The sequence below is a fragment of the Marmota marmota genome, unplaced genomic scaffold, assembly GCF_001458135.2.
Source record: "Marmota marmota marmota unplaced genomic scaffold, marMar, whole genome shotgun sequence".
In the NCBI taxonomy this organism is placed as follows: Eukaryota; Metazoa; Chordata; class Mammalia; order Rodentia; family Sciuridae; genus Marmota; species Marmota marmota.
In genome coordinates, this window is record NW_026000075.1 from 10134526 (window position 1) to 10206614 (window position 72089).

Sequence of the window (72089 nt, forward strand, 5' to 3'; positions counted from 1 at the left end):
ATTAATCATTAGGATCTCCACCACAGAGACTTCACCAAATGCCTTCACCAAATACCATGGGTCAGTTTAATAAATTTCTATGTGGAGAAAGACCCAACTCGGAGTGCATATAACTATAACAGCAGCCTAGTTATAGTTTTACCTCTGTTTAGTTAGGTATGGTTGGTTAACTTACACTTCCTTAAGGCAGAGAAAATAACCTGGAGCCTTCACCTCAGGAAAAGTTTCTGTTTATGTCCTTTTCTCTTAGGTTCCAATGTGTCCAAAGGTCGCTGGTGCTTCCCTGTTTTCAGGTAGCTCTTTTGAAACCACACATGACCTTCAAAGGGCACACAAAATAGCAAACAGATTGCCATGGCGAGTGCCAGGCTCTGCTACCTGAACAAGATACAGAAGTTAACAGACCCAAGGAACTTTATCTACAATTCAACAGAGGAGAAAGGAAACCTGAGGAAGTTCATTTCCTCTCGTGCAAAGATGTGATGGAAGCCCCTCCCTGTTCCATCCAAATTTTCTTTAAACAAACAAACAAACAAAAAACTATCTTTCCCCATTTTTTTTTCCTTGTTACTATTAAAGGAAGATGATGTGTGATTTGACTGCCTTTGCATGGCAGGGACCAGAAGGACTTGTTGGATGGCAGCCACCATGACCTGAATGTGCCTGTCTTCCCACTCATATGCTGAAATTCTAACTCATGGTGATGGTACTAGAAGGTGGGGGCCTTTGGAGAGTGATTGGGATTAGTATCCTTATAAGAAACCCGAGGGAGTTTGTTTGCCTTCATGATAGGATACTTCAAGAAGTCACCATCTGTGAACCAGAACAGCAGGCCCTCACCAGACACCACACACTGCCCACACCTAGAAGTAGTCAGAGGCAACACTGAGTCATTGTTGTCTCCCCAGATAAAATATGTGCTCTTCTAGACCAAAGGCAGTGAGTGACTCCTGCTTTACATACCCTTCAAACCCCAGACAGCTGCTGGACACAAGTCGTACAGATGGCCCTCTGTGTCTGTGGGTTCCACATCTGCAGCTTCAACCAACCACAGGTCAAAAATATTTGAAGAAAAAAAAAATTGCATCCATACTGAAGATTTACAGACATTTTCTTGTCATTGTTTTCACCTCTTCTATTACTTTGAATTGAAGCTGCTGGTATTACCACAGTTACAACTGCCATGTTATGACCTATTGAGCTCTAGGCACTTCTGCCTTTGAGGCCCCTTTTTTCATAAGAATATTAACGATTATATTTTAGACTACATTGGTAAAAATAAAAATATAATTCAGGGGAGGGTTCATTATTATTATGTTCATTTTTCTTCTAACATTCAAAGAAATTAAAATTAAGACATTTCCATGGACCCCTAAAAGTTTTATGAGCCTTGGGCATGTTGTCTCCTGTGCCTAATGGGTAAGTTGGTCCTTCCAAAAGCAGTTACCTTCTGCTTAGTCCTTGCAAATGTTGGCCATTGAGTTAAGTCAGTTTCATGCGTTGTCAAAATTAACCATCATGTGACACTTATGCATTAATTTTAGTTGGGTACAGTGGAATGCACTACAGTCCCAACTACTTGGGAGGCTGAAGCAGGAGAATCTCCTGCACACAGAAGTTCAAGACCAGCCTAGACAATATAGTGAGACCCTGTCTCAAAATAAATGGATATATTTGGTAGATACTGATATTGATATTATTCTCACTTTACAAATGAGAAACTATAGCTTAAAGAAGTCATGGAGGAGATAACTACAGAGCCCAGAATCAAATCCAGCCTCTTCTGATTCCAAAGCCCATGAACTTCATCACCATACCATATTGTTTCCAAGAACTGATAGCCAATAGGTCACTAGCCCAAGCAATGACCTGAGTACCAGCTTAGACTAACCATGGAGGCTCATTCCTGAGCTATAAACACTACGCTAACTTCTTCACCAGAGTAAAAAAAGAAAAAAACACCAGCGATAACGTCTTATTGACTGACTCCTTGCCAGGAATGCAGATAATCAGACATGACTGTTCATATACCAGAAGTCTTCCTTGAGCAATAAAATCTAGAGTTGCTGGAATTTTTTTTTAAGTCTGTAACTGTTAGTTCCTTATAATAAGTGCTCTTTAGACTTTAACTTAAAGTTAAATTCACTTGGGACACTGAAGACACTTTCTAGACGTCTCCTTTCTCACCGCCACATGTAAGTTCTTGACATCATCTCTTGCTGAGCCAGTCTGGTAAGCAAGTGCCAGAGACTGCAGGAGGACAGAGACACTGATCCGGTGCAGAACAGAGAGCTATCTTACAGGCAATGTCAAGGTAGAGTCCAGAAAGGTGGAAAGAAAGTTCAAGACACCTTTATAAAATAATACAATGTCTGCCGTAACTCAAAGGAAAAAGGCTAACAACACAATGGAATCAAGAGACAAGCAAAACAACTTAGCCTGAGTTCCCCCAAATACAACTGTTGAAATGATTAACCTGAGTCCCACACAGACATAGTGACCTCCATTAGTCAGATAATGGAGGTGCAAACAGATTGTGTGCCTTTATTTCCTGGCCAATTACACAGCCCTATTTTCCTCTGCATGCAACAGAAATGACCTGAAAGCTTTTGAGTCACCAGTCAACAAGGTGTCTAATACAACCACCCTTCAAAAATTATTTTGTTCTCTCATTTCTTCGGGGGAAAATATTCCACAGCCAAACTGTGTGGCTTTGTACCAGAGGCAGAGCTTTCTTTGCTGTCTCCATTGGTAGGAAGAGAAAGAAAATTAATCTACTATCAGTGCTTCCAGTTGAACTTCCTCTAACAGCAGTTTCTCCTCCTACAATGGACTCCACTGTTTAGCTCCTGTAATTCGGTGAGTTTGAGAGCGGAAGCAGAACTTGTCACTTTTCTTTCCAGAAGAAAGAGGAAAGGTTGCAAAACCCACAGAAACTCAAGAGAAGCATTTGTGGATTTTAAAAATTTTGCAAATATTGGCTAAGCATCACAAAGTACTATAATACTGAGTTGTTGAGATAAACTAAAGGAGCTCTGCCTTTCAATGTCTCACACAGCTACTTAAATTTGGTTTTACCCTTCTCATGACAACTCAAAGAAATAATGATGGGGGCCAAGATTTACTCATCGAGAAGCCCCAGACTTCCTTCCCACAATGATATGCACATAACCAGTGTAAGGAAACAAACAAACAAACATACTAGCCTTACATCCTCCCAGATTTGTACCTGACACTCATCTGGGCAAATAGATGTGATCTTGCGACCAGCAGCCTAATCAGGGAAACTGCCTGGATCCTGGCTGGCTGAATTCAGCCATCCACCCACAGAAGAAATAATCAAACGATGTAAAGAGGAAAAATGAATTGAATACAGTTTGATCAAACCTGGGAGAAGCAGCTAGATTTTTTTTTTCTCCTTCAGGCCTACAGAAGCAGTAACAATTAGTAGAAAAAGAATTGAGGAGATATACATAGGTAGATTTAGGTGGGCTCTGCTATCCAGAGAATTTTCCAGTTCTACCTTCCTTGGTGCCCACTCAGGCCAGATGGTAGGGTTTTGTTTGTTTGTTTTTGGTACAGAGCTTTTTAAAAATATTTTATTTAGAGGCAAGGTCTCACTGAGTTGCTTAGGGCCTCACTAAATTGCTAAGGCTGGCTTTAAATCGCAGTCCTCCTATCTCATCCTCTTGAGCTACTGGGATTACAGGCATGCACCACCATACCCAGATACAAGCATTAGTTTTTTAGTTTCTATTCTCAGTAAGAAGTAGTTCTGGAGCTCTCAGTTTCAGTTTCCACGACCTGGCATGGGCTAAACTACCAAATGGGATAAGTCAAGGAAACCTCTCATCCCGTCAAGCACCACTCCCATTCCCTGACTCAGACATTTTCAGAAATGCCCTCCAGTGCCAGGACCTGCCAAAGAGGCATCATTTCCTGCATAAAGTGCTCCCAGCATCCACCCAATGCCCTACATGCACACCAGTGCCACTACATGGGATTCCTGTCAGTTCCTCTCTCTCCCCCTCCATCCCTTCCTACCCAACACCCACTGCTTACTAAGTGCCAGGAAGTTATAGTCATGGCAATCAAGAACAGTAAGATGGGCCTTTGACTGTTAGCAGGCAGACTTATGGAGGAATACAACTTAAGACAAATTTAAATGCGATACTGTCGTAGGTTCCTTGAAAACAAAGGAACAGGAGGGGAAGGGAAGGACAGCAGCATAAAATAGACATTATTATTGCTGCATATATATACATGACTGCATGACCAATGTGATTCTGCAACCTGTACACTCAGAAAAATGAGAAATTATACCCCATCTGATTCAAAAGTATGATATGTCAAGATCACTGTACTGTCATGTGTAACTAATTAAAACAAATAAAAAAATTTAAAAATAAATAAATAAATTAATTAATTAATAATTTTTAAAAAAAGAAAACAAAGGAACAAGGACCAAAGTAGTTGAAAGAAGGCTAGTTGTATATCTATGTGGGCAGAATGACAGGAAAGTATCCCTCAAAGACATTTCAGGTAAATGTCTAGGTCCTTCTTTATCATTCCCTAGCCAAACCTAACAGCATTCCTGCTAGAGTGCTAATGGCAGATGGCCTAGAGAAAGGGTAAGAAGTTTTACTCTTGCCTCATGTGCATCCTCAGGCTTTCTCAGAAAGCCACTTAGCTGCTGGGAGCTTTACTTTCTAGAAGAGAAATTTAGGATCTGAGAAATTAACTGCGCTGCCCAAGAGGATATTGCTCATAAGTTCTCCTTCTAAGCTGCACAACCAAGAACAGTCTCTCCCAGCTCCTTGATTGTTCTGCTCTCCAAGTCTGACATTTCTTCACCATGGTGTCATTAGATTCTGTTATTCAAGTGTCTTGGTTTGTGTGGGGTGATTTGTTCCCTTGCTTTTTCATGTTATTTGTGTGTCTACCCATCTAGTGGTATGGATCTGAGGTAGTAGAGTTTCTAGCCTGTGGATTTGTAGTATCCCTGAAGATTTCCAATACCTCACCATTTAGGGGGAGACAAATAATAACAACCAATGCAAATAATATACTGCATTAAACCAACTAGTTCCTACTATGACATCTACAATGTTAATCTTCACAATAAATAGAAATGATGTGATCAGTTATTGCCTACAATAAAACTAGCAAGTTTGAAAAAGGGTTTACAATTTCAAATGGTGAAGGAGGATAACAGAAATGATACAGGATGTAATGATTACGATGAAAAGGAGAGAAGATAGAAGTAAAAAAGGAAAAGTGAAAGAGAGAACATAAAGATTGACTATTAGTGAAAGAAAAGAGAGAAAGAGAATCAAGGGAAACAGGTAAGTGAAAAAAATATATAAAGTAAAATTATTTTAAAAAATTAAAAATAAAAGAATTCAAAACAAAGCTAAAACATCCTAGTCCTCAAAAAACTGATCCATAAAAAATGGCTTCAGAAATGCTAGAAAAGAGGGGGGAAAATATGAGTATGTATAAATGTCCATGTGTTACTAAGGTAACAATTAAACAGAAAAGAAAAAAGAGAGAAAAAAAATATCCATCAAAAGTGCTAAATGCCAATTGGTCTGGAGATTTTTAAATCAGTGTGTCTCCGGGTCCTGGTAATTTCTGGTCCATGCTAGAAGATTGTATGGGTTCCACTCAACTGTTAGAGGAGCCAATTCTTAGTCCCCGAGGTCATCTAAGGTCCCCCATTTCCTGGTCCTGCTTTCAGTCTCCAAACTCAATCTCCCCCCCCGCCCCACCCTTCCCAGTTCCCAGACTGCATCTCTCCCTTCCATTCCTGCAAGCAGCAGTTTGGAGGGGGAAGGGTAGAGCCAAGTGGGTTTCCACCACCAGCTGTCCCCTGTGTAAACCTCTCTCGACACTTGATTTTCTCCTGGTCACTTAAGCACACTCTATGCTGTGCAGTGTGTGTTTACTGGGCCTATATTTTGGCCCACACTCAGGTTTGCCAGGAACTGGCTTCCTCAGCTGCTGGCCTCAGGTTGCAGCTGCAAAATAGTTCTTTCCTGTGTCCTCCACACTCTGCCTGGAGAGACGGCGGTTTCTTCCTTGCAGAAGGATATTGTGCAGCACGTCTTTCAGTTTGTTGGGCAATGCCCTTGTTCTTTAAATACTCCATACCCAGACACACCTCAGGCTTCCTAAAAATGAAGATTCCTTTAATTCCCTTATCCCTGCACTTTGCTCACAGAGGGACCACTCTGGCTAGTGCTTCTGGCCTGGCCACGGCAGTGGCCATGATGCTGGGGATTTCTTCCTTATTTTATTATACTCAACCTCCTGAGTCCCCGATCTGCTTTAAATGTCCAGTTTTAAATTCCAATAAAGTCCACCCACCTTTTTTTTGTTCACCCACCTTGCTGAGAAGCTTTCGGTTTTCACTCCTTGGAGCAGCCAGGAAAGCAACCTTCTCTATTCCCCCATCTTGAAAAATCCCAGGTGTTTCCAGTTATTATTCTCACTTAAAAATTATATATATATATATATATATATATATATATTCATCTACCCACTTCTGTAATCAAGATTTATTGGTAGGGAAACCAATCTTCCCAATTTGCTGAGAATGTTCCTACCTTATACCTATTATCCCAGCATAGTGTTAACAGTACCCCTTTTATTATCAAATAAACTAAGTTTGGGAGATACATGATTTGGTCCCTTGGTGAGTGACATCTGAGAGATTACTAGAGTCACCTGTTAAAATTTGTCTAGTCAACAAAAAAGGACCACAACAAAGATTAAACAGCCATCTTCTGAGGGGCATGACTGAGGAAGCATGCTGGAGAGCAGCAAGAAGGTGAGGAGACCTGCTGGAGTGGAAAAGCCTAGAACAGAGGCATAGAGAGCAGAGAGAGTTATCTTGCCTGTCCCACATGTATCAGCTCAGAATCAAGAAGGACATCTCTTTCATGGGGAAACGGTAGGCTGGAGAGCCCCAGTGGTCTACATCACCACTGCAGGTGACTACGCCAGACACACACACAGCCCTCACAGGCCTAGAATGTAGTCTGGAGAGTTGCCCACAGTTCACACATTTGTATTGCTACAGATTAAGAGTCCACGTTGGACAGCTCGCATCTCCTGTGACCTGAGCTCCCATGGCCCAGTGCTCTCTTGAAACTGGATTAAAAGAACAATTGTTTATTCTTGCCACCTGTGGCTTGCTTGGGAATTAACCGATCTAGGCTGTGTTTGGTTGACCTTGGCTCCAAAATGTACCTGGAATTAATTTCAGATCCAGATATTGCTCATCCTCCTTGAAGGACCCAGGGCTTTTGTTCTCAGGGAAATTAGAACTGGTAAAACCAAGTGTGCAGTTCTAATTCAGGCTGTCCCGTGCTAGCTCCACTGACATCCCAGTGGCCTGATCACATGATCAAGCCTTTCAGTGAAGCAGGAGAACATACCCTCACACTTGACATGACAAAAGGTAAGAATAGAAGGAGGGATGAAGGCTTGGAGATAGTAAGGATCATGCACATCAACTGTGCATCTTGTCATTCCAGTTGCCTCATTCATTTTCCCCTTGATTTTGAAAAGTCCCTCGACTCAGGACTTAGAGTGTATGTTTAAAAATTGTTCAGTTTATGTAGTATCTGAAACTGTTTCCTTGTCAATTCATCTGTGCCCAAAAGGAGTTTGCATTTTAAAATCTGGAATTTTGACAGAAGCCAACTTAAGACTTGAAAAATATTTTAAGATGTGGATATAGCTAATTGATCTCAGCTCAAAGGCCAGGGCAGGAAGGCAGGATCCAAGGGTGAACAACAGGGCCTGTCTAAACTCGGGACAATAACTAGGACTCACTCTAGACAAAGGTTCCAAATTTAGGTTCTGCTATAGTTAGGATCTGAAATGTCTCCCAAAAATCTATGTGTCAAAGGTCACCAGCCTGTGGCAGGGCTAGGAGACGGTGGAACCTTCTGGAGGTGGGACCTAGGAGAAGAAAGTCAGGTCATTGGTAGACATATTCTTGAAGGAAAAATTGGGACCAGCCTCTCCCTTTCTCCCTGCACTACCTCCCTCCCCCAACTTCCTGACTGGCATGACATGAGCAGTGTTCTCTGCCATGTACCCCTGCCATGATGTGCTGCTTCACTAGAGGTCCAAAGGCAACGGCAGCCAAGTGACCCTGGACAGAAACCTCTGAAACTGTGAGCCCAAATAAACCTTTCTTCCTTTTGTGTTGTTTGTTTCAAGTATTTTGTCACAGCAATGGAAAACTGACTAACACAGGTTACAAAGGATTTCTTGGAGTGTTTGGTGAAAATACAAATTCTTAGGTTCAATGCCAGAAACTCTGATTCAGTGGGTCTAGAATAGGTCATGAAATGCTGAACAAAATATAGGGACTACATATAGCATGGTCAGCATATGGTACCTACTAGCTCCAGATGTGGGACTGGTTCTACATTTAAGGGTAAATAATGGCATAACCTTGAGCAGGGGTTCCCTGAGTCTCCATTTCCATTTGGGAAAACATCAGTGCATTTTTCCCCCTCTAACTTCTGGGTATGTTAGCCATTTCCTCCCTCTCCAGTTTGACTCAGTAGATATTACCTTGTTAGGGCGTTGGGGTGCGGGAAAGAGACGAGAATTTGTTTCAGAATGTTTGCAAAAGGAAAGACACGTTATTTAGAGTCTGCCATTTAAAATAGGGTTATGCAGAAATATCGTTGTTTTGAAAGGATTGCATTTTTCTTTATTCACTCTGGCACAAACCCTCTTCTACACCTCAGGTAACAGAAGGGAAGCCAGATATGGAAGTTTCAAGTCATGAGAATTCTCCTATCATTTAGAAAGATAGTGCCTCTGCTAATGGCAGCCAGGGTGAAAGGCCTAGGGCTCTATAATTGAATGAGGATGTAATAGGAAAAATAAAATAAAAACCCAGCCATCTTCAGCTGAGGGGATTGTAGAAAGAAGGAAAGCAAGAAAGAGAAGAGGGCAAAGGGAGTTGAGGACAGAGAAGGGCACAGTATATTGGGCAGGGTATTGGTCTCCCTTCTCCCCGTTACCACCATGGTGCAAGCCTTATCACATTGCTCTGTTCCAGCCTCAGAGGAGTGGGGGTAGAACAGAGGGTAGGTTCAAGGGATGTGAGGTGGGGTCCAGGCAGCAATACTTTTTAACAGATTTCCTGGTGATTTTTTTTTTTCCTGTGCTGAGGATTGAACTCATAGCCTTGCACATTGAATTTTTTTTTTTTAATGCATTCACCAAATTGATACCTGACATTGTTGTAGAATGGAGAAAGCCTTTGGGACTTTCACTTCTGTTCCTGCTGGCTTCCCTCGTAGTGTTCTGTGAACTTCATCGTCATGTTGACAGAAATGAAACTCAAACGAACTCCACCCCCGTTTTTTTTTTTTGTTTCCTCGTAGTAGCCTGCTGCTGCCTGGCTGACATGGGACGATCAGACCCTCACAGGATCATGGCCATGATGCAGACCGTGGCGAGCTCCAGTCCCGGGCAGTCCTGTGTGCTGATTCTGATCTTCACAGTGCTCCTGCAGTCCCTGTGTGTGGCTGTGACTTACATCTACTTCACCAATGAGCTGAAGCAGGTCAGTAAAAGGCAGTCTCAGCAACTGTCAGGTGGCCCTCCTCTCTGCCTCGCAGCTCACTGCTCCTTGAAAACTTTACTATGAAGAAAATCTCTTTCTGTCTGCAGATTCTAACTGCTAATGTTTATCATTCCCAAGGACTTCATGGAGGTGCAGGTTCAGTAGACTGTGCAAAAACAAGCTCAGTTACAGAACTGGCTCTACCAGTTACTAGCAGATGCAAGGAACAAAACTCCTAAGGGGTTTTGTTGTTGTTGTTTAGTTTTATATGCATTTGCTTTTTTAAAATTGATACCATTCTGCAGTGCTTCCTGCTAAATGCTTGAATTCTTGTGGGTGAGGGTATCAGAGCAGAGGCTGCATCTGCTTCTGACACCTCCGCAGCCTGGCATATGGCTACCATGCAGGTGCTTTCTGAATACTGTCTATATAAGTGAACAACTATCACAAACATGGTGGGAGCCTCTAAGAGACAGGCAGCAAAAAGAGAGTTGGGGCTCAACCCAAACCCAACAACTAAACCCTTAATGAGGTTCCAGCTGAGGTTAATTCCAGTGGACCATAGACAGACTTGGGAAAACATTCAGAGGTGAGCCCTGCACAAACACCTATGTACTGTTTGCTTATGCTCAGACTTCATGCCAGCCTCTCTCTCCCACTCCTTTTTGTTGTTGTTGTTGTTTAATATTTTAAGTTAGTAGGTAGAATTTCTTCACATAGACAAGCCAGACTTTTAAAAGTTAGCAGGTAGAATAATCTGCATCTGAACTAAAATCAGAACCAATGTCAGGTTTCTCATTGCTCCAACAAGTGAGGGGTGGAGGAAACCTTCCTTGAAGTGCACTTTAGCTTCAGAACTATGGTACTTCTGTGTTGACAATAACGAGTGTGAATACAAAGGACTGGCTTTCTGCCTACCCCGGTGCACAGATGTGTCATGGGTAAAGTCTGTAACAGAGAGGCTAATAGACTCAGTATTTGACTATTTATTTGAAAATACAATTGTCACTTTATGCTCAGGATAGTCCAGGTGAAAAACAGGTATGAATACAAAGAAAAAGACTTAGTGTCACTTTAGTTTATGATTTTTCAACTATCTAAAACTTTTGAAACTGTGAATGTAAAATAAACCAAAGCACAAATGCCAACTCAAATAAACCAAGTCAGTTTTTAATTCCTTATGTATATTTTGACAAATTCTATATTATATAATAGAGAATGGAGAGCTGGACGAAATTTTGGATACCTCATCCCCAGTCCCATCCTCATTGTATAGATGAGGAAAGCAGGCCCCCCACCCCCAGAGATATGTATTACCCAAGCTTACACGGGACCAGCTAGCACCAGGACTGTGAATGCCTAACTAATGCTCTTCCTTCCACAGCAGCATACCCATGGTCAAAACTGTGCAGCTCATGATGTACATCCTGCAACACCAAATCTGCTGGTGACTAGGAAATGCAAGGCTGAGTCCCAGAAAAATATAAATGCATAAAAGCTATAGAGTGCTTTCTAATGGTCTGTTAGGAAAATGCAGTTTGTATACCCTATGGAGTGTAAATTTGGTTATCTCAGTTGGTTGGGAATTTTTCCTTTGGAAATGGAAGAAGTTGACTCTTTTTTGTAAGTCATTATGAAAATTACGTTGACCATTTGTGAGAAATAGAAAGTCTGGTGGTCCATTTTCAGAATATAGTATTTAGCCTTAAATGTAAGATTGGGGTGTAAGAAATGCCTACAGAGGGGAAATAGAGCAGAATGGAAAGTTACACAATAGCACCTTAGGCTATGGATTTCTTGAAATAACCCAATTAGCCATTTTGAGCTCCCTAACCTGTATTCAGTTGTAACTAGAACCCTTTCCTTTGCCAGCTCCAATTTTAAAATTAGCCAATTGCAGAGATTGTAACCCCAGGCTCTCCCTATCAGAGCAAGGGGCAGTACTGCACTGGGGATAAAAACAGGCAGTCAGCTCACTCATGTGCACTTGCTTGCCAGACTTTGTTCAGTAGCACACCCTTCTGCAGAACTACATTCTGCCTTATGGAGCTACTTCTGAATATGTGTCTGATTCCTCATGACACCCTAGAATTTCTAACACATTAGATGACCTGTAAAGAAGGCTTTATTGGAGGGCATGTTGAAGAGTTTGTGTATTTCTAGGAAAACAGATATTACTATAATCATACTTTTAGTTTTAAGTCCACATAAGAGACTGGAAAGCTGCTACCTATGTTTATAGCAGCCCAATTCACAATAACCAAACTATGGAAACAGCCTAGGTGTCCATCAATCGGTGAATGGATACAGAATATGTGGTACATAGACACAATGGAGTTTTATTTAGCCATAAATAAGAAGGAAATTATGTCATTTGCAGGATAAATAGAACTTGAGAGCATTATATTAAGCAAAATGAACCAAAGGTCAAGGGTCATGTTTTCTCTCATAGAAGCTAGAGAGAGGAAAAAAGGAAAAGAAAGATGAGGTGTACCTCATGAAAACTGAAGGAAGAGCATTAAAGTAGAAAAAGAGACTAGCACAAGGGAGAAGGGGAGGGAAAAGAGAAATACTGAGGAATGATATTTGCCAAATTATATTGTTATATTTGTGTGCATGCATGAATCCCACCATTATGTATAATTATAATGCACCAATAAAAAATATTGGATAACGATGAGGAGAGAAATGAATTACAGTAGAGGGGGTAGAGAGAGAAGATGGGAGGGGAGGGCAGGGGGGATAGTAGAGGATAGAAAAGGCAGCAGAATACAACAGTCACTAGTATGGCAATATGTAAAAATGTGGATGTGTATCCGATGTGATTCTGCAATCTGTATACGGGGGAAAAATGGGAGTTCATAACCCACTTGAATCAAATGTATGAAATATGATATGTCAAGAGCTATGTAATGTTTTGAACAACTAATAATAAAAAATATTGGAAAAAAGAGACCAGAATGCTGCTACGTGTACCCATCTGAAGCCAGTATTTGAAACCCTTTGTTAACTTTATAGTATAAAGAGAGTGAAGCTATTTCTCCATAAACAAGCGGCTCTATCACATCATAAATTGGTCTGCTTATTTAAGACTGAATGGATTCTCCGCTGAGCTGATTGCAGTTGCCTATGTATATAATCAAGTTTTTAAAACTTCTACTAAAAAAATGGAAATTTCAAATAAAGCTTAACATCTCCCCACTTATGCATATTTTTCTTGACTGCATAGTTACATGTGCAAACACATGCATAAGAATTGAGAGTAGCACTATAAAAGGAGAATTAACAGATATTGAACAATTATTGCATGCCAGAAACTTTGATAACTATTACACTGTGTTATACTCATAACCATCTTATAAAAATCAGTATAATTATACCATTTTATAAGTGAACAAACTAAGGCTTAGGGAAATTAGGTAATTTTTTTTTCAAGATGACAAAGTTAGTAGAAGATAAAGCCTAACTTTTGAAACTGGCTATTAAGCAAGTGCTCAATAAATTTAGCCATAGTAATTTCTGTTGAAAGATTTTTTTGAAGGTATCACCATCTTCATCAGGAATTTTTACAAGGGGAAATAAATCTGAATTTTCTTGAGAATCTGTTCAGAATTTGAAAAAGCATATTCTGCATAAGCAGCAATTTCCTAAGACAGATTACAGGTTCTACCTTTGAAAATTTGCAGAAGATTCAGTAAGCAAGGTCTATAGGATGGCGCATGTGTCAAAGAAGGCCCAGTAACATTGACTTGGACCATCACAAGAAGCCTGTAGAACAGCAAGTATGAGGCATGTATGGAAACTCCAAAGTCTGTGTCATTCTGTGAAAGTTTCATGGCAAGGAGATGGCCCATCAGTCTGACATCATAGACGGGGAGGGAAAAGAGGATCCTTCTCTATTGAACCCCATAAATGATTCTTTATGCTATTTGTGGTTTGCAGAAAATGATGATCAGAGACTAATGTTTGAGGAGCAGGGAGAGCCAAAGCTGTCAACTTAAAATCTCTGTGACAGCACAGGAATCTACCTTCCTGATCTTAAGCCCCACCAGGACTGGTTGGCCCTGGCCTAGGCAGCTGCCATGTTGTGACTGCACCAAAGCAGTCACCATGGAAATCCACTTCTCAGAACCAAGGGCTTCTGGAGCTAAAAAAAAAAAAAAAATAGGTACTCAGTACAAAGCTGTGCCTCCAGGGGCCACAGGAATGAAACCTGAACTCCTGCATCCCCCAGCCCCAACACCCACATGTGGTTATCTAAAGAACAGTCCAGTCTGCAGTGAGCTGCAGGAAGCTCATGCTTTGAGACAGAAAGGATGTGTGTGTGTGTGTGGGGGGGGGCAAGAGACATCTGATTAATCGTTGTTGGACTCACCACAGCACAAACTTGCCACACAGTCACTAGAACAGGCCAAGACCTGCAAAAGAACAACCAAACATCATAATACAAGGAACACACGAGGATGAGGAAGGTGGTGAAGCTTCCTCTCTGGATTTTTTTTTCAAAATTCAATATTTATGTATAAAAATGTCTAGAAAGACAAAAACCAAAATGTTGATAAGTATGCTCTCTATATAGGAGGGTAAGAGGTGCCCTCCATTTTATTTTTCAGGATAGTATACATTTTCTATAGTGAATCTCATAAGAGAATATATGCTACCATGTGTGGTTTTAATACAAATTTAAAGAATGTGATAATGTGATATTTGTGTATAGTCTTTGGTAGGATATTTGGGGATTGAACCCAGAGGTAATCTACCACTAAACTATAGCCCTAGTCCTTTTTTTTTTTTTTTTTTTTAATTGCTGAGGCTGGCCTCAATCTTGCAATCCTCCCACCTCCACTATCCAATTTGCTGGGTTTACAGGTGTGCACTGCCGTGCCCAGTTTGGATATTAAGAGAAAAAAAACAACTATATGCAAGAATTGTATACAGGCAGTCTGATAACCCTGTAAACAAGAGAGAGCATCCAAAGGTTAACTATGGGGTGGGGTTGTGGATGCTTTTAGTGTTTGCCTGTTCGTTCTGTTTTATTTATTTATTTATTTTACTTTGGGGGAGTATTTTGTTTTCCATTTATACTTTCAAAACATGTTCTTTACTTTTCTATGTTTCTCTGGCTGCCAGTATATTTTGCAAGTGTCTAGGCTGCATTTACTTTTGAGCCATAAGTAACACGAGCTTGTCAATCTCCCAGGACCTTACTCAGTTTTTCACAGTTCCCCCTTCCACCTCCTGACAGATTTTCTAGAAAACCCAAGAGGTATCACAGGCACTCACTCACACTTGGCATTAGCCTGAACTGGCCTCTGCTGTTTGGGTTGTATTTCCACCCTTCTCAAATTCCACTCGGGGTCATAGGTTGCTGCTAACCCCTGTCAGGATGCTGGCCTGACCCAGAGGCAGCCAACTCTGCCCCTCCCTGTCTGTCAACACTCTTTCCTGTTGAAATAGCCTGCAGTTTCTGGGAAGTAAGGAGCAAAGTGCTCCCTCCCTTCTTGTCAGGCACACCTTTGTACCCCAACAAGTTACCAATGTTTGTGAGCCTGCTGTTTGGGTTTAATAAAACCAAAGCCTGGCAGAACTTCCTCAGACTGGCTGCACTGAGACAGTGACCAGGAAAACTTGCTTTTCCTATAACCGTCTTCATCCTGTAGCTCATTCCAGCTCTTCCCTCTTCCTCCCTGATCCCTGTCCCCCATTTGCTAGATATGGTCTCCTGCTTCTGTAACCGAAAGCTTGGTCCTCGTCCCTGATGTCCATATAATAATGAGGACACAGTTTTGAGAAAATGGAAAAAGAAATTTTATTGCTTTGCTAGCAAAGGAGAAACACAGGGGATTCCTATACCAGAGTCTGTGAATCTGACCAGAGGGCTTTTAAAGAGGTAATTCAAAAGCTGCATTTCAGGCGTGCTTAGTTGGGGGGCTATAATCTACTTGTGGCCCTGAGAAGTAGCCATTTCTCAGATCTTCTGGCACCATCCTGAAGTCTGAATTAGTTTATTCCTGTGGTATGGGTTTGCTCAAGGACAGATAACAGCCTAGGATGGGGAAAAGGGTAATCTTGCTTCTCCCAACGTTAGGGACATTGAGAGGGAGAGGAAGAAGAGAAAGCGGGGGAAAATGTCAGTTTTAAAATCAGCCACAGTGGCAGAGCAGCAAAAGTCATGTCCAAAGCACAAAGTGGTCCCCTGTTACGCTTCTGAGCCATATGTGACTGAATTCCTTCTCTGAAAGGCTATTCAACTCCTAAGGTATTTGGAGAGGCAACTTGCTGTTCCCAACAGAGGTGTGTGGGTTGGGCAGGTATGAGGTAGGCTGTCTAATTCCATTGCCAGACATATTCCACCACTCAGGTGGGTCCAGGTGGCCATCCTCAACTGCATTTATGAGATTCTTCTACTCTTTTGTTGTTGTTGTTTTTTGTTGTTATTTCATTGGCTACTATTGTGTAATAAGTAAGGTAACCAAAAAACACCTTTATTTTTTTTACAAGTTCCTTTCTTCTTTTTCCAAAATAATCATGATTAACTTAAAAAATGGTTATACAATACATCTTCAAAGCATTTCCCTATAACAGGAAACTTGAGAAAATCCAAAAGATTAAAACAATTCTATTGTGCTGTCATTATATAACAAAACTGAAACTAGCATAAGTCAAGGAAATTCATTCCTACTTCAGGTTCTTCTCCTCCAGGAACCAATATTATTATTTCCTTTAGCAAAATCTGAGCTAATATATTGAGTAATCCTTGTTCCTTCTGGTGTGATTCCAGCACAGTGTTGACAGAGTCATTAAATCCTAGAAGTGTACCCATCATTTCCTTATTACTTTTGATCACAATGTAATTTTTTTAAAAGAGAGAGAGAGGAGAGAGAGAGAGAGAAGAGAGAGAGGGAGAGAAAGAGAGAGAGGGAGAATTTTTTAATAATTATTTGTCAGTTTTCGGTGGACATAACATCTTCATTTTATTTTTATGTGGTACTGAGGATCGAACCCAGCGCCCCACGCATACCAGGCGAGTGCATTAACGCTTGAGTCATATCCCCAGACCACAATGTAAATTTTTGATCCTGCACACCTGTCCACAAGTTCTAGGAGCAGCAGCTGTGATGGTTGGGTTGGTAGTAGCATTAACCATCATGACTAAGCTGGAAGTCGGCCAGCCCAAAGTTCTATTCTTAGAGTTTTTTTTTTTTTAAAGAAAGAAAGAAAGACAGGAGGCTGAAGCAGGAGGATCACAGGTTCAAGGCCAGCCTCAGCAACTTAGTGAAGCCCTAAGCAACTTAGGGAGACCCTGTGTCAAAATAATAAATTAAAAGGAATGGGCATGTGGCTCAGTGGTTAAGCCCTCCTGGGTTCAATCCCTGGTACCAAAAAATAAAATAAAATAAAAACAAGAAAGAAAATTTAAAAAAAAATAAACATTTATTTAAAAGTTAAGTGTTCTGTGCTAGGGTGGAAGGAATTTATTAATTCAAATCTGTACCTTTACACTTGAGCGACCTTTATCAAAAATCCAAGGGGTACATGGCTGAGTCATAAACAGGAAGTTTTGTTTAAATTGAGATTGTTTTATTCATAAATTAAAAGAGTGTCATTAAATTTGATTGCTCCTTCAAGCTTTGCAGTAAACTAACTTCAAATAACAGATAAAAATAATTATTTTCCCATTTATTTCCCCAGATAAAGGTAACTCAACTAAATTTTTTTTTACAGGGAAATAACATCTCTTAAATTTCAATCGTTAGGAAAATAAAATCAAAAGGGAAAGAAGGAAATAAAAAGAAAAACTTCTGTTTTTCTTAATCAGATAACAGCCTGGAATGTTCTGGATGGTTGGTGTGTGTGTGTGTGTGTGTGTGTATGTGTGTGTGTGTAACATCTAGCAAGGATTTGTTGATAAGGGTGAGGACTTTGTTGACAATGATCCGGCTGTATAAATATTTACTCTCAATCAGAAGAAACAGCAAAACTTCAGATGGTATTTCAAATCTCTGCAGACAAGTCCCTCACTAGTGTAAACATCTAATGAGGCAGCATGGAGATTTCTAGAACAGGTCCAGACAATGCCACCCAGACTAGCAGAAATCACATCAATAACAGAATCTCCTCAGCCACCTGGGTTCTGATTAAGAAAAAGGGGATTGCCCATACATCAAAGGGTCTAATTTTTATTTAGGATGCTGGGATTCAAACTGACCTCCCTGCCTATTCTGTATTTAGGTGGCTTTTCAAGTTTAGAATGAGATCCAACCACAGCAGAGCTGGAAGGGACCCGAGACATCACCATGTTCAAAGCTCTGATTAGCAGCACCTAGGGAAGAGAGGAAGCATGGTGGAGAGACAACACAGTTGCTTAAAGATGAGGTCAGGGATGGCACCAGGACCCAGGATGTCTCATATGAGTCACAACCTTTCCCCCTATTATTCAACTGCTTGCTTTTAGCCAAAGAACAAAAAGGACAGCAGGCCTACTTTTATCCAAGGTGCTGTAACTTCTCTGAATCCGCCATCCGTTTCCATTGTTTTAACTTCCAGTTGGAGAAAGGCAAAAAGCTGTGGTGTATAACATTGTGGTATATTCCATTTCAACCCAGATGCAGGACAAGTACTTCCAAGGTGTCGTTGCCTGTTTCTTAAAGGAAGATGACCGATTTTGGGACCCCACTGATGAAGATTCTATGAATAGCCCCTGCTGGCAAGGGAAGTGGCAACTCCGCCAGTTTGTCAGGAAGGTAGGTAACCTCCCTCACAGGTGCGCAAGGTCAGAGGAGGAGGAATCCTTAAGCTATCAACCTAGACTCTGCATTTTGCAAAAGAGGAAACTGAGGCCCAGAGTGTTTAAGTGATTTTTCCCCAGATTCACAGAACTAGGAAAAACTGGCGTAGCACAAAATGATAGGTCCTGGCTGATTTGTGGTATACCCTAGAGCCTCCTCCTCTAGTCTAAACTTTTAATCTCACTTGTGGAAACTGAGGCACAGACAAGAAAATGTGTTCAAGGTCTTGCTGTGTGGTGTAATTTTTTTTTTTTTGGTCTTCATTCAGAAGACAAAGGAAGCCAAATAATGATGTTTTATATGCTTCCCACATTATTGCTCTCTGGAATTAAATACATATTTATTTATGCATGCACACAGTGATGAAGAAAGAAAGGAAGAGGGAAAAAGAGATACTTTAAGAACCAAAGGTGAAGATATCTCAGTTCACAGTTAAGTGACAAATTACAAAAATATACCTATTTATGTAAGTTGCTTAAGAGACCTCTAGCAGAAATATTGTGTTAGCTAATAGTTAATTTTACTAAATGTGATTGATTTTATTTTTGGCAATGTGACTTCGATTGAATCAATTTCTTCCCTGGCTGCTCCCTTCTCTGTAAGATGGCATTTAAAAATATTTGCTGAAAACATCAGATGAGAGCACAAATATCAAAACAAGCCCATGTATGCTATCATTGTTTAAAGACATACTGGGGAATTCCCAGGGTAGGAGGAGGATGTGTTTTAGACATGTTTGTAAAGTCCATTGTCTGGTGTACACTATCTCGGTGGGTTTCCAACTGTAGAATAAGATCCACACCACGTCAGAGCTGGAAGGGACCTCAGACAACATCACATGCAAAGCTTTGATTGGGAGCAGAGGAGAAGAGAGGAAGCAGCGTGTTGAGAGACAAGGTCAAGTTCAGACATCACCACGATGCTATTTCCACAGGAAATGAAATTGCATCTCCACCTGGGTGGCCTAGGAACGCACCTGCTCTGCGCCCACCCTAGAAATGTGGTCTTGGCTGCCCCTCCCCCCGCAGTAGTACTGAGCAGCTGTGATTCCTTCACTTCGAATGGCAATGACTGCTGGGGCAGGGGCGGGCAAAAGCTAGAAAAAGCACCGGCTGTGGAAGGCTCCAGAGGAACCTCAGAAATGGAATTCCAAAGTCCCTGGGATCTGGAGGCTGGAGGGCAGGACGAAACCCAGCAACAGGGAGAGATGCAGAACTGTGGTAGACACCTGGAGACTGAGGAGTCTTCTGGAATGGGGAGCAGCAGTGGGGAGACAAGAGAATTTACATGTGGGTTTCTGCAACTCTCCCTCTCCCCTTCTTAGATTCTGACACCAACTAGAGTAGAGAAGCTGGGGGAGCACATGGCAGGTGGGGGCCAGAGTGGGGAAAGAACTGCCCCTTATATCAGATGCATCACAACGGTTAAACATTTTATTTCCAGTAAGCAGCCGATGCCCATTTTGTGCATGATCTCATTGAATCCTCACAGCAGCTCTCTGAGGAAGAAATCATGGTTTTATGTATATATAAAATCAAAGTTTTATGCACACACACACATAGATGTTGTTTTGTGTTTTGTTTGCTTTTGCTTTGCTTTTTAGTACCAGGGATTGAATCCAGGGGAGTGTAACCACTGAGCAACACCCCCAGCCTTTTTTTTTTTTTTTTGAGACAGGGTCTCCCTAAGTTGCTTTGGACCTCACTAAGTTACTGAGGCTGCCTCAGCCTCCCGAGCTGCTGGAATTACAGGTGTGCACCCCTGCACTGGGCCATATACACATTTTTAAATAGATAAAGAAATTGAAGTTCGGATCAGCAAAGTAACTTGAGCAGGCTCCCAGAACTAGTATTGGCAAGATTGGACTGAGGCTATGCAGCGACACTTGCAGTCCCTCATTCTGCTTCCCACACTGCGAGGCTGACCTTTCTCCCCTTCACTTGCTTCCCTCCCTCCTTCCCTTCCCTTCTGTCCCAGAATAAGAGAAGGAAAGAACAAGAGTGAAAGAGAGAGACAAACAGAAACAGAGCAAGAGAGAGAAAGAATGCTCACTTCCCCTCATTCCCATCCCTACACCAGAGCCCACAGGACTGACTCCTAACCCTATCCAGGGTTAGGGCTGGAGGCAGAGGGAGAAGCACAGAGCCTCTGCTTTGGGGTGGGAGTACAGAGGAGGCAGGTTCCAGCAATTGCAAAATTAATGACAATGATTTGGAAAGGAAGGCAGCAATGGTCCAAGCCCTCAGGAGTGACTGAGCTGAATGAAGGGGGTGCAGAAGCCATGAGTGAACCTAGCTGGGTTTTGCTTGTTTAATACAAAGGTTCAATTTTCACTTTCTTGCTGTTTTTCCCCATTGGTTAGCACAAAGAGGAGGCTTTAGTGAAGCTAGATGTTTGGTGAAGCTATGGCAACTCAGTGAAATATCTTTATGTACAGCATATCTTGACCACATTTTCAGAAATGAGAGAATGACATGGTATTGCCAGGCCATACCCTGGTGGGTGTGAATGTCTGTGGGCATCATCAGAGACAAGTATTCATTATATTTTAAGATTTGGATCTGTCCAATAATTTCAAGCTGCTGGACTCTGTCATGCCATGCTTTTACACACACCACATGTGCCCCCCCCAACAGAAAGTGATATGACATGATTATCACATGGGGCCTCATGGAGGCCTGGGGGACTTTAGGCGTCCTGACTTGGCAGATGGCCTCTTCCTCATGCACTGTTCCAAGTGTGACCTTTCAAAGACTTCATCCAGAAGCAGAACTTTCCTGGGCAGAAGACCCTCCCTTCGTTATTGCATAGGGACCACTATCTCATTATTCATCCCTGCCCTCGACCCTCCCCACACAAACACTGAGTTCAATCAACAACTTAAAGCTAAGTTGGTATCTTATATAGAAATGTCCTTTTAGACATCAGCAAGAAGAGCCATAGGCATATTCTATAGCGGGTGAAAACTTGTAGAGAATTAACAAGCTTTATTCAATACTATTTGCAGATGATTTTGAGAACCTATGAGGAAACCATTCCTACAGTTGAAGGTAGTGATTTTTTTGTTGTTGTTCTTCTAATTTGTCAAATTCATGACAAGGTAAATAGCTTTCTGTTCTCCTCTTTGCTCCCATCTGCCCACCCACCTCTGGCCTGCTGCTCGGTGTCTCAAGCCACTTACTGACTCTATTTTAATCTTTGCACCAATAGCTGGAAAGTTCAGAACCAAATCTGTGGCCTACCTATAGCCAGAACTTTACTTCCTCTCAATTTTGTTTTTACCATATGAATTTCCCTTTCACCTCAATTTCTTCACTTAACTGTTTTTTACCTTATGTTTTAAATAAGCCACCTTAAATCTTTTCTGAAACCTGGCAGGAAGTGAAGTAGATAAGATTCCCCCAAAGTTACCCATCTTCTCTGTATCTGACCATGAGCAAAAGCCCCTCCTGCATCATGCCTCCCCTGAACATCTTTCTAGCCAACCGCAATCTTCATCCTGTGGTCTCCATGCAACCCCTACCTTCCTGTTCATGGTCAGCAGCCTTCTCTTGACCCACATTCCCCAGCACTGTGGTAGTCCAGGCCAACTTCTTTACCCTTCCATCTGTCATCTTCCATTCCGGGCTCCTCCCTCTTCATCATGGATCATCTAACTGTCACCCCTTCACAGAGGACTTTCCTTGCACCTGTCTAAGTAAGGTTCCCTACACTGTTATTTCTATCACACTCACCTTGTCCAGCTCTTCTATTTTTATGTATTTTAAAACTACTTGATGTCTGCTTCCCTACTGGGTTCAAGATCTGTAAAGACAGAATACATTTCTGTTTTCTTACCTCTCTATACCCTGCACCTAACTGTATACCTCAGGCCTAGTGATTCTGACTTCCCACCTTGTCCCTTTATTGTACTACTTTACGTCCGTGTGTGTGTGTGTGTGTTGTTATTGTTGTTGTTGTTGAGGTAAATTCACAAAGCACACAGTTAACCATTTAAAAGTGGACCATTTAGTGTATTCACAGTGTGCCAACACCACCTCTCTATCCAGAATGTTTTTTCATCGTAGTTTTGGAATGAATAAATGAACATGTTAATAAAATGACTGAATTAAATTTGCTACTTCTTTGCATTTGGCTCACCATGTCCCCATTTTTCCATACGGCCGGCCATACATGACTGAACACATATGCTAGCAATCTGGTGGAGAAGAAACTGTTTCTTAACCTCCCCATCATGTGAAAAGTCTCATTTTTCTTTATTAAATATGAATGACAAGGCCTGGTCCTGGGATCTAAGCATTCTTTCTGATCATCTCCCCAAAGGTAAAAGCAGTTGTCAGCATGTTGGACATGCCACCAGTTCTGATAAGGCTCACCGGATCCATGGGCTATAGTAGGTGCACATACTCTTTTCAGTGTTGGAACAGTATTCTTTTTATTCACCCCAGTAAAGCATCCCTCCCTTCCTGCCTTCGATGGCATTGCATTTTCCTTTTTGCACATGTGTCCAATCTTACTTTTCTTGTAAGATTCTAAACCATGTACTTTCACTATGAATCACTAGGTGCTCTGCATGCCCATATGTATCGGTGACACCCAAATACACATATAAGCAAGTTTTTTTCTCTAGGAGATATTTGTTATAACCAGAAGGAAATTTCCTCTCTTTTAAAATTTGTTTTCAAATCTTTTTTCCCATATCCTTGCAATGACCTCAAATGCAAATCGAATTCAGATATTGAATATTTAAAAACATTGTGTTAAGGGTTAGGGGCAGGCAAGGCATCATGAATTATTTAACAGTCAAGGTTAAAGGTAAATGGACACATCAACCTTGAAAGCTGAGCACTCTGAGTCTAATGTGTAATCGACTATGCATTTCCGTGCTACATTTGGACTTCAGTATCATATAAATGGCCACCCATTCTGAATCATTTACAACTAATACCAGATAGATGGAAAGGATTTTTTGTTTTGTTTTGTTTTCCATTCATCCTCCTCTGTGAAATTTCAGCACTCCTATTGGCTCCCTCTTCTCCTAGCCTAAATTAAGGCCTACTGTGCTTGTCTCAGTTATAATTATCTGTTAACTTGACTGCTAGCCTGCAGCCCTCTCACCTTCCATTCATCAAACTTTACCATGACATAAGGGGGCTTCAACTACAACGAATACCTCTTCACTTCCCAGGACACCTTTCAGTCTTCCCATGTCCTGTTAAGTCAAGATCTTCAATTCTTGGATGCCTCATTCAAGCTTGCAACTGAACTCCTCCCAGGACCATGACCCGGGAATGCTTTGTACATCCTGCTCTGGGATTCTGTTCTGTTTCGCCAGAAATGTCTTCTCTCATCCCTGCAGCCTGCCCATCCTCACCCTGTTTAGATATTGATCTTTGCATTATAACAGTTTCTTGCATTTGCTTGCTATAATTCTTTTTGTCCTGGACAATGCCTGGCCCAGGTATGGTGGGCACTTTGGTTTATTTGAGTAAATGAAAGAAAAGACCTTAGCACCATCTCCTCGACAAACCTTCCTTTGACCTCAGCTCTCAAATAACTAGGAGTCTTTCCTCTTCTACACACCTGTCACCCTTTATTTCTACTTCTCATAGGTAACTTTTCACTTTCTAATTCATATCTCTCATGAAATACTATTAAGTCCCTTGCGGACTCAGTCAATAGAATCAATGATTAATTCATGTAACCTTGTACAGTGTAGTGCAGGGATAACCTGCTAATATTTGTTTGACGAAAGAATACAACTTATGCTAACAATCAATGTGAGCATATTTGGGAAGTTGGAGCTGATATTTTTAAAGAGAGTAGGGGTTGAGGGATTTTTTTTTAAGTTGCTCTCAAGTACTTTGGATGGTGGTCAATAAATCCTATTTGTTATGATCTCGTGAATCAGCAACTTATATGTTCTTGGACTAAATCTTGGACCAGCATGTCAATTCCTATTTTTTTTTTTTTTGGTGGGAGTGAGGGGGGTTTGAGGATAACTATTTAGATACCAGTTTGTAGCATCTATGAACAATTGCTATTCCACTCCTTTAGCATCAGTAGTACCTAGCAAAGAGGAAAATACAATTGAGATGGAAAAAACTGGAGTGGAAAAAAAATGCTACCACTCTAATTTTTTCCATATGTAACTCAAAGAGGAAATTTGCCAATATATGATTATTTGCACACTTTAAGTCATTCAGCATGATTATTAGAAGTCCACAGTGTCTTTTTAATTTTTGTTTGTTTTTGTGTGTTTGTTGCCTTTTGTTGTATTCTACTTGGTCCTTGCCTCTGAGATGCTGATAAATTATAATTCACATTAGTGCTCATTCTTTCTGGCTAAAGTACTTTTCAAATCAAACATAGTTGAAGTAGAGTGACCATCCTACTAAAACATGGGCTGTCTTTTTATGAAACTCCTAGAATCAACTTTGGAAGCCCAATGTGCTTCTTGACTGACAGCACCTGTGAGCAGAACTTATTTGAGGACTAGTTTGATCAGTGCTGATGAGTCTTTGTCATTTTTCTTTTAGAAAAGCAAGTTATTTCTTCCCTAGAAAGAGAAAGAAGACCTCAGAGAGTAGCAGCTCACATAACAGGGACCACTCGGAGAAGCATTACATTCTTAGATCAAGGTAAGAAAAAACAACAAACATCCAATTTAGGGTTGGGATGTACCTCAGTGGTAGAGCACGTGCCCAGCATGCATGAAGCCCTGGGTTTGATCCTAGCACTGAAAAATAACACCTGGCCTAAGGGTAGCCAACGGAAGCATTGTTCCAAGGAATTTAATTTGTTTAATTTCTACCTAAAATATTTATATGGCAATCTAGAAGATGCTTGTAATAATCAAGTTTCAGATTGACTATTTTCAGAAGCAAAATTACAGACAAAGAGCTCAATTACTGCTGCGGCAAAACTGGCTTCGGGGAAAATATGAAGGGAAGAATTTTGTCTTTGAAATTTCTAGGCTTCCATTTTTTGCTATTCTTCTTTATCTGTAAAGTGATATCCTCCCTCCCCTCCCCACCTTCAATGGCATTGCATTTTCCGTTTTTGCATGTGTGTCAAATCTTCCTTTTCTTATAAGGTTCTAAACCACGTACTTTCACTATGAATCATTAGGTGCTCTTCATGGCCGTTGTAAGTTGAGTCATAGGACATTGCCAACATAAGAGCATATTTCATTCACAAAAATGTCAGTTCCATACAGTTTACCTAAATCCGTGTGCTACAGTTTACCTAAATATGTTAAGTCCAGTTTTTTCTGTAGGACCGGGTGTCAATGTAATACTGTAGGAAGTGCATGGTTCTGACAGTATAAATACTAAAGTGTGAATACTCAGCTCCTCCTCACCTAGATATGTTTAGAGCAAATTATTTAAGCAAGTCAAGTTTCAATGTCTTCATATGCAAAATAGAGATCATCCTTAACTCATAAAGTGGTGAAGATTAATAGTAACACATGCAAACTGTCCAGCCTACTGTGAGTACTCAATAAGTAGTCACCTTTTTTTAGGAAAGATTTTATCCCAGAAAAAGAAATTTAAGAATCACTTAAGAGATGAAAAAGCTGTTTAGGAGAGTTTTTTTATACTCCTGAGCAGTTGTCTCCTTGGTATTCCTAAAATCATGTTTTAGAAACGATTGACATGTGCTACCCACAAGTAAGAATTATTACATAATGTTACTGTTTGTTATTCATCAACAAATTTGATATTGTTTTAAGCTCTTAAAAAGCTAAATTTTTGCACTAATCAGGAAGATGAAACCAAAGTTTTAAAATATCCATATTTTTTATAGAGCTCTTTTTCACTCAAAATCTTTGAGAGTTAAAGATCCATGGATATGAGGATCTTTAAATATAGGTTCCTTTGTCCACATTTGTGCCTTTTATTTTTTGAATTAAAAATGCCTTCTGCTTGGATGGCATCTTTGACTTTGGAGAGCTGTGAAAGACCAAGGAGGAACTTAAAAAGACCCACCAGCACAGGAAAGGAGGAAAGGGGTTTAGGACAGAAGCTCTGCTCAGGAGTAAAAACTGCCACCTGAGTGGATCATGCCCTGGGTTACTATTCAGAGATGAGCATGTCAGGTGTGGTATAAGAGGTAGATGAGCTATAGTAAGGCAGGGAACTTCCAGAACATCACAATGATGCAGGAACCTCCTGATTCCTATATGACTAGAATTTATAATCCACATAATATTGAAGGGGCAAGAAGTTTGGTATTAAATTGAAATCCATTGTAAACCCAAACAAAAATATCAGCTGTGCAGAGCTCCTGGGGAAGTCCTTGCTTTGCTATAATAATCTCGCTTCTGTTAACTCTATGTCTCTCATCTTCATCCAGACTCCAAGAGTGAAAAGGCTTTGGGCCAGAAAATAAAATCCTGGGAGTCATCAAGGAAGGGACATTCATTCCTGAAAAATTTGCACTTGAGGAATGGAGAACTTGTCATCCATCAAACAGGTCTTTATTACATCTATTCCCAAACATACTTTCGATTTCAGGAAACTGAAGAAACTTCAGGAACACTTTCAAAAGATACCAAAAAGAAAAGCAAACAGTTGGTACAGTATATTTACAAATGTACGGACTATCCTGACCCTATATTGCTGATGAAAAGTGCCAGAAATAGTTGTTGGTCCAAAGATTCTGAATATGGACTCTATTCCATCTATCAAGGGGGGATGTTTGAGCTTAAGGAAAATGACCGAATTTTTGTCTCTGTAACTAATGAACACTTGATTGACTTGGACCAAGAAGCCAGTTTTTTCGGGGTCTTTTTGATTGCTTAAATGATCTGCAGAGGAGCATCGTTTGAGCCCAGGAGTTAAAGACCATCCTGGGAAATTTAGCAAGTCTCCATCTCTGAAAAGAAGGTACACAAGGCAGCAGCTAAACCAATGTCCTCTTGGAACAAATGGAAGCCTGGCTGAGTCCCAAATGTTCACTTTGGTTTCTCTGGTGTGGGGAGACTAGGAAGGATTATACGCAGGGCCACTGAGGAATCATGGCCCAGCTGACACCTTGATTCAGACTTCTAGCTGTGAGGCCAGAAGAGAATGAATTCCTGTTGCTGAAAGCCACCCAGATTGAAACACCTTGTTCCAGCAGTTCTAGGAAGCTGACACAGCCTTTCATGCCTTGTTCAAGAAATGTTGCCACTGACAATTATACAGATATGGATACACACACACACGTACACACACACACTCACACACACACACACACACACACATGTACATACCCTGGATTGAACCCAGGGGTGCTTACCACTGAGCCACATCCCCAGCCCTTTTTTTTATATTTTATTTAGAGACAGGGTCTCACTAAGTTACTGAGGCTGGCTTTGAACTCTCAATCCTCCTGCCTCTGCCTCTCAAGCCACTGGGATTACAGGTGTGCACCACTATACCTGGTCCCCAATCACCATATATTTTTTTCTAAAAGTTTTGAAGTTTGGCCTTCCTAGTTCCACAGTGTCATTCAACTTTAATTTAAATTCTATGTGATGTGATGTTGGAATTAAATGTTACCTTTTACCATACAAATATCCAGTTTTTCATCCCCTTTTTAATAGGCCACCCTTTTCCCTGCAGGTTTAATGTCTCTTCTTTCATATACCAAGATTGTATAGGTCTGTGTGTTCAATATTTTTCCCTATTGTTCTAATTGTCCATCTTGTACCCATGTCACCCCCTTTCCTAAAAATTTGTTGTAAAATATATGTATATATATATATATAAAACATAAAATTTGTTATTTTAATCCTTTCTCAGCGTGCAATTCAGTGGCCTTAATTATTTAAATTACTACTTAATTTCTCTAAATTTAACTATCTTAGGTACTCAAATAAGTGAAATTACACAAATTTTGTCATTTTATGTCTCATTTATTTCTATTAACATGTCTTCAAGATTCATCCATGTTTTAGCATTTGTTGGAATTTCCTAGCTTCTTGAGGCTATTCTGAGTAGCCTTCAGTTAATGTAATGGAGAGTTTTGAAATCTGAGGCTAAAGAATGATGACCATAAAACTTTGGCAGCTAGAATGCAATGTCATTATGAAGAAGAGATTATTGGGGGAAAAAAAAAAGCAGCCACTAGATACTGTGATGAGAAATGAGGGTCAGGATAACCTGATCTGGAAGCAACACTTCATTAGTGGCCACAACCCAGAGTGATAATTCCCAAAGTCTGAGCCCCAACTGCAGCAGGGCTTTTAGACTTAAGCAAGTTTGGGTACTCCAGGCAAGGGTGTTGGTGCAATTCTATTGGAGGCTGCATCTTACATTCCTTATATGGGTACAAGTTTGTCAACAGCCCAGGGGATTTCAGCCCAGACAGCTTGGGGACTTTTACTGCACTAAACCTGGGGGTGGGGGTGGGGGGGCCTTTTGTCCCAGTTATTTTGTTTTCTGCTTCTGCTACTATAGTCACCTTGATACAGCTACCTGTCAGCTGCTGCAAGCATCTCTGATTAAATGCCAATAAGCAGAGCTATTGTGTGCCAATGTGTGAAACCACAGCCTGTCAGCTCTTAAGCTGCTAAAGTTTCTACTTTATTCTACCACAATACCACTAACTTGAAAGAATTGGTGGCAATGTAGATGGTATTGGCATTTAAAAAAAGACACATTGACCAATGGAACAGACTAGAGAACCCAAAATTAAATCCTCTATCTTTGGCTAATTCTCAACAATGGTGCCAAAAATATACATTGGAGGAAGGCCAGCCTTTTAAACAAACAGTGCCAGGGAAACTGTATATTTCCGTGTAAAAGATTGAAACTAGACCTCTATCTCTCACCCTATATAAAAATCAACTCAAAATGGATTAAAAAAAAAAAACCTTAATGTAAGATCTGAAATGCAGAGACTTCTAGAGGAAAAGGTGGGGAAACATTTCAATAAATTGGCACAGGCAACAATTTCCTGGACAGGATTCCTAAACACAGAAACAAAAGCAAGAACTAACAAATAGGGTTATATCCAGCTAACAAGCTTCTGCACCACAAAAGAAATAATCAACAAAGTGAAGAGACAACCTTCAAAAGAGAAGAAAATCTTTGCCATCTATTCATCTCACAGAGGATTAAATCTAGAATATATAAATAATTCAAAAACATTTAACAACAATAACAAAATCCAATTAAAAATGAACAAATGGTCAGGAGAGATAAATCTCAAAAGAAGAAATATAAACGGTCAATAAATATATGAAAAAAATGCTTAAAACCGTTAGCCATCAGGGAAATGCAAATCAAGACTACAATGAGATTCCATCTCACCGTAGTTAGAATGGTTATTACTCAACAACAACCAAAAAATAGCAAATGGCAATGAGAATGTGGAGAAAAAGGAGCCCTTATACACTGTTGGTGGGAATATCAATTAGTTCGCTATGAGACACAGTGTGGAGATTCTTCAAAAACTAAAAATAGAACTATATAATCCAGCTATCCCATTCCTGGGTATATACCCAAAGGAAATTAAATCTGCATATCCTTATTTATTGCAGCCCTATTTCCAATAGCCAAGAGAGGGGAATCTACCTAGGTGAATGGATAAAGAAAATATGATCCGTATACACAATGGAGTGTTACTTAGTCATAAAATAGAACAAATCCTGTCATTTGCAACATGCATGCAATTGGAGTGTATCACATTAAGTGAAATGAGGTAGACACAGGAAAGACAGGTATCATGTGTTTTTTTCTCATATGTAGAAATTAAAAAACAAACAAACAAATTGCAAGAAGCTAAGGGAATTAGCTATTAGGAACTGGGAAGGGGTGGCAAAAGAAGGGTGATGGATGTGATCAATGCTTCCTCTATGTATGTATGGAAATATCACAGTGAGTCCCCTTAGTGTGTACAATTAGAGAGCATTCATTCATAATTATAATTTTAAATATCATATTCACCAAAAGCATGAGGAACATAAAATGATAAGTGGAAAGCTTATCTTCCAACAGTGGAACCCTTACTGTGCCCCCTGGTGGATGCACTCCTCCTGTAAGTACTACAATAGCTAGTGCTTCTTTAACTTTGGTCAATATCAGAATCACCTGGAGAACTTGGTCCAACAGATTTCTAGAACCTACCCTGAGTTTTTGATTCTGTAATCCTGGCCTATGGCCTAAGAACTTGCATTTCTAACAAATTCCCAGTTGATGCTAGTGCTCTGGCCCACAGAACACTTTTTTAATCTATTTTTTAATGTATATTATAAATTGACCATTAAGAATATTAATGAATATGGGGTACAAGATGACGTAATTTTTAAGAATATGGGGTACAAGATGATGTAATTTTTAAGACAATGTGGAAAAATTTAATCAACCTAATTAACATACTTAACACCTCAAGTACTATTTTGGGGGGTAGGATTATTTGAAATTACTGAGTGATTTTGAGATGGACAATACACTAGTATTAATTCTATTTACCACACTGTGCAATAGATCTCAAAAACCAAAAAGAACAAAAAATACCCCCAAACAAAACAAAACCCCCTAAATTCCTCCTGACGAAGGCTTTGTACCCTTTGACCATCATCTCCATCCCCCTTTCACTGCCTCTGATAAGCCACCATTCTACCCTCTACCTCTGTGAGTTCTGTTGCTTTCGATTTCATATGTAAGTATGAATATGTAGTATTTATCTTTTTGTGTCTGGCTTATATCACTTAGCATAATATTCTCTAATTCCACTCATGTTGTCACAAATGACAGAGTCTCCTTCCTTTTTAAGGCTGAATGGAGTCCCATTATGTATGTATACCACATCTTCTCTACCCATTCATCCTCTTATGGACGCTGAGGTTAATTCTGTACCTTGGCTATTATGAATAGTGCTATAGTAAACATGGGGTGCAGACATCTCTTTCACATACTGACTTCAAATCTTTTTGGTAATACCCAGAAGTAGGATTTCCAGATCATATGGTAATTTTATTTTTAGTTTTTTGGGATTCTCCTCACAGTTTTCCACAACAGTGTACTAGGGTACCCTTTCCTGCACATCCTTGCTAGCATTTGTCATCTTTTGCACATGAGACTTTGTGAATGAAAACTGTAAATCACTGTTAGAGGGATAGGAAGCAGGGCATTGGGAATGTATACTGATTACACACAGGGAGATATACACTTATTTAAACAGTATGAAAAATGCATAAACAGTGAAACAGAGTCTCATTGGTAAGTTTAATGACGTTAGAATTAAGAAATTTTCTCACAAAAAGAAAGTTAAAATTTCTCTTAGCCTTTGTTTGATTCATGTTTCAGATGTAATGTTGTATTGTTATTTGTGAAGACCCCCACCTTACCTGAGATAAGGCTCTGCTCCCACCTTACTCCATGTTAGAATGGCTTCAAAATAGACTAGACTTCAGTTCATTTAAAGTTGTGCTCAAAAGATTAATTTCTGTTGTAAATATTATTGTGGTTTCAAATAGAGGATGTATTATATAATTAAGTAAAGGTTCAAAATTATAATAATTTTTCTTGGTTCATATCAATTACATAAACTGAATATGTCTTTTCTCTGTTCATTTCATTTTGTATTTTTCCTGTAAACTTTATAGATGTTGCCTATTAGTATTTTTTCAGAGGTACTACTTCTAAAAAAAAAAAGAAAGAAGAACCTGGGTTAATTTAAGATAATAAACCATCATCTATAGGACAGATAGTATATAATGCTATTACTAATACTAACCAGTACCAATACTAGCCACAATTAAATGAAAGGGGTAACTGTCAAATTATAGATATTGAAGTTGTAACCTGTTACTCCCTCTTTAAGACTAGTGAAACTGGCTTGCTGGGTATTTAGAATCAAAAACTTGATGACCAAAGTTAAGGAAGTAAAATGGCCAAGGAAAAAGCAGCCAACATGTTGGCCCTGACCCTCTAAGGTCAGCCAGGACCCAGAGAATGACAGGACCCCTCTCTGTCCCCTGCAACTCTGGTGAGCCACCAGAGTTAACTGATCAGGGAGATCGGGAGAACGTTAGAGAACAGGAAGCCAACCAATGCACATTCTGCAAAGAGGAGGGTCATTAGAGAGCAAAATATCCCTGATGGTTCCAAGAGAAGCCACATATGGTTAGCAAAGACTATAACCCATCATGGCAGATGACACCACTAGTAGAGGAAAGCTAATGGAGCCAAGAGGCTTCACAGACATCCCCAAGAGTAAACTCAGAGGAATCTCAGCTGGCTCTTAAGAGTAGATAGGAACAATGTCAGTTTTGACCAATTTGGTCTTAAACACCTGGCAGGAGAGCATAGCCTGAGCACAGTCCTACATGGACACTTAAAAGGAAAAACAATGTTTTGTTTTTTTTTAATGTAACTTAAGATGTACATTTGTCCCTGTATATGTACATTAGCTTCAACCATTTTATATGCTTTCATATGTTTCTCAGTAGTCTCTTTGCACTTTATACAAATTAAAAGCATTTTTAACACTTCTTGATTACTGTAAACTCTACTAGGTGCTTTGCCAACTGAACATATTAGAGAACCTCAGCTACATTGATGCCTTATTTGGAACTTTTAATGATTTTTGTTGTTTTTGAGACAGGGTCTCTGTAATCTTGAACTCCTGTGCTTCAGTGATCCTGCATCAGCCTCCTGAGTAGCTGGAACTACAGGCATGTATCACCATGCCTGGCTAATGTGTTATTTTTTTAAAAAATACTAGTTTATGACCATCAAAAATTCAATGAAATTGTGACAAATTAAGAAAAATTACTGGCTATTCATCTAGAACTTTTTGATTATCATTTCATTTTTCTGTGCTTTTTAAATGGAGGTGAGATTTGTATAACATAAAATTCACCATTTTTTTTTTTTTGTACTGAGGATTGAACCCAGGGGCACTTATCACTGAGTCACATCCCCAGCTCTTTTATTTTTTTTATTTTGAGGTGACAGGGTCTTGCTAAATTGCTTAGAATCTCACCAAGTTGCCGAGGCTGGCTTTGAACTTGTGATTCTCCTGCCTCAGCCTCCTGAGTTGTTGGGATTACAGGCATGCGCCACAACTCCACCATTTTATAATGTCCAGTTCAGTGGCAATTGGCATGTTCACAGTCTTGCATGGCCACCACCATTCTCTAGTTCGGAAGCATTTTTATCACCCCCAAAGGAGACCTTCAACCTAGCAAGCAGATATCCTCCATCCCATCTCCTCCCGGCCCTGCAGCAACCATTAGCCTGCTCTCTGCTCTAGGGTTTTATCTCAAACTGCATATTCCATGTAAATAGAATCATATAATAAGTTAAAAAAAAAGATGTACATTTGTGTCAGCCCTCCCAAAAGTAAGCAAAAGTGGAGGCTATAAAGGAAGGGTCCTTGTGTGGAGTGCCTGATAATAATGATATTCTTTGTCCTGAGTTAATTTAAGCCTGATCTCACAGACCTACAAATCTTCCTAACCTCCTACATTGGTAAACTTGATCTGTTTTTCACTGTTATGATTATGAGTTACTGTCTTCATGGGTTTCGGAGACTGGCTGAAATATAATTGCTTTTTGGTAATTGTTTACAAAATAAGTAATGCTTTGCTGTCTTTGTTTATTGTTGTCATCTCATAGCATGATCCTTGTCTTAGGTATGACTTGTCCAGTCACCTGCCACCTCCCATTGTGGACCTCTGAACCGCTCTGATACGGAATAGTCATAACTGTCCACCTCCCACCTGATAGAGAATAAGGACTTTGGGTTACTTCCCAAAAGTTTGCCCCCTTTCAGCAGGATGGAGCTTGGAGATGTCATCATCCATTTTTCCATAGAAATGAAATGTCAAAATTGACCATGGAAAAATATAACAGTAGTCCACTTTATGATATGAATGTAGCTCTTGCTGATTTGCCACAGCAATTGACTTTTCAAATGGACATGTTTCTTTCTCTTCCTCTCTCCCTGCTCCTCCCCGATCTTTCCCCCTCCCTAATCTCAGGGGAAACAGGATTACCTTTCTTCCCCATTTTAGGCAGAGTTATCTGTCCTGGAGTTCACACCCATCATAGGAACCGTAATCCAGAGCATGGTACCAGAAGATCTCAGAAATGACTATCTCACAAATTAACAAGTGAATTACAACTCCAACAGAGAACCCATGGAATGTGTCTAGCCTTTGAAACACCTCTTTAAAAGCCCTCTGTTCTTAATGATGGGCAGAATCACAGCCTTTGGGACAGGAGTCCCCTGTGTTTCTCCTTTGCCAGCAAAATAATAAAACTTCCTTTTCCTTTTCCTTTTCCTTTTCCCCAAAATTGCGTCCTGGATTGGCATTGAGGACAAGGACCAAGCTTCCGGAAACAATCCCGTCACCTGTTTTACTTCTGTTACTTGTATTTCTAGCAAGGTTTTCAAGGTTAATATGTCCAAAATGAACTTCTGGCATGGCCTCTGAAATCTGCCTCTCCATTAGCCACACATCTCTCATGACAATCTCAATCTTCCTGTTGCTTCAGCAAAATCTTGTCATCACCCTTGACTTCTCTTTATTCACCCTGAAAGGAAAGTGACCACAACACTTGGAGCGACCAAGAGATCTTTATTGAAGCAGTGCAAAACAGGAGAAAAAGAGAGAGAGAAGAAAGAGAGTAAGAGCAAGAGAGAGCCCCCCCCCGCCCCGGCAGGAAGGAGTTTTAATAGCCCAAATCTAATGGGGTCTCTGGGTCTGCAAGCTGCTTGTTGGCGTAGTGATTGGATCATATAGTAGCATCATCTTCTGCCTCAGGCAGACGGGGCAGGGGTCAGATGTGGGTTTCTGTTGCACCAGATCGGTGGGGGTTAAGTGTTCAACCTTGAGTGGGTTGAGTGTTCAGACTTGATGCAAACAGGTGATAAAGGACCAGGCAGAGTGGGGTTTGAGTGCGTGGGTTATCCTGCAGCTAACATTCATTCAGCCTGCCCTGCAGACAACTTAGTTCAGCCTGTCCTGCACCTAACACACCCAAATATGATCCATTTGTAAATCCTCTGGGCCCTAACATCACCATTTCTATTGCCTTCATCCTGACCAGAGCTACTGACATCTCTAGCCTGGATTACAGCAATACCCTTCAACCAATCTCTCTCCTTTTGCCTTGCTCAATCAAATCTCAGCCAGATGGCTCCTGTTAAAACCCAAGTCATGTCATTTCTCTGCTCAACCAAGTTCGATGGATTCCCTTCTGCTACGAGGTGAAAATTGTGGCTTTGACTTAAAAATTGGTTTTCCAAAATCCTTCTGTTGATTTATAACCATTTCATGATGTACTATCATTTACTTTCTCACCCTATGCCCCTGAAATTCTCCCTGTCCCTCACTGCTCTGCAGCAACATTTTGTTCCTTGCTGATACACCAACAAGAAGGCATTCTCCATCCATGTTTTTTGTTGTTGTTGTTGTTTTGGTGGGGGCTGAGGGAGGTAGGGATACCAGGGATTGAATTTAGAGGCACTCAAACACTGAGCCACATCTCCAGCCCTATTTTGTATTTTATTTAGAGAGAGGGACTCACTGAGGTGCTTAGCGCCTTGCTGTTGCTGAGGCTGGCTTTGAACTCGAGATACTCCTGCCTCAGCCTACCGAACTGCTGGGATTACAGGTATGCACCACTGCACCTGGCCCCATCCATGTTTTTTAACTTCCATTTCTCTGTACCTGGGAAGTTCTTCCTCCAAACATCTGCATGGCTTATTTCCTCAATTTTAACAGGTCTTCACTCAAAAGTCACCTGCTCAGTGAGGCCCTTCCTGGCCACCCTATACATATCTGCAAACCCTCCTCAACATCCAGAGGCTTTTATCTCCTTTCTTGCTTTTTTAATCTTTCTTCTTTACACATCACTCTCTAATATACCTTTATTTTATTTTATTTATGATCTTTCTCCCCATTAGAAATTTCCATGCAGGCCGTGTATTTTTGTGTGTGTGTATTTTATTTCCTGCTATATCCTCTATACCTAGAACATTGTCTGGCATTGTTGAATGAATGAATAATTTCTAAAAGCCTTATGCACAAGTGTGTGTGAGAGTATACAGCATCAGAATTTTTATACAGAACAGATGGGAGAGAAATTGGTACAATCCCTGTGGAAAACCATTTGACATTCCTTAATAGCATTGATCATGTACAAGCCTACAACCCAATGACTCTTCTCCTAAATATATTCTCTGGAAAAACTGGCACATGAATAACGGCAACCATGAGAATGTCCATTGCAGTGATACCTGGGAAAAAAGGAAACAAACTTGGGAACATTAACATTAAAATAACAACTGAAAGTAGACCATTCATGAAATATTATGCAACAGGAAAAAGAAACTACAGCTATATTCATCAATCTGACCAAGATCATAAGGTTGAATAAAGTTTCAAAAACAATAAGCATAAAGCGACTCCATTCATGCAAAGTTCAGAAACATTTTTTAAACACTAATTGTTTAGGGATACTTATATATGATGAATTTATAAAGAAAATCATCAGGTTGAGGGATGCACAATTACAGGGTGAAGGGAGTGAATGCATTGAGATTTCACTAGAGGATTTGAGGGTCTGGGAAGCCTCTGTTCTTAGTCTGCTGACGGGCTTACGTGTTGATTCTCTTCAGCATCACTTTCACACCTTACACGTACATTATTAGTATTTTACAAGTTAAACCATATGCAAATGATGTTGGGAATCATGTCAAACCAGCAATTTTGTAGGAAATTTATTACTCTTTGCCCCATCAATGTTTTTAAAATTTTATTGGATCTTATAAATTGCAAGATAATTTATGCTCTTTGTAATTAATAAAAATTAAAATTTTCATGAAGTAAAACTTAAAATCAATTGTATCCCAGCACCCCTCCCCCAGAAGGATCCAATGTCAAAATGGCATGTCCTTTCACATCTTTCTCCTTACTCCCAATTAACTTTTTTTTTTTCTGTAAGTGGGAAATATACACATGTATGTGTGTATATGCACGTAGGTGTATAAAACTCAGCAACTTGCTGGGCACAGTGGCACAGGTCTATAATCCCAACTGCTCGGGAGGCTAAGGCAAAAGAATTGCAAGTTCAAGGACAGTCTGGGCGACTTAGATCCTATCTCAAAAATAAAATGGAGGTGGGTGCGGTGGTGTAGGCCTGTAATCCCTGAGGCTCAGGAAAATCACAAGTTCAAAGCCAGCCTCAACAACTTAGTAAGGCCCTAAACAACTTAGTGAGACCCTGTCTCAAAATAAATAATAAAAAAGGGCTAGGGATGCAGCTCAGTGGTTAAGCCTCTTTTGTTAATTAATTAAATAGAAAGGCCTGGGGACATCCTTCAGTGGTGGAGTGATGCTCAGCATGCAAGAGCTCTGGGTTCAATCCCAAGGATCACACACATATACACACACAAAAATCCTCAACAACTCATTGAGTTAATAGTATATATAATATATAGCTACCTTTCAAAAGCAATATATGCAGATTTAATTGGTTCTTTTTCAATATTATATAATATTCGATTGAAAGCATAGATCATAAAATTCCACTATTAGGTTCTTCTTTGTTGTTTGTTACTACAAATAATGCTCTAATAAACTTCCTTGTCATTGATCCTTATATTCGGGGTCCTAAATTTGCAATCTAATTTTATCTTTTATTTATTGTGTGGTGGTGCTAAGAATTGAACCCTGGGCCTTGCACATGCTAAGTACACATTCTACCACTGAACTATACTTGCAGCCTCAACATTTTAGATGTTAAAAATAACTGATTACTTTTTAAATCTTTTGCAGTGGTTTACAGTCTCAACAGCAGAGAGTGACATACCATCAATGGTCCCCACGTCACCACCAGAAGGGAAGATTTACTACTTTTCTTCTTGTTTGCCAATGAGTGAAACAGTATCTCATCTTTCTGTCAATGGCCAAGTTTCTTTATCTGCTGTTTTCGTGTTGGTCAGCAAAGGTAGTGTAGTGGCACTGGTCCCCCCAAGGTCACCACTTATCTGTATTTTAAAAAGCTAATGCCTGGATTTCATCACAAACATACTGAATCAGAATCTCTGGAGCAGGCCCAGGGATTTGTGTGTGTGTGTATGCTTATAGTTTAATTTCCATAAGTGATTCTGATACAGCTAGCAGGGTACACACACGTTCATCAAAATTTCAAAAGCAGTGATTTATGAATTAAATATTCAAGAAAATACCCAGGTCATCATTATGATTAGAAGTTCAAAAACTCAATTCACATACAACTTTTTAATTTCATAAATTGTTTAAGCAAGGAATGCCTGCATTTTCCTTCCTTTGCTTTAGAAACTAAAGCCCAAGACGTGGAGAGCAACTATGGAGTGAATATTCTAGAATGACAATTTTCTGGCCAACTGTAAATCCCTTCTTAAAAGGCATAAATACTGATCTTTTTGACTAAGAAACAAGTTCAGGGGAATTCTGGCCTCTTTTTGAGACTTTGTCCCATCAAACCTAGAATAATTGTGAAAGATCTTCTCCTCTAGTTATCAGTCTAGACCCTGGCAAAATAAAGTGTTTTAAAACACATTGGCCCCTAAGGAGCTCAGCTGTTGGACAAATGAAGTCTTAGCATGACATAAGCTTTTTCTTGGCACTCCTGGAGATCAGAAAGGGGCCACCTTATTGTCACACACACCGGGAGTAGCCACCAGATGGCGAGGTTCCCTTAATTTCCTTAAAGCCCAAAGTAATTTAAAGGTGAGAGAGATTAAGTGACTTTAAGTTCTCTGATTAAAACAAAAGTGGAGTGATTTACATCTGGACCATGAGTAATCAGGGCTGCTGAGCATTCTATCAAACATGTGCCCTAATTAAGTTCTTCCAAGCTCCATGCCATAGCTAGAAGTGCACACCTTCCTAGAGGTCTATGGTTTGTCCAATTTCTCTGTGTCTTCAGTGCCTTGCTCATTTAAAGAGGGACAGTAGCAGAACCCACATTGCAGGGCGGTTATAAGAAAATGATTAATATATTTGAAGTGCTGGCAAGTTTTTGTTGTTATTGTTTTGTTTTGTGGTAGCAGGGATTGAATCCAGGAGCACTGAAGCACTGAGCCACATCCCCTGCCTTTTTTTTTTTTTTGAGACAGGGTCTTTGGGCCTCAATAAATTGCTGAGGTTGGCTTTGAACTTGTGACCCTCCTGCCTCAGCCTCTAGAGCCACTGGGATTTCCAGCATGTTGTGCCCAGCTCTCTGCCAGTCAAGTTCTAAGTATTCAGTAAGCTGTGTGTGTAAGAGAAAGAAAGAGACAGAGAGAGATAAGAAAATCAAGACCTCTGGTTTTAAAACTTCTTTTTAATTACTTTTATGTAGAGTTCCTTTCAATTTCCCGCCCATTCTTAGAAAGCCACACAAAATGTCAAAACAGATCATGACCTTTAGATACATAAGTAGAAAAGAGAGCTCAGGTTTTGTGAAAAATCAGTGTACAAAATCCTCAAGTTTTTGAAAAGATCAACTCAAGATTTGCAAAAGAGTATCTTAAAAGGAGATTCATCATGATATTCCTGGAAAAGGAAGGTGTTTTTTGTTTTGTTTTTTTCTGCATGAAGAATTTGATTCCATGTATAAAGTTCAATTTGCTCCTAATTGCTCTATGAAGAGAGGGGAAGGAACCCTAGGATAAATTGAGAAGCTGGTAATTTGGCTCTTGCCCTTTTTGTAGATTTTCCCCTTTCCTACAGACTCCTGTGCCACCTGAAGTTTACCCTCCTCTGTTTCTCAATCCTTCCCCCCTGGAGGGCCAAGACAATGGATGAGAGCTAACAGAGCACACTCCATTGTGTCTGTTGTGCAGACCAAGGGGCTGAGGGGCTCTGCTCTGTCTCCCCTTTCCCTCTGTCTCCCTCAGGAAGCTCCCACAGGACAGGAGTCTGTGAATGACCTGAGTGTGGTACTGTTTGCGCCTGGGCACCCTTCTGGGTGGGGGCAACTCTGCTTCTAAGGAGAGAATGATGTAGAAGAGCAGCCATTTATTGCGTTTTCTCTATTCTAGGTACTCTAATTTGAATGTTCACTTAATTCCCACAAAAACTCCATGACTGAAGTTTTATCATGCATTATCTGAGGCCATAAAACTATAGATGAAAGAGTTCAGGTCTTGACCTTAGGTTTGTATGAGTCTACAGTTCAAGTGTTGGGATGGAATTTATCAGAACAGAAGCAAGAGGTAAGATGGAAGTTTTAATGTAATTCTGGAACAAAACACAAAAATAATCGTAACATTAGCTCTATCAACACAGCCATGAACATAACCTACTTCTGGGACACCTGTGCCCCTAATCAAAGGAAGTCCTTTAATATTATTTCTTTGAAAATTGTTTAGTGCCATGTACTGTCATAAACTTTGGCATCAGGTGTGTGTTAGAAACTGGTTTCACCATTTAAAATCCAAGTAGTTTGGGGAAAACACCGTATACCTATCTCTGAGCCTTGATATCCTCACTTATAAAATGAGAAAGAGAATTATCTACTTCTTAGTGTTGTAAGAATTAAATGAGTTAACATATATCACTCATGATGTGCAGTTTCAGTCTTCATGTCACATTCAAATGAATGCAATCTGATATCCAAAAGAAAACAAAAGCGATCCCAATCTTTATAGTCATCTCTCCTAGAAGGTTATGTGGGAACTAATTCCAAAAGCCAACAAAGGGGATAGGTGTGGGGAAGGAGGCCTATGGGCCAAATACAGAAGTTTCTTAAAATTGGTATCATTTGAAAATAATTGGCATACCTATGCAAAGTTACTACCTGTGACCTGATATAAGAGGTAATAGACAAATAAATATTAGTTTTCTTGCTTCTTACTTTACTGACTTGCCCAATCTCTATGTTCTTCTTTAGGCAAACTGTCTCTGGAAATATCTGTTTCCTCCTCCAATCCCCCACTGCCCATCAGCAAGCATAGGAGCTCTTTCTATAAAATCATAATTCCTCATAAAGATGGTAATGCAGTGGGAAAAAGTCTAGGCCAGGAACAAAATAGTGGGGGACTCCTGGGCCATTCTCTAAGTTATCCTCAATGGCAACCTACTAACATAGTAGACAAGCTATTCTTGGCCTTGGGCTCCCTATTGCAAGATGTTTAGTAACCTGAGCGCCCAGGTACTACGTTCCTGGAACTCTTCTCTAGGCAGATGACTCTGTTCACTAACAGTGGGATTTTATCCACCCTAGTCCACTTACCTTTTAGTAATTTAAAAACTTCTTTTATGCAAAGTTTTTCCTCCTTGGGATGTTTCTTTTTATGTAGTGTGTGTGTGTGTGTGTAATTTATTTGTTTATTAATTTATTTTTATTTTTTCAGTATTGGAGATTGAAACCAGGAGTGGTCTACCTCTGAGCCACATCCTCAGCCTTTTTGTTTTGAGATGGGGTCTCACTAAATTGCACAGATTGGCCTCAAACTTGGGTCTTGAATGGCCTCAGTTTCCTGAGTAGCTGGGATTACAGGAATAAGCCACTGCATCCGGCTTTGAATGTTTCTTATTTTAGGCACTGCTTTTGTCCTAAAATAATAATAAGGATCATGGATTTTATTGATAATTAAAATATAATTTTGGAAATAAGAACTAGATACAGTAAGTCTTGGTGAAAAGCCTCACAATGAAACTTATTTATATTCACAAGCCACATAACCAGATCCCACAGTCTTCAATCATTTTAACTTTATTAACTAAATATTTGAGAGTCAGAGAATTTTGTTTTATTTATTTGCCTCTCCTCTCATTTTATGTTTTTCCTTTTTGTCATAAGTGTATTTACCTCATTAGTCATTTTAAAACAAGATTTTGTTTCTGGTAATGGTTTCAATTTTTTTTCTGTTCTGTGTATCAATAGTATTTCCCCCCCTTATCCACATTTTTTCTCCTGATTGCTTTTTTCTATAACTTATTCTGTCTCCTTGAAATGAATTTTTAACTCATTTATTTTAACATATGACTCTTTAATGGCAAATCAAGTCTGTTATTCTTCCTAAATATTACTTTAACTGTTTACTGTACATTTTGACCTATATGATCAATAAGTGACCTTCATTATCAGTAAGAGATAAATTTCACATCACCTACCTTGTGATTATTCTCTTGAAGCCAAGGGTTTGATAAAATATTTTTTAGTGGTGAGACACATGAAATATTTAAGTGATTGTTTTTGGTTTTGACTTCTAAATTAATTGATTGAAGTCAGAGGACATATCTCCTATGATGTTGATTATTTCAAATTTATTGAGGCCTCTTTTTTTCACCCCGTGAGAGAGTTCTTTCAAACCATCGACCTCCTCTGTGATCCCTGGTGCTCTCCCACGCCAGTCCTCATTCCCCAATGCTGTTCCTCCATCACAAACCCCAGCACCCTCTGTGATGCTGTTTCATACTGTTGTGTTGATTTCTGAGTATGGTTGACATCCATCAATCTCTCCTTCTCACCCCTGGGACGTGACCAGTGCTGAGGTGAGAATAGGTCAGAAGGGTGGGTATGCTAGTCGCCATCTCATCCAAAATCAGAAATTTTGAATCTGTTTTACGTCCTTCCTAGTGTTATGAGTAGAAGCAAAAGAAGAGAAAAGACATGCAATAGTTCTCAAAAAACATGTTCACAATGTGTTGTGGAAGGGTATTCTTTCCCCTAGAATTGTGAATGAGCAAGAAACTTGGAGAAGAGAAAAGCAGTAACTAAGCTTATTGTGGCAATTTTGTACTATTTTCTTTGAGGTGAGTGGCATCTTCATGATTGGAATATTAGAGAGAGCTTTTCACTTCCTTCTCTACTAAAAATGGTGATTTGAAATTTTTAACACAATGGACTAAAGAATATGCTTCACGACGGGATGGGGACTGGAGGCAGAATCAAAAGTCAATGAGAGTTCATTTACTCTCCCAGGTTGCATTGACAAAAAAATCTTCAAAGAGAAAATTGGTGTAGTGATTACTTGTACTTAAAAATGAACAGTGACTTCATTAGAAAGATGATAACTAAGTCCTGCCTCTCATTATTTTGCTCATCTTTTCTAGATCAAGTTTTCTTTAAAACTAAAAGTATAGAGATGGTAAATTTATATTATCTTGGTAAAAATGAAGTATTCTATTTAACTTTGTAAGAATATGATTATTGATATGCCCTTCCAAAGACTGTTTTATTAAAGACCTAAATCAAATAAATATAAAAACATACTATATGCTCCTTGAATTTCTATGAATCACCATTAAAATAAATGTAAACAATTTATTATTTATTGGAGTACATACAGAATGTACTGTGTTCCTTATACTAATAACAATTAGCTGTATTATTTTTTGTAATAATACAATATAAGGTTGTTGTCACCACATTTTGAGGGCTCTAAAATGTGTACAAACAAAAAAAAATCAACAAATATTTCACTTTCAAAGATAAAAGAGGGAAAATAGATGCAACATCAGAGGCTTTTTAACAAACTTTAAATATTTTCTATTTGTGAAGATGGAGTACAAAGAGCAAATCACTTTACCTAAAACTGATTCTCATGTTTTGCCTTGATAATTAAAGAATACTGAGTTAAATAACACCGAACTACCAGATAATGTGAGTAAAACCATGATAAAAAGTCAAATTATCTCATATCTTTTTCTAAATTTATTCAGACACATTATTTTTTGGGATCGGCTTATTTCACTTAGCATGATATATATATATATATATATAATTTTTTTACTGTAATCATTGGTTCAAGTTTTAAACGGATTGATTCAACAATCTACCACTTCAAGTATCTACAAATTTTAATTTGTCCAAATTTGTAAGACATCTTGTCTTATTCATTAAGTTTGCTTAATGTTTTGAAGTAAGTGTGTAGCCATGCAACCTTTATGGATTCTGTAAAATCATTTACCAGTGCATGGTATATAGACTACCTCAGAGAGGGTTTAAGGCGTAGAAACATGGCCCTGTATCCTCTTAACCTCTTTGTTCCAGCAGCACTGAACGTAAGATCCAATTCAATAACCACTTACAGCATAAAAGGCTAAGGCAGGGTTATGCCAGGCTTAGTCATGCCAGGAATAACTGAAGCAGGGTCTCCCGCCATCGCTGAAGCAGGGTCTCCTCACTTCTGCTGCCCTTTGCTCATCATGTTGGTTTTTGATCACAGGCCTGCAGGATGGCTGCAGCAGCTTCAGGTACTTCACAACAAGCAAAGGCTCCCTTTGATCCTTTTTTTTTTTTTTTTTTTTGTGACTGAGAAAAACTCCCCACAGCCACAGCTTAAAATTGCAGACATGCCCATTCCTAAGTCATTTACTGGCAAGGAAAATGGTATTTCCATGATTGGCTTAGATTAATCAAGATGATCCTCCGTGGGGCTGGGCAAAGGTCCAGCTTTTTCAAAGTGTGCAGTCTCCTGGTAGCTGAACAAAATCAAGATTCAGATTGCAGGAAAGAGGAGTGGGCAGAAGAGCTGCAGGACAGGAGGCCAACGGTGTCTCCTTTGTTGAATCAGAGGAAGAGCCAAAAAGGAATTGGTTCTCAAAGCAGGGTTGGTACTTTCAGGATATTTACCTGGTGGGAAGAGAATAAATTCAAGGCAAAACTGGACCCTTTCTTTCCTGATTTGATATGGTAGTCTCCATCTCTGATGATTTTTCAGAGAAAGATTAAATACTCTTCATATGTTTCTGGAGAAGCCTGTGGTTCCATATTATATTTGTAAGTAAATGATATTTTGGAAAAAATATAATTGAGTCAATTAGGACACTTCAATTTATAGAAACCCTCTTGCTGATGGACTACATAATAGGAAACTTACCTTTTTAAAAATTTTTATTTTACAGTAGAATACATTTTGACATATTGTACACAAATGGAGCATAATTTCTCATTCCTCTAGCTGTATATGGTGCAGAGTCACTCCAGTAGTGTAATCATACATATATATAGGGTAATAATGTCTGTCTCATTCTACCGTCCTTCCCAATCCCACAGCCCCACCCCTCCCCTCACTCTCCTCTGCACAATCCAAAGTTCTTCATTCCTTTATTCTTCCCTACACACCCCCCTTCCCTCTATGGATCAGCATCCACTTATCAAAGAAAATATCTGGCTTTTGTTATTTTGGGATCCGCTTATTTCATTAGCATGATATTCTCTAGTTCCATCCATTTACCTGAAAATGCCATAATTTCATTCTTCTTTGAAGCTGAGTAATAAGGAAAACTCATCTTTTATCACAGAAAGTCCAGAGGTAGGGCAGGCTTCAGGCTCTTTCCGTTCCTTGGTCCTACCTTCCTCAGTATCAGTTTTAGCCTCAGGCTGGTGGCTGTACTGACTCCAGTTACCACAGCCTTTCCAGACACTGCCCCAAAGGGGCAGGCCAGCAGCTCACTGAGAGCAGAACGACTTTTCCCAGATGTCCCTCAAAATACTTCTGCTCCTGTTTCACTGACCAGAGTAGAGTCATATGTCCATGCTTGGGTCAATCTCTGCTTGGAGGATTTGCTTAGTAAATATGTAGGATGTGAGAATTCTGATTGTAAATTTGTTTACATGAGACTAGGGTAACCAATGTCCTCTCACCTCTGTAACTCTCATTTAGATCAGAACTCAACAGATCTGAACCACCACATGGTTGTGCAGATGAAGTCTCAATTGGAATACATTCCGTCCATTTCTTAATGGATTGGTAGTGGCAGTTCTCATGCTACAATGACAGAGTTGAGTATTTGTAGGACTGCCAAGCCCCCCATATTTTTTCAGTCTGGTCTTTTACAGAAAAAGTGTGCCCACCCTGATCTAGAATTAATGGTAGGACTTCCTTTTATTTGCTTAAAACTACCTTATGAAAGTATTGTCTTTTAATTTTATTGTTCATTTCACTATAGTTGTGTAAGTAGAAATATTTTACCCATTTCTCTTCATATTTTTACAAACTCAAGAAATCTAATCTATATGAGAGAGCTATATAAAGTCTAGTGATTTTTTTTCCAACAGAATTATTCTGCTTACAATACTGACTGCTTCAGCAATTGTCATGCAGGACCCAACTCATACAGACTTGCAAGAGAGAGTGTCAGCCTTGCTTTGGAATGCTGCCTTCAGTAAACACCTTGGTAGTGTGAAATTGACCACAGGGGGAGTAGTTAACTCAGAAATTGGCAAACATTACAAATTGAAGCTTTGGCTTATTTTCCCTGAAGATCTGGTTGTTGAACATTTCCCAGTACACCATGGCTCCAGCCATTTTTAATACATTCTCCATACCAAGGTCTGTTATACAACTATGCAACAGAGAATATCTGCCCATGATCAAAGCATTGGCAATACATTTGTAGCTTAGCATGAATTTATTGTCTGTAATGATCAGTTAAATCCATCTTGCAATGAAATGATGTAGCCTATGTTTAAAATTTTAAAATTTTGGTTTGTGTAGGGGTTTTCCTAAGTAAATATTTGTATTAGATTGTGCAGATGAAATCAAAGAAAAAAATATCTTCTCTTTGTACTTTCTGAAGCTACGAGTATATTTATATTGTATAATTCATGTAAACCACTTATGTATGAATAAAGCAGGATTCAGCATACAAGTCAAGTGCTTTGAATGCTCATGTTGTTCTGGGTTGGGAAGCAGTGTCACTGAGATCTGAAGAGCAGATTTAAGTTTGGACAGGCTGTTAATATAAAAAGTGCACTAAGCAGGGCATGGTGGCACATGCCTGTAATCTCAGCAACTCGGGAGGCTGAGGCAGGGGGATCTTGAGTTTAAAACCAGCCTCAGCAATTTAGCGAGGCTCTAAGCAACTCAATGAGAACCTGTCTCTAAATAAAATACAAAATAGGGCTGGAGATGTGGCTCAGTGGTCGAGCACCCCTTGGTTCGATCCCCAGTCCAAAATATATACACAAACACAAGCACACACACACACACACATACATAAAACGTGCACTCAATTATTTAACAAATATTTATTAAGCATCTATTAAGTCCTAGATGATGATGATTTTTTAAAAGACTTGACTTGTGTTCACATAAGGCTTACACCTAGTAAGGGAAATAGACATTATAATCACATAAATGAGGACAAAATTAACAGTGGAAAAGAAAGAAATACAAATCTTGGCCAGTATGGGAATCTGACCCAGTCTGGGAAGAAGTCAGTCAGGGTCCAGATTACACAGTAAGAAGAGACTTCTGGGTTGAAATCTGTGTTCTCAGGAAATGTATTGTCCAGGAGATCCTGGAAAAACATGCCAGTCATTGTGGGCCTAAGAACAATGACGCCATTGAAGGATTTTAAATAAAGGAGTGTTGACATTAGATTTGCATTTTCAAAAGATCACTGGCTACAGGATGGCAGATGGGTTGTGCAACAAGCAGAATGAGCCAGTCCCTTGGATAACTCAGCAGTTCTAGTGAGGGTTTGGAGCATTCACGGTGGAAATGATGAGAAGTGACTGAACCCCAGGTGAACTGATGGGGTTCCCCATGAATGCTAAAACTATCTTCAAGGAACTAATAACGTCACTGGAAAGATGGAGACACACAGGTATCAAATCCCAGAAATCATGTATCATCAATCATGAAGTAAACTGAGAAGTTCAAACTCTGAGTACCACAGGAGTTAAGAACAGCAAATAGATCAAGACCTCCATAGTTAGGATTTGGATGCAGAGACCGGAGGCAAGAGGTGGCAGCAGGCAGAGAACATGGTGAGTAAAGGCTCCTGCAGGACAGAGACAGCACTGTTGGATATGAAAGGTGAGGCCAAATTATGAGAACTCAAGAAAAGCCGAAATTTAAGACTCAACGTGAGATTAAAGAACGAACTATTTAAAATGTTTCACATGAAAAGGACACAAGTGAAAACAAGATTTAATTATACTAAGAAGAATTTGCCATCTGCATGACTACTGAGTGTGGGGCTGGACTTAGATGACTACAACTAAGAATGGGCATAAGAGATGGGTATAGGATATCAGCCATTAGAACTTGTATTCCTCCTGCCTCGGCCTCCAGAGTTGCTCAACAATGTAGCAAGGCCCTGACTTACCATTCAGCAGGTTGGAAGTAATATAGTTGCTTTTGACACGTTGAACTTGAAATGTGGTAAGTTCTCCAGTAACAGATATCCAGGAGGCAGTATAACCTGGATGATTTTATTTGCATTCCTCTGCGCTGTTTCCAATTCCATGATATTCTCTTCTCATTAGCCTTCCCATAGGGAATGTTCCATGATTTGTACAAAGGAAAAATTCGGGTTGCTAATGCACCTGGGAAAATTTCATGAAATGAAGTATTTTGTTATACCATCTCAGTCTCATATTGAATAATATTTTCATACAATAGAATTGAATTGCCCAGATTTGTTTTTATTCTTCATTCATTCTAATAAATAGCTACTGGCTTTTAGAAACTCTGACAATAGTAATTTTAAGAATTTTTAGCAGAGTTCTCTTTTAGTGACCTTGGTGATATGAAAACAATTTAAAATATTTTCATTAAAATTAATACATATGTTGCAATCTATATTCATTTTACAAAGAAATTCAAATACATGTGTCCCATTTGCAAACCTTTTCTGCTTATTAACATTGACCTTTCCTCTCTTGTGTCCTTTTGACTGGGATGAAAATCTCTCTGTTTTCTTGCCCCTAAGCTCTCCTGAAACAAAACAAAAACTACCACCAAAACACCAATGTAGTATTTTGTAGAAAATCTCAAGTTTCAAAAGCCCAAATACACTACAAATGAAAAATACCAAAAGGACAATGTCTCTGCTACAGATTAGCCTCAGAGAGGACACCAACTGTTGGAGGCATCTGCTAAGTGGGATTTTTAATTTGATGGAATTTGTTATAACTCTACCAGCGAAGCTCATTCATTGGGCACCATCTGTTGAGGCGTTATGAAACTGCCTTGCTTATGTAGAACCAGATGTAATGACTGCATCCTTTAAAAAAAAAAAGTACTTTTTTACTAATTTTTTTTCATTTATTTTCTAATGTTTTCAAAATCATTAGAGGATGAATTGGTAAGAAAAAAAACTTTATCTCAAGAATCAAAGGAACAATGCAAAAACAAAAACAAATAAATAAACAAACAAACTGGTTAAGAAATGGGCAAAGAAGCCAGGCAAGATGGTTCACACCTACAATCCGAGTGACTCAGGTGGCTGAGGCAGGAGGATCACAAGTTCCAGGCTGGTCTCAGCAACTGAGCAAGGCTCTGTATCAAAGGGACTGGGATGTACCTCAGAGGTAGAATGCTTCTGGGTTCAATTCTCAGTATTAGGGGTGTGGGGGGGTGGATAGAAAAGGCTAAAGACCTTGAACAGAAATTTCTCCAAAAAGATACATGAATGGCCAATAAGCACATGAAAAGATGGTCTATATCCCTGGTCATTATGGAAATGCAAACCCAAACCACAGGAAATATTGTTTTTCACACATATTAGGGTGGCTATTATTCGACAAAAGAAATAAATAAACTCAAAATAACAAGTTTTAGAAAGGTCGTACAGAAATATGAACCCTTGTGTACTGCTGGTGAGAATGTAAAATTATACCGCTATAGAAAATCATATGGTGACTCCTAAAATTTTTTGAATAGAATTACCATATGATCCAGCAATTTTGCTTCTGACTATATACCTGGAAAAATTGAAAGCAAGGATTAGAACAGATATTTGTCCACCAGTGTTCAAAGCAACATTATTCTTATAGCCAAAGATAAAAGTAACCTAAGTGTCTAAATGAATGGATATATAAAAGAAAATAATGATACAAAATGATAAATAATTATACATAATATATTGTATATAATGATAAATACATAAAAGTTTTGGGGGCATGTTGTATATAAATTTCCATACCATTTTTAATCAAATATTATAGTTTAGGTTATTAAGCACCAATCAGAAATATTTAAATGATCACATAATATTCCTTGCATGGTTGAACCATAAATTTATGTGCTATTTCCCCTATTGTCGCTTGTTGTTTTTTTTAATTATTCAAACTCCTTTTTGAATTAGGGGAACTCTACCCCCATCTGAATTGCGATAGAAAGAAAAGCTCAGGGGAGAGGATGAGGGGACATCTTGAAAGCCCAGGGACCAAATCTTCTAGCAAACCTTCTTGTAGTTAGAATATGGGCCAAAGACTTAATAAATAAGATACACCTACCCCAGTGTTTGTGCAAGGAATCTACAAACTGCAGAACTTGCAACAGTAGAGAATCTGTTGTCTCCAGGGCAACAAGGGCTGCAGCCAGGGGCAGTCCAGCAGTCAGTCAATCAGTGGTGTCAGGTGGGAGCTGACTGGTGCTTTGACAATGATGTCCTTCCTAACCAGATTCCAGGGCCTGGTTTTGGCCACAGTGTTCCCTGCTACCCAGTCTGCCCTCTACTGGCCTGTTTTCCGGGCCTGGCTTTCTCTCTTCCTGGAAATTCTTTGAGTTACTTAATATTTGTTCAATAAATTCCTCCTTGATTTGCATCTGCTACAGTTGCTTTCCCTTGCTCACAGCTAAAAAAAAACTGCTTGATAGAGCTATTAATATTTTTTTTGTTTACATAAATTGTGTGCATGGTCATCTTTGTACTTACATGCAGTTGTAGGACTTGGGGTGTAGTGTGGTAGAGTGCTCACCTAGCAGGTATAAGGCCCTGGGTTCAATCTCTGGTTATTCTAAAAAACAAAATTCAGAAAACAAAAAATAATAATAATAAATAAAACAAAAAGCCTACAAAATAAATGATGTTTTTATCCCTTCGACTCTGTTCTAAGCCAGTCATCAAATGAATATTGGAATGATGGTATCAATCGACTTGACAGAACAGTGAGTCCACAAATGATTTAGAACAATTTGGATATTCAAATCATATAATATTAAATAAAGTAGTGTTTAGGCCTAAGAAGGTATTGATTTTTGAAAGTGATCACATATTTAAAAGAATCCGTGATTGACTTCATTTACATGTGAAAATGTAGTCTAAAATTACAAAAGTCTAATATCTTCATGGAAGTTTCTCCTAAGAAGATTCTTTTACCCAGGCCATTCCTTGAGTTATAGTCTTTCTCATAGTCTCTCAGTATGATTAGAGAGTAAGTCACAATCTTGCTTAAAGGTTAAACTATCATATTGAATTTATAGAAATAATGCACATACTGCCACAGTCTGGCTGGGCACAAATGCCGCAGTCTGGCTGGGCACACAATCACGAGCCACCACACAGCTTGTAGATTCAAACAGCAACTCTTTATTCCCGAACTCACACCAGCCGTCTACAATCACGTTCTGGGGAAATCCACGTTCTCTGCCCAAATCCACCTCCACTGGGCTTCTATCTCCAAAATATACTGTCTGAATCCCGTGAGAACTCAAGGGGAACTCAGGCAGCAGGATACGCCCTATTCCCAGCAGGAATAATCTTAAACCTTAAACCTGGAACCTAAACCGGGAACACCCTAATCCGCCTTGGTCCTTGAGCAAGGTCACCTACATTCAATGTCACTGCAACATGGGGTACGCTGGCAAGGAAATTGTCATACCTACTTGGCTAATGGCTCCCAGCAACATACCACTTATTGATTCCTTCAGCTAACATGCACTGAGAAAATACTTGTGTGAAGCACTATTCAGAAGCTGGGAATTCCAAAATTTCTAATGCAAGATAGGCATCAATCAAAGAACCACACAAATAAAACAGTTGTGTGGAAAGCACAAACTTACTTGACACAGATGGTAAAAGAAGCTTCCTTGAGGAAGTAGTGGCCCAGGTGAGATCTGAGTGATATAGAAGCCTTAACCTAGCAGAGAAAGGGAAGGGGTAGGGAGATTAGTAGCACTTTCTAGAGAGAGAAACCCAGAGCCAAGAACAAGAGGAAGCATAGTCCTTCCAAACAACTATGTGGTCATTATTTTGTGCAATAAGTCCAGAAATATAAGTAGGGAGAGTCAAGCCAGTGGTCATACAGGCATCTCTTAGAGATCATCTTAAGGTTTTGTTTTGGGTTTTTTTTTTTCTATAAAAGCAATAGAAAAAACCTGACAGGTGTTAGTCTATTGCAGTAGTTGGAAGGATGACATGATCAAATTTGCTCTGCCTGCAATGTGGAGACTGAATTGCTTGGGGTTCTCATGGGCTGGAGGGTACCAATTAGGAGGTATAGGTGATAAATTAAAAATATGAGTATTAGAAAAGAAGGAGAGAAGGGGTAGAGAAGACGATGGTTTGGTCTACAGCTTGCACAACTGGATGGATGGTGATGTCATCATTGAGGTATCAGACACATCCTAAGGCTGTAGTTCAGTGTAGAAAAAGGTGATTTTATGATCCACCCAGATCACAAATTGTTTGGGCTATGTTGATTTTTAGATACTGTTGAGGCACACAAATGAAGATGGTGAGGAGTCTCTATATTGTTTAGAGCTCAGAAGAGTTATAAAGTTAAGGCATGTCGGTGAAGAGGTCATAAAGGAACTAGAGGGCATAAATGAGATCTTCTGATGGAGAAAAGAGAGCTTGGGAGTAAACCTTAAGGGACTAACATTTAAAGACTGGATTTAAAAAATGTCTTTAAAAAGTGAGAGTAGGACTCATTGGAGAAGTAGGAAGTTCAGATAAGGAGCAGAACAGTGCCATGTCACAAAAATCAAAATAGGGCATTTCAGAAATGAAGGCCCACGGTGTTGGATTACTGAGAAGTGACTTGTGATGAGGACCAAAAATTAAGCAGCAGGAGCGTCTATGGTGACATGAGCAGGAGTGGTGCTGGGTAAGTGGGAGGCAGAGGTGAGATGACAATAGGCTGGAGTTCAGCAGGTCTCAGTAGCCAGGGGCAAGAGGAACAAATGCAGAGTGAGGAAGGGAAGGATCTTTGGTTTGTCTTCAAGTCAGAGAGTCTCAAGCATATTTAATAGCAGATGGGAGGATGAGAGAGAGAGAGAGAGAGAGAGAGAGAGAGAGAGAGAGAGAGGTGGTGTATAAGAGAAGGCATAGGGGCTGGGGTTGTGCCTCAGCGGTAAAGTGCTTAGTGCTTGCCTAGTATGTGTGAAGGCATAATAGGAAACATAAGTGTTAGGAGAGGTAGAAGATGTATCCCAAACAAAGGAAAAGCAACAGCTCCTCTAATAAAGGGTGATAGAAAAAACTAGCACTGAGGTACCCAAGTGGTAACTATGTACAAGAGAAACTAAGGGAAGCTGTGAGAGTTCATGTCTTATGGCTTTTATTTAAAAAAAAAACAGTTAAATTTTTCTGCTGATTACGAATAGGAAGGTAGGAAGCAGGGCTGGAAATCTGAGAAATGTGTATTTCTTTTAAGGTCGCTGGCTGAGAATGACAGGGGAGGACTTGATCAGGAAAACGTAGTAAATTTCCAAATAGTGTTGAGGGCTTGCTAGAGGAAAAGAGCAGTCTGGAGAGCTTTGGATGTTATTAAGAGTGTTATTAAAATAATAAAGTATAAAATCCAAGCTGTAAAACAGAAAAATGAAGGCAAAAAGACAGGATGGATTAGAAGGAAGCAAGGGTCCAATGGAGAGACAGTACCCTAACACAACCTTCTAAACCATCCCTTTGTCTTTTGGGTTTTTTTTTGGGGGGGTACCTGGGATTGAACTCAGGGGCACTTGACCACTGAGCCATATCCCCAGCCCTATTTTGTATTTTATTTAGAGAGAGGGTCATCCTGAATTGCTTAGTGCCTCGATTTTGCTGAGGCTGGCTTTGAACTTGCAATCCTTCTGTCTCAGCCTCCCAGGCTGCTGGGATTACAGGCATGTGCCACCGCACCCAGCATTTAGAGAACATGTATGTGGAAGTACATGTTTTTACTGTGTCTTGAAAATACATTTAAATAATGTATTTAAAATGTATTTTCAAGACACAGTAAAAGAAACAAATAGGCAAAACATTGTTAACAGTTGAAGCTTGGAGATGGGTAGATAGGATTTCATTATACTGGAAAAGAACAGGGCTGGGAATGTAGCTCAGTGGTAGAGCACCTGTCCAGCATGCACAGTGCCCTAGGCTTGATACCCAGCACCAACATTAACAGAAGGAAAAAACAGAGACAAAAAAAAATGACGAATAATATTTCCAGAGCACTGTGAATGATATTGCACTCATGAACCAGAAAGAAGAGAGCAGATGACCTATTAGGAGTCCAATATATGAATAAACAGAGTCTAGAGTCTCAAAAGACTAGAGATAGTGGAGAGGAAGACAAACAACAAAGAAATAATTCAATCAAGTTTCCTGGAACTGCAAAAAAAATCAATTGAAAAGCCAAAAGAGCATCAAGAGCAATGAAATTGGAAGAGATCCTCACCAAGGCTCAGCTGAGACACTTGGAAACAAAGAAAAGCCCATTGACCTAACCATCTTTTATCAGTCCCTTCCACTCCTCCTATCTTCTGCTATTTCCTCCAATTTAATTTCAATAGTCAATAATCTCAATTAATTCTTTGGATAAAACCTCAATATCTGTGTCCCTCCTGTACCTTCTCATCTGTTTTGTGCAAAAATCACAACCCTGGTTAAATTAAATTTTCCTTCCACTTCATTTCAGCACCAGTGCAGCTGAACAGAAAAACGAGAAAACAAACAGTCATACCAACTGGGGTTACTCTAAATTCACGGCCATTAACCTTGAGTGGGCTCTTGCTGCTGCCCAGCAATCAGACAACCTGACTCACTCCCATCCCCGCCACTCCCCCAGATAACCATTTCACACTGGTGTCTCTCCTTCATCCTCCAACATGCCTGCCCCAGCTTCTCAGCTTCCTGAGTTACTGATAAGGCTGAAGCCATCAAAGGACAGTTCCATAAGCCTAACCATCAATACTTACCTGTCCATCTACATCTGTGCCCATGTATCTTCATTTGATTCTGTCCCTTGGGATGAATTAGCCATTGTCCCCCCTAAACCTGACCCTTCTGTGTCAGAAGCCATGTATAAATTATGGGTTTGTTTGAGCCAACATAATGTAGGGAAGCTGCTCTTCTGAGCACTCCTGGGTGAAATTCCCCAGTTTGAGAAAGCCCAAAGCATGCTGGCGCCCTGCCTTAGCTCACAGCCCAAGGTCAAACACAGCTGTCTGGAGATGGGCATAACCTGCCAAGCGCCAAACAACCCGTTTACCTCAGGATCCCTGCCACACTGAAACCTTTGATGTACTTCCCCTTAAATAAAGCATTGGGGTCTTTTTTTGGTAGTTCAGTTCCTGTTCCTATCAGGGTTGGAAGGCCCAGCAGGCACCTGACTTTTAAATCTAATTTCTGACATTGTCTTTGATTCCTTACTGATTATTTCAGACTTTTTATTTTCCCAGGCGGCTCACATCTCTGAGAAGGAATCTGCTCAACCCGGGTGCTGGTAACCTGGCATGCTTCTAGATCCAGCTCTTTTCAGAAACACTACTTCAGGCATTCTTCATTTTTACTACACTGTTAACTTTCTCCTTTATAGCATATTATTCTCAACAGCATACAAATCACTGTTATTTCTCACACCTTTAAAATAAGAAACCCCTATCCCACACCCACTTCTAGCTACTACCCTGTTGATCTCCTTCCCTTTAAAGGAGTTGTCGATGCCCACTGTCTCCAAACTATCTACTTTCACGCTCACTTGAACCAAATAGGCTTGCCCCCAACAGACCACTAGGACCATCAGTTCTCATCTTACTCGACCCAAGGAGAACGTGATATACTTGATCATCTTTCTTCCTTGGTATACTTTCTTCACTGCCTTTTAGAACTCCATGATCTCATATTACAGAGGTGATGGTACACATCTGTAATCCCAGAGACTCTGGATGCTGAGGCAGGAGGATCCACCAGTTCAAGGCCAGCCTGGGAACCTTAGGGAGTCCATGTCTCAAAATAAAAATAAAATTAAATTAAAAGGGCTGGGGATGTAGCTTAGTGGTAGCAACTCTGTGTTCAATCTCCAGTACTGAAAACAAACAAACAAACAAATTAGAAAAAAAAAAAAAAAAAAAAAAAACCTCTCCTGGTTTTAGTTCTCCCACTGACCACTTGTGAGTTTCTTCTCATGCCTCTGACCTCTAAATGTTAGAGGGCTCCAAATCTCAAGAACTTTGGACATCATCACTTTTCTAGCAATATTCACTTCCAAGATTATCTCAACTGGCCTCCTGATTTCAAATACTACCTATTTCTGATAACTCCCAAATAGTATCTCTAGCCTTGAACTCCATACTAGTATACCTAAGGGCCTTCTCAAGTTTTCTACTTAAATTTCAAATATGTATCCAATTAAATATATCTAAAATTCAGGTCTTAATCATTCCTTCAAAACCTTTTCCACCTTGTATCTATCCCATTTAGCTACAACTTCAAACTTTCAATTGTGCTGGTCAAGAGACATTTATATCTGGTACATAAGCACAGTATATAGGCTGTACCTTTCAGAAGTTCAAAATTAAACTGTGCTTCACAACTTCCAGGTCTCCACTCTGGTCCAAGCCACCAACATTTCTCACCACATCAATGCCTATATTATTAAAATAGCTTCCTAAAAGGCCTCCTAACTCTGCCCTTACCTCCATTCTGTGTCTCTCTACACAGCAGTCAAAATGATAGTACCATATAAATCAGATTACGTCACTCTTTTACCTCAAAATCCTCCAGTGACTTTCATATCAATCAACAAAATCAGAATCATAACTGTGAGCATCAAGAACCTTCACCACATGGCCCCATTACCTCTCTTGACTCATCTTCTTACCATTTTCCCATTGAATCATTCCACTACAGCCAGTCCCTATTGTGCTCTAGTGTAAGGGTTTTATCAAAGAAACAGAACCACCAGTGGCGATATAGAATGAGAAATTAATTTTATGTATTTGACCTTATGCACTTCAGGCAATTGGTTCTGTAGTTTACAAATGTCTTTACTTCTACATACAATGCTGTTTCTGAAGCCAGCAGAGCAGGAAGTTGGGAAGAAAAGACAGACATAAAATGGGGGCGATCAAGTACAACATGGGGCTCTTGAGGAGGTACTGGAACTGATGATGGACTTGAACCCAAGTCTCTCTTCAGAACCTCCAAACTCTGGCTTCTATGTTGTTGGTGACTTGCAGAAGTTAGTGTCATTTCTCATGGAGCTAAATATGAATCTGGCTCAGGAACTGGAGAAATTGAAGAGGACATCCACTAAGACCTGGGCTACTTGCCCAGAGGTGAGCCAGCCACTGCCAGACAAGCAACAGCACCTGACCCTACATGAATGTTCTGAGCACAAAATGCCTGCTGCTTCATTTTCACCTTCCCAATCTTGGGTGAATTTCTGTTGTGGCCAATCCTAGCCAAGAACTGCGTGTGGCAGCTGTTTGAAATTAGTTCATCTAAACTAACACAATGCAAAGCTACCTACCTTCATCAGAACCTTTGCACTTTGTTGTTCCCTCTGCTCTTCAATACCCACATGTTCTTCAAAGCTTTATTCAAAAGTCACCTGGCTATTTCATCTAAAATTTTATTTATTTCAAAAATTTTACTGAAAATATTCATGGAGCAATTTGTCTGAAATTCTGAGGCAAAATTATGTTTAAAATAAAATTCCATAACTCTTCCACTTTTTAAGATTTGTTCTAATTAGTTCTACATGACAGTAGAATGTACTTTGACATATCATACATAGATGGAGTATAATTTCTTATTCTTCTGGTTGTACATGATGTAGAATTGCACCAGTTGTGTAGACATATATATGTGTACATAACTCTTTAGACTAAATGTTTGTGTGTCCCTCTCTCATAATTCATATTTTGAAATTATGACACCCCCTGACCTATTGTGAGAGTATCAGGTTGTAGAGCCAAGTAGATGAATAGTACATGACAATAGAGCCTTCATGTATGGGATAGGGCCTTTGCAGAAAAAAAGATCCCAGAGAATTTCCACACCTCTCCCACCATGGAGGATACAGTGAGAAGATGACTATCTCTGAATTAGGAAATGGGTTCTCACCTGACATCCAAATTGTCTTGATCTGGGACTCCAGCCTCTAGAACTGTAAGAAATAAGTTTCTGTTGCTTATAAATCACCCAGCCTAGGTACTCTGCTATAGCAGTCCAAGCAGACAAAGACACTAAACAAACTCTCAATAAATTACTATGGTAGAATAATAATATATATAAAATAAAAGGTCCTCACAACTTTACATCCCATATACCTTTTCTCCAGAAGTTATTGAAGAATATGCTCCTTCTGAAGGCAAACCAAGAAAGAAAAATACCTAATATCCAGCTAGGCAAAGGAATTACCCAAGGTATCAATGGGGAGTTTGAACAGTGATCTGTATAGCACACTCAGAAAACATTAGTCCAGATTGGAGTAGGAGAGTGGCATCTCCAGAGTTGTTGTCTCTATGAAACAGAGTAAATTCTTAAAACAATCTGTTGTGTCAAAATATTTTTTTGAGGAAGATTAATGAGAGTGACATAGAAACTAGGCAGCCCATCCAATGAGATAGTTACAATAATACCAAAGAAAACAAAAAGTATTTCAAGAAAGGAGAATGTTATTATAAAATATACGTAGTTTGGGTTTATTATTATCTACATCAGCTTAAAAACGTGAATGTTGAAGATAAATATAATCTAAAATTACATTATGTTTGCATTGGATGATGAAGGGAGAGGAAGTTTTGTGTTAGGGGGTGCCCATATACCTGTGATATAAGGGTTGAAAGTATATAAGAACTATAGAGTCTTTTAACAGTATGTCAGTAGAATAATGCACAAACCACTGTCCTCGTGCTTTAATAAGCCTTGTAGAATTATTTGAAACTATAACATATATAGGGGTGTGTATATATGAATGTATTATTGTATTGATTAGATTTAAAATAACTAGGTTAAAAATAATAATGCTTAACATCAGACATAAGACCAGTTATGCGTATCTATGAAAATACAGGAAGTCACACTGGAATATCTACAGGAAAAGTCAGGAAGAGAAAGGTGTCAGGGATTTCTTAACATGCTGAGTTTTTAAGAACTATATATTACTTCTCTAATTAGAAAATCATAAAGACTTTTAAATAAGTTCCTAAACCAAGCAATTATTTGATTATTCAGTATAATCACTCAGGATAATATCTCATTTCCTAATTTAAAAACTTTTTTTAAAGTACTTGAATGCTAAGATTAAAATTTTTCTAGAAATATAACTTTTTTATTCCTCTATTGATGTACTTGATATTAAATCTGAATTCTTATAGCTTGCTAGTATGGAAAAAGTGATGTATACTTCTTTTTGAAATATGTGCATGATATTATTTAAATGAGGCTATAAGATGTGGTAGAAAAAATACAAGCAATGAAGCCAAATATACTAGTACATTATGTATGAAGCCTGAAGGAAACATTAAAGTAAATGATAGTAAAGTAAAATCATTAAAGGTACAACACAGCACTTATATTTCCTATGAGCCTTTTTATGTGTCCTATGTTTACATATGTGATTTTAAATCAAATGCTAATTTAATCAAATTGGTGAATATGTTATTGTAAGTGCTATATCTGCAAAGACATTAGTGCAGTCACCAGGTCTTAGGGGTCATGTAAAGAAGAAAAAAATACCTTTGTTTTCAAAGTACTTGCAGTCTGCCTGAAGAAACATGGCAAAGACTGTACTTGTTTATGCAAGTTTAGAACCCTGGGAATGATCGTGTATCTTCTGTCCTTTATAAAAGTTCCTTTCCTAATCTCTCTTGAAGATGGAGTAGGTCAATGTAATATACGTGAGGGTTTTGAGTTGGACTTAAGAAAATCTTCTTTCCCTCCTCACTAGCTTCTTGCATAGAATTCATTTGGATGATGAGCCCCAGCATCAATCTTGAGCCACACAGCAACCTTGCTATTGGAATTCTTTCACAGAGGATGGGGGAGCAGACAGGCAAAATGAGCATGAGTTCCTCATATCAACCCTGGATATCCCAGAGTCTGATTTCTTTTAGATGAAAAACAAATCTATGAACTTCTATCTTATTTTAGTCTCCACTTTAGATTTACTGATGTATATATTCAATTCTAGTCCTAATTAATACAGGAAATAAGATCAACAAGTAAATATTTTAAGAATAAAATAAAAATGCAATTACAGTTTAATAGAAGAAATGACTCATGGATGGTACAAATCAAGTCTGCAGAGTATAACTGTTGAGCCTGGGCTCTGAAAATACATATAGAAATTTGAAATAAGATGAAATAAATACCGTGAATTGTTAGTAAAAAATAAATTTTTAAATAAATAATAACTGGTTGGAAAAAAATTAAATTGGATCCATACATCATTTCATGTACCAAGATCAATTGCAAATGGATTCAGAATATAAATGTTAAAAGAACCTCAAAATAATAGAGCAAAACAGAGATAAGTGTCTTTATTACTTGGCAATGGGAAAAGCTTTTATAAATATGATTCAAAATCCAGAAGCAATATCAAGAAAGAAAGGCATTTTGATTACGCATAAATTTAAATCTTTTGCATGTCAAAAAAGGGGAAAAAATCTCATAAACAAAATTGAAAAGAAAAACCCCAAGGCAAAATTGAAAAGACAAATGAGTAGCATATTAAAATATTTTCAATTTATATTATCCCGAAAGGATATCTTCACAACACAAAATGTTCTCCAAAAATCAACCTTCAAAAGCAGAAAAATGAGCAAAAGTAATAGCCCAGCCGTTCATGTTTAAAAAGGCAAATGGCCCTTAAGTATGTACGATGGTTAATCTCACTCAATATAAAATGCAATGTGCAATGATCAAGTCAAATAACACTCCCATCTCCTTGAACATTAATCATTTCTATTGGGAATTTTCCTCCTTTTCTTATTAATTTGGAAATATATCCTAGAATGTTCCAACCAATCATTACCCGACTATGTTACAGAAAACCAGAACCAATTCCTCATGTGTTTTGGTTCCCTTTCTCTAATCTCTTTCCATCCGATCTCCCAACCCTGACCTTCCCAGTTCTAGTGACCACTATTCCACTCTGTTCTTCTATAACAATTTTCCCCCAAATGAGTGAAAAATGTGCGATATTTGTCCTTCTAGTTTGGCTAATTTCACTTAAAAATCATCTTGCTGTGGTACACTTGATGCCCATTTGCATGTTTTCTTTTGACAAATGTCTCTTTAGATTTATAGTCCATATCAAACTGAATTATCTGTGGGGGGTGGTGTGAAGTTTTTGAAGTTCCTCATGTATTTTGGATATTAATTCCTTGACTAGTTGGCAAATATTTTCTCCTCTTTTGTGATTGTCTCTTCATTCTGTTGTCTCCTTTGCTGCTCAGAACCTTCTTAGTTCGATTCCATGTGTCTGTTCTTATCTTGTTGCCTGTGCATTTGATATTCTATTCAAAGAAGCTTTGCCTATATCGATGATGTCATGAAGTATTTCCTCTGTGTTTTCTTGTAGTCATTTAATAATTTCAGTTCTTATACTTAGGTCTTTGACCTAATTTGAGTTGATTTTTGTGTATGGGGAAAGTTGGAACCGAGTTTATTCTTCTATATGATTATCTATTTTTGCCAACACCATTTATTGAAGAGACTGTCCTTTCTTCAATAGAAGTATGTTCTTGGCACCTTTGTCAAACATTAGTTGGCTGTATAGATGTAGATTAATATCTGGGTTTATTACTATGTTCCATTGGTCTATTTGTAGGTATTCATGCTAGTACCATGTTGATTTGGTCTAGTATATCTTGAAGTCAGGCATTGTGATACCTCCAACTTGGTTTTGTTTTTTGCTCAGGATTGCTTTGGTTATTCTGGGTCTCTTGTGGTTCCACATGAATTCTAGGATTATTTTTTCTAATTCTGTGAAGAGTGTTATTGGTATTTATTTTCCTTTTTGATTAGTATATTATGATTACACATAATAGTGGAATTCATTGTTACTTGTTTATACATGCACACAATATAACAATATAATTTGGTAATTTTTATTCCCTGGTATCTCCCCTTTGTCTCTTCTCCTCCCCTAATCCCCTTCCTCTACTCCTGGTTTTTCTTCTTTTATCATGAGATTCCCCCAACTTTTTTTCCTTTTTCCTTTCTAACTTCCATATATGAGAGAAAACACAAGATCCTTAACTTTTTGAGTTTGGCTTATTTTGCTTCACTTACTGTTCTCAGTTTCCATCCATTTTCCTATAAATGACATAATTTTATTCTTGTTTATGTCTATATAAAACTCCCCTGTATATACATACCACCCTTTCTTTGTTCATTGGTCCATTGACAGATGCCTAGACTGGTTCCATCGTTTGGCTATTGTTTACTGTGTTGCTATAAACATGGGTATGCATATATTACTGTAGTACGCTGACTTCAATTCCTCAGGATAAATACTGAAGAGTGGTATAGATGGGTCATATGGTGGTTCCATGCTAGACTTGTGAGGAGCCTCCATATTGACTTCCATAGTGCTTGTACTAATTTACCATCCCAACAACAGTGTAAATGTGTTCTTTCCCCTCATCCTTTCTAGCATTTGCTATTATTGAAATTTTTGATGACTGCTGTTCTAATTGGGGTGAAACGATTTGATTTGCATTTGCCTAATTGCTAAAGATATTGAAAACTTTTTCATATGTTTGTTGGCTATTTGTATTTCTTCTTTAGAACATTTTCTCCATTTTACCCCATCTTATATAATACTGACTATTTGGGGATATATTTAAATAAACTATTCTTCATTTTGAGTTTGTCTGATGTTTTATAGTACTTAAAGTTTTGCATTTCTAGCTGGAAGGCTATATAAATGACACTGCTCTTCCTTGGGTATATCTGTGGTGATGTTAATTTTGATGTTTTGCTTAGACTGTTTTTGATTTATCTATTGTATCATCATCTATTACATCATCACCATAATCTTCTTCTTTAAAGAAAAAAAGCATATATCCTATCTCTATCTACAGAAAGCACCATATTGCTGCAGGGGCCAAAACAATGTGTCTCTTCAAATGTACTTACAAAAACTGTACTAAAGCTGCTTATATAACTACATTCTCTCCCTGGACTATAAGTGTATAGGTGCAGCATTATCTGGGATTTATTGATTTTGTGATTTTCCATGCTTAGCACATAATTAAAGACAGTTTTATATATTTTATAATAAAATTTTGTGTTATAAATAAACATCAATTTCAATAGTGCCTTTGCTTGTTCTTGATCATACAATACAGATTCATCCACATTTTAGAAAATGGTTGAGTTCATCTACATCATGAACAATATTTTATTACAGTAGTTTTTTGAATTTTTTTCATCTTTCTCTTCCCACTTATCAGCCATAGCTTTAGCACTGACTAGAAGTATGTCCTACAGTCTTTTCCTGATTCTCATTCTTTAACAATAACTTTATAATATTTTGATTTGTCAAGTTCTCTCTGTGTCCCCACACATAAACCTGATAATGTAGAGCTGGGAGTAGTGAGGCAAATTATTAATTTAAAAAAATCCTGTAAGTAACTGAAGGTTTGACTTGGTTGTAACATTTATTAAATACTAGTTAGAAATAAAGTTTTTTAAAAGTCAGTTTTGTCCAAAGTGTGTAACACAGCAGTGCAAACAAGCTACTACATGTAGTCTACTCACCAGTGTATGGTATATATCAAATTTCTCTCTTGCAGTTCCTCATAGTGTGGGATCTTTCATGCACATGTGCACAATCCAGTGTTAGGTTTCAAGCGACTTGAAATAATAAATATCTTGCAAACCATCTGTCAAAGGCATGTGTAAGCACACTCCAGTACCTGAAAACCCTCATATGCATGTAATGGATTTTTGTTAAAATCAGGGCCGATGAACACTGATGGGTTTGGTTAAGGCAGTGGCTTAATACTCAAGTGTGCCTGGGAGAGGAGACTCTTCCCCCCTACTCATTGGAGCCGGAGAGAGTCTTTAAAGAAAGTGCGGGCGGCGGGGCAGTATCTCCCCGGGGGTGCTGCGGTGAAAGGCACTGACCGCTGGCCGAGGTGCTGAATACTTTCCCCGGGCCGCAGGCAGGAACAGGCCTGTCTAGCGCCAGTTCTGGGACCCCCTGCAGTCTCACACCTTCAGGTGTCAATTCCCAGATCTATGCAAAGATGCACAGGGTGTGTATAGGGGAGTCACCTCCGGAGTCGGGGAGACCTCCGACTCATTCCCACTGAGTACAGCTTCTGCTTCTCAACAGCAACCACAATAACAGAAACGCAGTTCGTATTTATTTATTGAGTGCCTAATGTGTCCTTGAAATCCCCTCCCAGTGGTTTTTACAATATTTTCGCAATTAAACAAACAAAACCTAAGCTCAGAAGGTTAAAGACCTGCCCCAAGGGAACACAGCTACTAAATGGCTGATATCTGCGCACGCTCGACCTGTACTAGTCTCACAGCCTCTTCTCTTCCTCTTACTACCTATTAGTTACATCTTCCTCTCCTTAGTTTACATCAGGCAAAGCTAATCTCTTATACTGCATGCCCCCTACCAACCCAACGCCAAGTTGGAGGCGTGTACAAAGACTGGGATCCAGGACAAGATTACTTATTCATCTGGATCCTACCCTCTTCAGAAATCCAAACCTAATGGGTGATCCAACTCTGGTCTTCCAAATCCTGAGCAAGGAGTCAGTCACATCTCTGAACTTTTTTCTCCTCGTGAACAAGATGGTGAAGCTCTTCCCAGGTGCACTCCTGTCTCCTCCAGTTCGAATACAATCTCGAGGTCCTTCTTTTTGCTTCCTACCCCTTTCTCAAATGAGGTGGACACGCTTGCTTTTTCTCCTCACCAGGTTCTCAACCAACTCTACTCTTGTTGAGCAAGAACTCAGGTCCCAGCTACTGAAAGGCATGATCCCCTCCTCCATCGCCACGTCCCCACCCCCACCCCCACTCCTGGAATGACCTGTCCTTGCGTGCCACGCTAGCGCCCGAGGCTCAGGAGAGAGCCACTCAAGCTCCAGCTTTGCACAGCCTCGACTCTGCGGAACTCCCGCGCTGGGACGCTTCGGAAGTGCGAGATGCAGCTAGAGCGAGACGGTGAATGCCAAGCGAGGCTGCTCCGGTGACAGGTATGTGTGCAATCTTCGGTCGGAGGCTCGGTTGGGAGAAAGGGACTTTGGGGAAGAGGGTGGAGGAAAGGGGAGGTGCTAGAGAGAGCAGCAGGTCACACTCTCCCTCTCTCCTCTCCTTTCCCTATCTCACCTTTCCACTGGACTTCTGCTCTTTCGCCCCGGTCTTTCCTCTCCAAGCATCTTCCCTACGCGCCCGCGTCTGCTGCTTCTTCTCACTCTCCCGCGCCTAAGGGACCTTCTCAGGGGCCAACTTGATCCAGACTCTCAGCACAGTTGCGTCCCGGTGCCATTGAAGCTGAGCCTGCAGCATGTGGAACGCGACGCCAAGCGGGGAACCGGAGCCCAACCTCACGCTGGCGGACCTGGACTGGGATGCACTCCCCACTAACGACTCCCTGGTGGACGAGCTACTGCCGCTCTTCCCCGCGCCGCTGCTGGCGGGCGTCACAGCTACCTGTGTGGCGCTCTTCGCGGTGGGCATCGCGGGTAACCTGCTCACCATGCTGGTGGTGTCGCGCTTTCGGGAACTGCGCACTACTACCAACCTCTACCTGTCCAGCATGGCCTTCTCCGACCTGCTCATCTTCCTCTGCATGCCCCTCGACCTCGTCCGCCTCTGGCAATACCGGCCCTGGAACTTTGGCGACCTGCTCTGCAAACTCTTCCAGTTCGTCAGCGAGAGCTGCACTTATGCCACGGTGCTCACCATCACAGCGCTGAGCGTCGAGCGCTACTTCGCTATCTGCTTCCCTCTGCGCGCCAAGGTGGTGGTCACCAAGGGCCGGGTAAAGCTGGTCATCTTGATCATCTGGGCCGTGGCCTTCTGCAGCGCGGGTCCCATCTTTGTATTAGTCGGGGTGGAGCACGAGAATGGCACCGACCCTCGGGATACCAATGAGTGCCGCGCCACCGAGTTCGCGGTGCGCTCCGGACTGCTCACAGTCATGGTGTGGGTATCCAGCGTCTTCTTCTTTCTGCCTGTCTTTTGCCTAACTGTCCTCTACAGTCTCATCGGCAGGAAGCTGTGGCGGAGGAGACGCGGAGATGCAGCGGTGGGCGCCTCGCTCAGAGATAAGAACCACAAGCAAACTGTGAAAATGCTGGGTGAGTATCAGCGCACCCTTGGGCTTCCTCTCCGAGGCTCTCTCCTCTCCCTGCGTGCTTTCCCACTTCTCTCTGATTTCCAGTTTCTATTTATTTCTCCCCGAGTCTCTCCCATTCCTCTGGGTCTGTTTCTCTGTGTGTCTCTCAAATATTATTCCCACCCTTCCTTAACTCCCCCCTCCCCATTCCCCTCCTTCCAATCTTTCCCCCCTTCTCCTCTTGCCCCTGACCCTCTAGGTAATTGTAGTCTTGACATCTCTTTTAGTCCCTCTCTCTTTGTCCTTTCTTCTTGTATCTTCTTTCTCTTCTTCATGGGAAAAATGACCCACCTTTGTCATTCCCTAAAATCTATTTTATCTCAGCCCGGAAACGCGTTTCAAAACTGAGATATTTCACAAAAGGTGAGGTTAAGCTTCCTGCTTCAAATAGAATTTGTGTCATTCTACTAGACATTATTATTACTATGTGTATATAGGTGACTGCATTGACCAATATGATTCTGCAACCTGTACACTCAGAAAAATCAGAAATTATATTCCATCTGATTCAAATGTATGATATGTCAAGGTCATTGTACTGTCATGTGTAACTATTAAAACAAATAAAAAAATTAAAAAATAGAATTTGTGAATATCAAAGTTACATCAAGGAAAGCAAGCATCAAAGCTAGAAAATATTCATTCAGTGGCAAATTTAACCAAAACCATGATCCCTTTGGATGATTCTGTTAGAGATGATTCATTCTTTTCTTTCAATTTTGTGATTTGTTTTCTGCCCTGCATTTTCGTGGGAAAATCACATCAACTCTGTTAATCCTGCTGCTATTTATATGGTTTTGTAAAGAAGTCAGTGACAATCAGTGCTTAGGTCTCCTTATGTTTGTTGTCATAATTACCTGTCTTTCTAGGTGGCATAAACTAGGGTAAGGTAGAATAAGCTAGGGTAAGCAGAGCTCCAACAGCAGAAAGGGAGACCATGGAAGCTACAGGACTTACTACCCTTAAATGGCCCTCCAGGAACATCTGGATGCAGTGTCACAACTAGTGTGCTGAATGTTTATTGTATGAATTCAACCTCTTTAAAGATGTGTGTTTGGTACAGGTGAAGTAGCAAATGGAAACATGTCCATACCCAAGCAAAATATTAATTCTGCTTGCTTTCTCAAAATCAGCATCTGATATTATGTTAGTTGGTGTTTTAATCACCATTTCATACCCATTGGCATATTTAATGCTTCAAAGAAGTTATTCCAGGATGGTTTCATATTTGCAATTTTATAAATCCAAGATCCTGCATATTAAAGTTATGAGAGTTTATTTAAGGAATGTCAGATTTTATTTCTAGACCAGTGATTCTCCCTATGTGAATCATGGATTGTAAACCTGCTTATGTCCTGAAGGGGACTCCAAGCTCTCATCTGTGACATTCATGTTTCTGCTATGGTAGTTAAGTTGTAGTTCAGTTGTTACTGTGTAACTTAGTTTTGAGAATAAGTTTAGTAATTTCCTGCAGTTTTTTTTTTTTAAGCCATTAGTTGCCTCCTTGGAGTCTCAACATCAATGCTAATTTTCTTCTTATTTTGACAATTGAAGGGGATCACTAAAGTAGTACAAGGGTTGAAACAGTAGTTTTACCTTTGCTTTCTGAATTTCTAAAAACTTACTCTAAAAGTTTAGAAGTCTTGGAAAAAAATCTTAAATGAGCAAAATGAAGTTTTGGATGGATGATAATGTTGATTAGTTTAAAGGCTTTTTATACCTTACTTAGGTCTATTGTAGGTGACATAGACATCTCCGTATTTTTTAATCTTGTTTACAAAGGCAGAAGGATTGCAAGTTTGAGGTGAGCCTGGGCAATTTAGCAAGACCGTGTTAAAAAGGGCTGGAGATGTAGCTCAGTGGTAAGGCACTCCTGGGTTTTCAATCCCCAGTACTGTTAAAAAAAAAAAAAAAAAAGTCAATCCTCTGTAAAACTTTAAAAAAAAAAAAAAAAAGGAAGTTGGACAATGTCATGGCCCACCCCTTCAGTCCCAGCCATTTGGGAGGCTAAGGTCAGAAAATCACTTAAACTCAGGGATTCAAGGCCAAGACTAGCATTGGCAAGATTGTAAATCCTCATCTAGGGAGAGGGGTGGAGAGGAGAAGAGAGGGAAGGAGAGAGGAAAAGAGGTAGGTACCCTGCTCTCCTTCCTACAGATTTTAATACTGCAAGTCCATATTATATCCAAGGAATCTGTATTTTTGAAGCACCCAGGAAACTCTGATTCACAGATACGGTTGAGTACCTTACCTGATATATGTTTGTGTCGTATCTAACACATTTAAAATGATAGATTACTGTGAAAAATTGGCTTCAGCTGAGTCAATATGTCAACTCAATCACAAAATCAAATAGCTCAACTAGAAGTGACTGGGAAGTTCAATAAGTATCTACTGTGGTTCAGTCAGTCAGTCTTTGTTAAAATGGAAGAGGGGGAAAAAAGAGCACAGCGTTCCTCCATGTCAAGAGCAGTACATAAACCGATGTGATTCTGCAATCTGTATTTGGGGTAAAAATGGGAGTGCATAACCCACTTGAATCAAATGTATGAAAGATGATATGTCAAGAGCTTTGTAATGTTTTGAACAACCAATAAAAAAAAGTGAGAAGAAACAGATGAAGTTAATTTTGATAATATATTTAACCAATTATATCAAAAATTTATTTCAGTTTGTAAAAAAAAAAAAAGAGCAGTACATAGTGTTTCTCAGTGTCCACCTTATACATACTCAAAACCAACTAAATTTTAAAAATAGAATGTCATTTGCAGTAACATTTCTGGAAGTGACGATCTCTCTCCCATTTCCTTTCAGCTGTAGTGGTGTTTGCTTTCATCCTCTGCTGGCTGCCCTTCCACGTGGGGAGGTATTTATTTTCCAAATCCTTTGAGCCGGGCTCCCTGGATATTGCTCAGATCAGCCAGTACTGCAACCTCGTGTCCTTCGTCCTCTTCTACCTCAGCGCGGCCATCAACCCCATTCTGTACAACATCATGTCCAAGAAGTACCGGGTAGCGGTGTTGAAACTTCTGGGATTTAGTTCCTTCTCCCAGAGAAAGCTCTCCACTCTGAAGGATGAAAGTTCCCGGGCCTGGACAAAATCTAGTATTAATACATGACAGACACATTGCTGAGCAGTCATCGCTTATTATTCTACACTGGAAGCCATCGCACAGCGGAACTTGGGAGGAAAGCTGGAGGTCGGTTTTGGAATTAGGGACACTTGGATCTGGAAACAGGGGAAAGAAAAGAGAATTTGTAGGGTATGAGCAGTTTGATTGTACACTCATCAGTGTTCTCACACGCTATTCCTGCATCTCCCCCCTCCTTCTATGATTTGCTTTCTGCAGCTGGTGCTTTGCAATTCAGAGAAAGGAAGAGGTGCCATTAGGGCACTCAACACTAAATCAGATTCGCTTTCTCACGAAGGTCATAATTATTTGGCTAAATAGAATGACATTAAAATTTTAAAACATGACTTTAAAAAAAACTAGCAATTTTCCTAAAGCTCTAGAGCAGTGCTGTCCAAGAGAAAAGTAATACAGGTCACCTAAGTAATCATTATACAATGATTCATGAGAAATTTACATTCTATTTGTCACAGTAAGTCTTTGAAGTCCAGCATGTTTTCACACTTACCACTCACCTCGATTGGGCTATGAAGTTTTCATCAGTAACAGTGGATGCATTTAGATTTCATCAAATTTAATAGATGAAAAAGTAGATTCAACATCTTAAATTATCTAAATACTCTTCAAAATTTTCCCTTAGCTAAAACAACAAGTTTTTTAAAGGTGAGTTAAAAATAAAGATTCAGTTTTTCAGTTGTACTAGGCACGTTTCAAGTGTTCAAAAGCTGAATATGTTCACCATAGGTGACTATACTAAACAGGGCAGCTCTAGTGTATTTATTTTAAATAAAAATTATCATTAATCTTACATAAAAGTTTTTTTTAAAGTACCCCTTCCCTGAATATTTATACAGTGAATTAGCATAGCAGAATTTTAGAGTGACAAATCCTAAAAAAACATGCTTCAATGTCCCATTCTTCATGTTTTGAAGAGAAAGAGATGTTAAGAGTGTATAAGATACATTTTTAAAGTAATTGTATGTGTTAATATTCAGAAAATAAAATTTTACGAAAACTACAGGTAATCATAAACCATCTTACTTGGCTTAACAAAAATACTTAAGCCAGTCATAAGGCTTTGGTTTGTGAATAAGAGAATAATTATAACTTATCCTGGCAAGCTTAGAGGAAACATAACGAACAGAAATTTTTGAAATGGAGAAGGCAGACTCTTGTGAAAGATTCAGAATCCCTAAATGTTACTGCATGCTGATATTCAAAACTTTTTAAAATCATGAAGTCATTTATTTCAAAATATCTATGCCATGTCCTGTCTCCAAATTAGTTCAGCTTTTTACATCCCACTGCTTATCTGATAGATATGTTTATTGGAATTTTTAGTTTCCCTCTTAATCATAATTATGAATGAGTCAACACCTTCAACTAAATCTCATACATATTAGTTATAAAGATAAAATTTTCATTTATATTAACATTGCTCCCTATATAGTCAACCCTTTACATTTTAAATGTGTTATTCCAAAAATGATTTCTTCATAATCCTGTGCAATACTGCCATATAAATAGCTTCTCCCTAAGATTATTGGTTTAACTTACGGAACTGATTAAGTCTTTTAGGGAAATGACTGCCATGATTGTTTTTCACCCACCCAAAGAAAAGATTACCTTGCTGAAATAATTGATTGACTATTTTTAGAATTATTTCTCTAGAGAAATATTTCTGAAATCTATTTGGACAATAAAACTGGACCATAAATTTGGTCTAAATATAGAACTTCAGCAAATTAATCTTTCAGTTATTTCTTAGAATCTCATTGATATTTTTTAAAAGTACACTGATACATTAGGTACATGAGATATTATTAGGACATTTAGCATTATTATTCTAAGCAGTGCTCAGTAAATCCCAAAGATGAAATAAACAACAACTTCAAAGCTTATCCTCTATCTCATAGTTGATTGCCTTGGAGAAAAACAAACCCACTTCTAATTAGTTTCTTCACCTACTCACTGCCCCCAGCCCCCATCACCACTGTCCTTCACTGGTCCATCTGGGAACTCAGAACTCAGCATTTAGAGAAAAGAATCTTTAATTTGTCTTTTCCAACCATTGCTTTTATTGATTGTAGCTTTATATTATTGTATTTCACATATTATTTAAGACTCAGGGAAAAGAGGAAATTATCCTGAGGAAAATTGTTTCTAAAGGTTACACAAACGTTTAGTATGTGCCTGCTATGTTCTAAACTTCTACAATTAACAAATCAAGGATTTTATTTATCTCTTGTGAGCTCACAATCATTTGAGAATTTTGTTACAGTAGGTAACTGATAAGTATATTTAAATTACAAAGTAA

General features: G+C 39.4%; 2 protein-coding genes across 2 annotated transcripts; both read left to right on the forward strand.

The window, feature by feature from the left end:
• Window positions 1-9316: 9316 nt before the first annotated feature.
• Window positions 9317-31957, forward strand: Tnfsf10 (TNF superfamily member 10). The gene is made up of 5 exons (XM_015494260.2): window positions 9317-9601; window positions 18208-18345; window positions 21398-21440; window positions 24930-25031; window positions 26749-31957. The coding sequence occupies exons 1-5, from the start codon at window positions 9443-9445 to the stop codon at window positions 27195-27197; spliced, it is 891 nt and encodes a 296-aa protein (XP_015349746.1). The 5' UTR covers window positions 9317-9442; the 3' UTR covers window positions 27198-31957.
• Window positions 31958-65764: 33807 nt separating this feature from the next.
• On the forward strand, window positions 65765-69804 carry Ghsr (growth hormone secretagogue receptor). Its single transcript, XM_015494344.2, has 2 exons — window positions 65765-66603; window positions 69456-69804. Exons 1-2 carry the CDS (start codon window positions 65808-65810, stop codon window positions 69758-69760), a joined length of 1101 nt encoding a protein of 366 aa, XP_015349830.1. The 5' UTR covers window positions 65765-65807; the 3' UTR covers window positions 69761-69804.
• The last annotated feature ends 2285 nt before the right edge of the window (window positions 69805-72089 follow it).

Bases quoted from the DNA above. Each gene is read 5' to 3' on its own strand.
- Tnfsf10 (XM_015494260.2), top strand. From the start codon at position 9,443: ATGGGACGATCAGACCCTCACAGGATCATGGCCATGATGCAGACCGTG. The intron at 18,346-21,397 runs GTAGGTAACCTC...TACTATTTGCAG, and splicing joins TCCGCCAGTTTGTCAGGAAG to ATGATTTTGAGAACCTATGA. The intron at 21,441-24,929 runs GTAGTGATTTTT...TTTTTCTTTTAG, and splicing joins AACCATTCCTACAGTTGAAG to AAAAGCAAGTTATTTCTTCC.
- Ghsr (XM_015494344.2), top strand. From the start codon at position 65,808: ATGTGGAACGCGACGCCAAGCGGGGAACCGGAGCCCAACCTCACGCTG. The intron at 66,604-69,455 runs GTGAGTATCAGC...ATTTCCTTTCAG, and splicing joins GCAAACTGTGAAAATGCTGG to CTGTAGTGGTGTTTGCTTTC.